Here is a 72,089-nt window from a genome sequence, read left to right on the forward strand (position 1 = left end):
CCAGTACTGCACTGACACGAAGTCAGTCTCGGAGTATGTACCACTGGTCCCAGACTAGTCTCAGCCGACCCGAAGTCAGCGTCATAGCATGTACAACTCCTACCACTGGTCCCAGACCAGTATCATTGATCCCAGATCAATGGAGGACATCCTAGCATAGGGAGTACGGTAGATACAACGATGCGTCCATCGGTACTACTATGGTCCCTAACTTCATTTCCCTGCTCATTGATCAGATGAGAGGTACTTCCCATGAGTTCCAGACTGCATGGGTAGGATGCCTCGACAGGAGAACTTAATCAATCCTGTCCTCACAGGAGAACACATCAATCCTGCTACAATCGCCATGGAGAACACATCAATCCAGGCTGCCATGGAGAACACATCAATCCAGGCCTCACAGGAGAACACATCAATCCTGCTACAATCGCCATGGAGAACACATCAATCTAGGCCTCACAGGAGAACACATCAATCCTGCTACAATCGCCATGGAGAACACATCAATCCAGGCATCGCAGGAGAACTAATCATCCTGCTACACAAGAGAGCGAATCATCTTGTCCCACAAGAGAGCGAATCATCTTGTTTCAGTGCGCACCACCATGGGAGGGTGAGTCACCCTGTGGTCGTATGTTGCTCCAATAGAACTGCAAGCCCCCCAAAGCTCCTAGAGCTCAATGTATGCAGCATGCAGGACCCTTTTACAAAGGTCTCTCGACGACTCCAAGTCGTTCGGGAAAATCACAAATTTGAACTTTCCTCAGGGCTCTATCCTGTACATCATCTCAGTGTGATGGAGCCTCCTTGATCATCGACTTACCATATCCCAGATAAGGCAGTAATTGATGTCTATCTGCTGGAGCAATTGTCAAATACGGGATTCCTCAATAATCGAATCCCATCTCTGATTGTCACAGAGATTCACAGTGGTATTCATCATGTGTACAAACAGCTCACTGAAGAGCTTCAGCAACCAGACTGCCTCACAGAAGGCCATACTATCAGCAATGTATTCTGCCTTGGTGGTGCTCAGAGTCACCGACTTCTGCTTCCTGCTCATCCAGGATATCAAGGCAGATTCCAAACAGCACTGAGAAGTGCTCTAGTGATCCTCCATACTTCCTGCCCACTCATCATTCGAATAATCATGTGGTTTCATATTTCCGGCAGTGTATCTCAATTCATGAGAGATTGTGCCCTGAAGATATCTTAGAAGATTCTTGGCACCAATCTAGTGAGGCTCAACCAAATGTGAGCTCACCATGCTAACTGCAACACAGATGTCCGGACGGAGGTTCTTCAAGAACATCAACGCGAATGAGTTTATGAAACTCAGAAGCATTTCCCAAATCTAGTCCGACATCATTACCATATAACTTCTGAAAGTTAAGATCCTCGAGGCAGTCACAAGCTTGCATCTTATATTCCCACATTCAGAATCCAACTCCCTCTGTCTCCTATAAATGAGAGGGTCCGCACCTGTCAGACATAGGTGCTGGTACGAGAGGTTTATCATCCACAGCCTTCGAGTAATGGTTTGAATTGGTTTCACTCCTAGTGAATCTCAGCTGCAGTCTTTACATCACAATTGGATGAGTTCTGTGTAGCAAGTTCACATAGTAATCAGTCAACAGGAAAGCAAATCAAGTCAAGTAATTGATATGAAGTCAAAATCAAAGGAGTCTTTGAATATTTCAGTTATTCCAGAAAGTAGATTGTTAATACCCATAAGATGTATTGGACAAAGCTCTACAAATATTGTTTCCAAAGATGTTTTTGAATCACTAACTCGTGATTTTTCATGGAAAGAATTCAATTTCCATGTTGATTGGTTATTTGCCCATCGTCGCAAGTTGTTCATACTGCGGATGGATGAAACAGGTCACCGACTCAAAAGGTACCATGGTCAGCATCATCGGGGTCATCACTTGCAGGTGATTGATCGAATGTATTGGTACACCGTCAGGTTAAGGTGGAAAGAGAGGGAGTTCTACCCTCATCGACTATTTGTGTACTCAAACTTTTGTGGTCCAAAAGCTTTCAAGTGGAGAGGAATGATCTAGGAGGATTTCGTTGATTCAATTGCACAAGTATTCAAGTGTGGTCATCAATGTTCAGTGTCATCATCAACATGCAGTTCATGGGTGTCGTTCAGTTTCGACAGTGTTGGTTATGATTAGGTTGTTCAGGTAATAGGTTTTCATGGCGTTCAATGGAGATGGTTTAGCGCGTGGTTGTCGACTTCTATTCATTGACAGTTTTGCCAGGATTGATCGACGACATGTGTTTTGTCATTCGACAATCAGGTTTTGATGTTGACATAGGTGTCATTAAGGGCAAAGGTTCGATATGATTCGTCTTTGCAGGATTAGGTGTTGACATGGTTGGGTCATTCACTCGCAGGTGTTGTTGTCGACAGGTTCGTCGTCATGTGACAAATGTCACTTGTCGACTATATGCATATGGTGCTATGTCACATTGTGACAAATGTGTTATAATACACCTAAACCTAACTCATTGTATTAAACCCTAATCTAAAACCTAAATCCTATTGCATTGAACCATGCATTAAAATCCATTAAACCTATGCTAAACACCATTACCTAAGTCCTAAACCCTATCAGACATGATACATTACACAAAATACATTAAACCTAGGTCTAATAACCCTTCCGGCCTATTGTAAAAACCATAAAACATTGCAAAACTTTAAATAAACAGTCCTAACCGCTGGGCTTGGAAACCGTAGTGGGACCGCAGATATGAACACCGCTCATGGTTAGCATTCACTACGCGGATAACAGCATAAACCGTGTTGAAAACCGTAGCGGGGGTCAACTGTCATGTGATTGGGGAAAATGTGGTTTGGAAGCCGACAATCAGTAGACCGGAACCGCGCGGAGAATTGTATGCAACCGTTAGCATGTGAATGTCGAACGATAGACCGCGCAGTCAACGGGCAGTTGCCGGAACCGCCAAAGCCCTAACCTTGTTTTGTAACAACTGTGCACATGCGCTGTCAGAGCTCCGACCCCATCAATCTGACCGCAAACAACTATGTATTTAATATATGGTTAATTTGGGTTTTGTTAAGTTTTTTGGTTACCAACTAATGCGAGGACCATGGAACTAAACCCTAGGTGGAAAAATGCAGCTAGACTGAGCTTGTAAAATATCCAAAACCTAACCAAATTCACCATACATTCAGCCAAAGTGGTTTCATGAACCTGGAGGCCTATAAGAGGCAGTTTTTCCCTCATTGAGAAAGAGGAGTGGTTTTCTGACTTTTGTATGCAAATTCTAGAGGACATATGCAATTTCGTTTTCAGTGTTTCGAGAGCATCGAGAGTCAGAATTGGAAACCGTAAGTAGCGTTGGAAAGCTGGTTTAGAGGGCTATCTGATGACAGAGGTCAGAATTGCCTGTGTGCAAGTTCATTTTGACTAGATCATTGTGTAATCGACTCCTTTCTTCTCATTTCTAATAAAAATGGTCGTCCATCTTGAAAGCGGACCCGAAGACGTAGTCCATCAGGGACGAACTCTGTCATCAATTTTTTGTCTGGTATCGCTATGTTTTTACTGTTTGCACTTCTGTTATGCATCGATTTTATGTTTAATCAGTTGTCGTAAAGTGTTCCGTTCAAGCAGTTTACCTCGATTTATGTGCTTTCACTTAACATTCAATTCTTAGACGGCTAATCACTTCTACATCAGTATTTAGTTTATGATCAATTTAGATTAACTTTCAATTTGCTCGAATAAAACTTTACCCAACATTTCCTTGAGATGCCAATATAGCTCCATAATGAGTAAAAATTGGTTGCACCACCCTCTCTTTGAGCCCAAATCGGGAATCCAACTAGAGATGGACTCAAGCACCTCGGTGTCTAATATATCTTCATGCTCATTTGCCACCTCTTGTTCGATACCCTCAATTTTTTATTGTACTGCCAGTGGCATATGAATCCTGTATCCTTCTGAGACTGCAAGTGCTCTAAAGAGGGCATGTGCATTGTTGATTCCATCACGACCTCCAACCCCTCTTAGGGAGTGTGCTCTTTGTCAAGGCATGCTCAATAGGTATAAATCTAAGAAAAATAAAAGTCAAGCAGAGCGAGGAGCCCAGGCGAGAAGGGATTAGAATCATCCTAGGGGGTGATAATGTCATTGCTTTAAGGAAGTGACACTAGTGAGGACGAATTGCAAAAGCTTGGAGTAACAAATTAAAAGAAAACATTGAAACAAAGTTATCTACAGCCCAATAAGGAAGACTTAAAGAGAATGTCCACCATTATCATTTGTTGTTGCGTGAAGAAACCCACCAAAGCTTTGTTCCCAAATGAGCAAAACCTTATCCATTTGATGAGGGGTCGTGAGAATAGCCTTAATCAAAGACCAAGCAAGATGCAAAGGAGAGGCACCATGACAAGGGGGCATAATATGTGCCTAGTCTTTCCACAAGCATTGTTGTAATAACCTTATAAGCTCGAGCAAGTTGAATTTGTTGTCTGCTAAACCCTGCGTCGATTAAATCATTGCCCAAATACTCTAAATTGGGAAAAATTCATCGGTGATGCATATAACTAACCAAACCAACTTTGGGAAACACAATGCCTTGAATGACAATCGACATTTTTTTTTTGAGGTAATTCATTGCACAATCAAAGCAAGAATGCCCACTACTATGCAATCCCATCACCATATTATCCTACAATCCCATCCAATGACAAAAGTTCGTTTCAACTATAAACATCAAACATGTTTGCATGAAGTGGGCACATGGAGGCCATCGACGCAACCTCCCTCGCATCGCCCCTCACTTCAAATGTCGCTTAACATGCCTGAATTTAACGCTGGAGTAAAGCCATCTAAAAACATTATTTCATTTTATTAAACTCTCCTTATAAAAATTAATTAACAAAAATCAATTTTTTAAATGGCTTTGAATTATTTAATTTAGTGTCATGTTACAAGACTATCACATGCTATATTTAGAACAAAATCCCACGTTAGCCTACTGCTTAATCCTCATGGAAAAGATTCCATAAAATGATATTATTTCCATGCGTTTAGAATTTTAAATTTTATATAATCCAATAACATTGGAAATTCTGAGTATCCATACATGTACAAATTTTTTTTAAATGGTATATTGTTTTATATTAGCATACTGTGTTTTCCACATTATTTCTCTCCAACCTTTGGAACTGTCTGCCAGTCAAAGCGTGTAGGACCCCTATGTCCCATGGCCAAATACTTTGTCCAGGTCGAATTTAGACACGAGCGGAGTTTTTTAACCTTTCTTCACCTCAGTGATTGATCCTCCCACTATAAGCATTCTCCTCCCACAGCGCCCTCGATCACTTAAAACAAAGCATCCAAGGGTTTATTTTGGAGGGGGCATTCCGTGGAGTTTTTGCAGGGTCTTCGACTTCACAGTTAGTATAATATCCATTCCCAGAATATGATCATGACTAATGAACTTTTAACCTTTCTTCAACTCACTGTTTGATCCTCCCACTATAAACACTCTCCTCCCACAGTGCCCTCCATCACCTATTACAAAGCATCCAAGGGTTTATTTTGGAGTGGGCATTCCGTGGAGTTTTTGCAGGGTCTTCGACTTCACAGTTAGTATAATATCCATTCCCAGAATATGATCATGACTAATGAGCTTTTGTTTTACAAATGTGACCCAACAATATTTTGCTGACCACCACTGTGGCTTCTTGGATGTGTGCATAATGTCAGATTAATGGGCAAATCAGAGCCCTTTTTCTCAGAGAGCATGTTGTTGGCTGCCTGCAAGCTATCTGGAAGTGTTTACATCAGTGGACGTGATCATCTTTCCTATGTGAGGACTGACCTAGGCAATACAGCAGTTTTTGCTCTCCGTGGCTCACTTGATCCCCATCTGTTCACATCTACAGCAACCAAATACGGAGAGTGTCAAATTAAGAATGTTGGTTGCCTCGAACGTATGAAAGATGGGAACAACCATCCAGCCTCCGTCCATCAGGGTGCTCTCAACCAATTTCTGTACATTTCCAACAACTCAAGCGTTCGAAAAGAGGTTCTTACGATCCTATTCTTTTATTCTAAAATCTTTTGAAAGTTAAAAATAATGGAGAAATGGTTATATGGTTGTAACGCATCTCCTTAGTTTAGGATTTGTTCCTAGAGTTTAAGAGGTTGTTTACAACTACCTAATTTTCAGTGATGTATTTAATATTGTAATATTCATTTGATGTAATGTAGAGTGAACGAGAGAGAGAGAGTCTCCTCTTTGTTTAAGTGCAGTGTCCAGGTGCTGTACACACTTGTGAGCTGCAACTCCTTTTAATTCAAAGTTTGATTTTTATCTTGGTATCAGAACTTAGGGTAGAAATAGCCTTAATTTTTTTTTAAGGATGTATCATTAGTTACATATCTGTAGTGGTAGGAGAGCATGTAAATGTATCTGTGTGATCAGGTGGAACTGCAGTAACACCTGGAGCGAAGGGTTTCAGATCACTGATTATCTCTGAGCCGAAGAAAGGGTTGGAACACAATTTTTTTTTCAGAAGAAGCAGCAGTTCGTGCGGATTTTTTGCAAACAGTCGCGCCAATACAGAACAGAACAGACGAGCGCGATTTTTTAGAGAACAGACGTGCCCATTGGCGCGGGTTTGAGGCTGATAAGCGCGCCAACGAAATCGTGACTGAATTGGCGCGGATCCATGGCTGTTAATCGCGCCAATTTCCGTGCACATCGTGAATTTTTCTTTTCTGCAATTGGCGCGGATTCGTAGCTGTTCAGAGCGCCACAAAGCCAACCTCTTTCTCTCTGGAAATCTGCAATTTTTCGTTGCAGATCAGAGTTGCCCGGTGGTGGCGAATTGAGGTTCCTTGATCCACTCGGAGGTAGCAGATCGGACCTGCCCAGTGGTGGCGAATCAGAGCTCTGTGATTTGCTCGGTGGAAGCAGATCGGTTTTTTGCCCGGTGGTGGCGCAGTGCAGCTCTTTGATTTGTTCGGTGGAAGCAGAGCATCTTTGCCCGGTGGTGGCATGTTGGAGCTTGTTTGTTGATCTGTTCGGTGGTAGCAGATCGGTTTTGCCCAGTGGTGGCACAGTGAAGTCCCTAATCTGTTCGGTGGTAGCAGATCGGACTTGCCCGGTGGTGGCACAGTGAAGTTCCTGATCTGTTCGGTGGTAGCAGATCGGACTTGCCCGGTGGTGGCCGATTGGAGTGTTCAGTTGGGCGAAAATTAATAACAATATAGAATCATATCTCCACGAGTCTGGCAAACTCGATGGATCGAATTTCTCCAACTGGAAATTCAAAATGCAAACTTTGCTGGAGAGCGTAAATGCATGGTCGATCGTTGAGGGAAATGAGCAGAGATCTGGAACAGCGACCCAAGAACAAGATTGGGATAAAAGAGAAACGAAAGCAAAAGTTATACTGAAGATGTCCATTAAGGACAATATTATCCCACATATCAGAGATTCTAAGTCAGTCGCTGATATATGGACAACGATCAAGAACTTGTACGAGACTCAGAATACAAATCATGTTCTGGCACTCAAAGGAAAACTGTTTGCATTGAAGATGGACGAGAATGAGTCCATTGCTGGATTCATGGCCAGAGTCAAAGATCTGAGTGACAAACTGGGAGCTATTGGAGAAAAGGTGTCCGACTCAGATCTAGTCACACTCACATTGAATAGAATGACTGATGAATACCAGACGTTCATCACAGGACTGTCAGCGAGGGAGAAAGCCCCTTCATTTGATGAGCTGACAGCGATTCTGCTCCAGGAGGAGGAGCAACGACAAAATCTGAAAACTCAGAGCAATGACCTTGCTCTGATGGCGAAGAGGCGACAGTACAGAGGGAAGCAGCACCAGCACCAACATCAGCGCCAGCAACCGCAAGAGCAGCAGCAAAAGGGAGCCAACTCTTTTCAAAAGAGATCATTCAGAGGTATGACTGATAATTATGTTAAGAGATGTTTTTATTGTGGGAAACCTGGTCATCAGATTAAAGAATGCTATAAGAGGCAGGCGGATGAAAGAAGAGGCAAACAGAGGAAACACCAGGGCTGTTTTGCTGGAGAAGAGGAGGACCACAGCCATGATCTTCGACTATTCACAGTCGATTGTGCTCTTTCAGCATCAAAGGGAGATGAGGACGACATATGGTATGTCGACTCTGGCGCATCCTCACATATGACCGGTAAGAAGGACTGTTTTGAATTTCTTGAAGAATCTGCATGTGGATCAAAAATTTATCTAGGAGATGACAGTGGGTATGAGATCAAAGGATATGGAGATATTCCTGTGAAGCTACCTAGTGGTGACATTAAACATCTTAAAAATGTATTATATGTTCCAGGAATTAAGAAAAACTTGATCTCTGTCTCAATGATTACAGACCAGGACATGCAGGTGCAATTCTTTAAGAATGGTTGTGTCATTAAGGATAGCCAGATGGAAACAGTTGCAACAGGAGTGCGCGTGGGGAATTTGTACAGATTGGATGCAAAGAGTATGCCACGACAAGCAATGGTTGCAGCTGGATCAACAGTCGAAAATCTCTGGCATCAAAGATTTGGACATCTCAATTTGCAAGACCTCATCTTACTTCAGAAGAAAGGTATGGTCGATGGACTCCCTGTTTTTCATAATGTCAAGCTGGAATGTGATGGATGTGCATTAAGGAAAATGCATAGAGAAGAGTTCCCTTTGCATGTCAATAGAAAGGAAAGAGACATCCTAGAACTAGTGCATACAGATATTTGTGGACCTATGCAAACTAGGTCCTTAGGAGGTGCATATTACTTTCTGTTGTTTACAGATGATTGCACTAGGTTTTCATGGGTGTATTTTTTAAGTAAAAAGAGTCAAGCCTTTCAGTACTTTAAAGAGTTCAAATCTATGATAGAGAACCAAACAGGAAAGAGGATAAAGATTCTCCGCTCGGACCAAGGGGGAGAATACAGGTTAGGAGAGTTCATGAACTTCTGCAAGCAGCATGGGATTATGCAGCAATTCACAGTGCCACACACTCCATAGCAGAATGGAGTAGCAGAACGCAAGAACAGAACTCTTGTGGAGTGCACGAGAAGTATGCTTCAAGGTAAAGGTCTATCGAATGGTCTTTGGGCAGAAGCCATTAATACTGTTGTTTATTTAAAGAATAAGAGTCCTACTAAATGTCTAGGCTTCAAAACCCCCTTTGAAGCATTGTTTGGACTCAAACCAGCAGTTAGTCATTTAAGAATATTTGGATCTAAAGCTTATGCTCATATACCAAAAGCAGATAGAAAGAAGTTAGACCCCAAAGCCTTGAAATGTATATTTGTTGGATATGGCACAGAGTATAAGGCATACAAGTTATATAATCCTGTGACTCATAAAGTTTTTGCAAGCAGAGATGTTATTTTTCATGAACAGGCTGAAGATGGAAAGGAAGACTCTAACAGTGACAGCCACATTCCATCGCTGATAGAAGCTACACCAGCTAGATGTTAAGTCTGCATTTCTAAATGGAGAATTAAAGGAAGAAATTTATTTAGTACAGCCTCCTGGTTTTGTGAAAAAGGGGCAGGAGCATTTAGTGTGTAAATTGCATAAGGCACTTTATGGTTTGAAACAAGCACCCAGGTCATGGTATGAGAAAATTGATTCATTTTTTATACAGCATGGTTTTCATAGGAGCCTCAACAATCCAGACCTGTATACCAAGATAAATAAACAGAGGCAAATCATTTTGATTTCTTTGCATGTGGATGACATGATCATAACAGGAAATGCAAATAATTTGATCAAAGAAATCAAGTAGCAAATGTGTGTTGAGGTACCTTAGTGGTACTTGTAATTATGGTATTTTATACACTGACATTTCTGATGTTACTTTAGTAGGTTATTCAGATTCTGATTGGGCAGGTGACCTGGGTGATCGTAGATCCATCACAGGTTACGCATTTAGTATTGGATCTGGGGTTATTTCGTGGAGTAGCAAAAAGCAAAGTACTGTAGCATTATCATCATGTGACGTTGAGTACCAGGCATTGTGTGCAGCCACATGCGAAGCCATCTGGTTGAGGAGATTGCTTAGCGATGCAGGTGAAGGACAGAAAGAAGCAACCAGCATCAAAACTGACAACCAGAGCACAATAAAGCTTGCTTACAATCCAGTTTTCCATAAAAATACTAAACGTATTGACACTCAGTTTCATTTTGTTCGAGAAAAGATACAGTCAAAAGAAATATGTGTGGAGTATTGTAACACTTGTGATAATTTAGCTGATATTTTTACTAAGCCTCTAGGGCGAGTAAAGTTTGAGTTATTTGGAGGGATGTTAGGAGTGCAGAATAACCCTTTCTCCATTAAAGGGGGGAGCTAAAAATAATGGAGAAATGGTTATATGGTTGTAACGCATCTCCTTAGTTTAGGATTTGTTCCTAGAGTTTAGGAGGTTGTTTACAACTACCTAATTTTCAGTGATGTATTTAATATTATAATATTCATTTGATGTAATGTAGAGTGAACCAGAAAGAGAGTCTCCTCTTTGTTTGAGTGCAGTGTCCAGGTGCTGTACACACCTGTGAGCTGCAACTCCTCCTTTTAATTCAAAGTTTGATTTTTATCTTTGAATTGATTATTGAGTGAACAGAAGCAAGTTACAGTTGAGGATCTACCCCACCCAGTCTGTAGTGTGCCTCCTTTTAAGATGCAATTAACTCGACCCTTTAAAAAAAGATATTGAATTATCTTTCTGTTGGTGTGAAGAATTAAAATGAATGAGTCCAGTCTGGGCCTATTATTTACGTTATCTGATTCAGTAGCATCAGTGTATCTTCCATTTTGAGTTACACCAGTCGCGCTTACTTCTGACCATTTTCCCTCAATTATAGTCAGTGTGGGCCTATTATATACGCTATCTGATTCAGTAGCATGAGTGTATCTTCCATTTTCAGTTACATAGGGCGCACGCACTTCTGACCATTTTCCCTCAATTAACTACACAACATGCTATAGGGTTTCAATTCTCTGATAGTAGGAGCTCGGTGTACACGTGGTCGCCCGCCTAGACTGTTACACAAGAATTCGGTTAAAATATTTTGATGCAGTTTGTAATGGAATTTAATCTTGTAATGAGGTTGTATTGTACATACATGCTCTGTTTTGCTATGTAAATTGTTGATGCAAGTATAGAGTGCATCTCAAGATAAGTGTTAGTTGGTAATGTAATTCGTTGATATGTATTTGAAAATGGAAATTGAAGACAATATATGAGAAGTCGTTGATATGTATTTGGAAATGGAAATCGAAGAAAATATATGATAAGAATTATGAGATCAGATGTATTAAAAATGGAAAATTGGAGAGGATACGTGGAAGAACTATTGACTTTTGGAGATTTGGTTTGAAATAGAGTAATATAGAAGTTAGGGAAAAAAGATACCAGGAGAAAATGGAAAATGGAATTTTGTGAAGGAATTTTGTGAAAGTAAGATTTTATCTTTCATGATCACTTATATATAAGAATAATATTTTTAAAAAAAATTAGATTTGATTTTAGATTTTTGTAATCTATATTGATTTTAGATTGTTTTCGGATTAGGTGGTTCCAAATATCGACCATAACTTAATGATGTGATTAATCCAAAAGACAATTTTATAAAATAAAATAAATAGATATAAAAATAGTTTATTTTTGTACATAGATTTTCACAGTTCATAATTTCATGATGGCCCCGAAGACTTTTTGGACAATTATGTGTTCTCAATGAGACGTCCGATCTTACAGGTGAACACTTCACCCATTTTCAGAAATAGAAAGCTTAATCGATCAAGCTCTCTGTCCCTGAATATGAATTAAGTGTTTTTGTCCTTCAATATGGGTGAAGTGTTCACCCAAAACATCAGACATCTCATTGAGAACACACAGTTGTCCAAAAATTTTCAGCATCATTATTTACTTCATCAATTTATGCTAACTTGTCATCATTTAGCCGTGTATACTTAAAGATGGAAAAATATAAATCTTAATTACTTCGTAAATAATAAAATATATGTAATGATATATAAAAAATTAATAATAAAATGTATATGATGATATATTAAAAAATTAATAATAAGATGTATGTGATAATATATTATTTTTATATATAAAAAAACAAAAATATATAATGCAATATGAAAATTTGAGCCATTTATATAATTGAGAAAATTTTAAAACAACATCATAATAGTTGAAACATCTTTGAAATAAAGAATATCACAACATCATCTTCTATGAACCTAAATAAAACAACTTTCTTTTAAAACAGAGTACATAGGTTGAAAAGGGGGAGAGTTACAGAGGCTTGTTGGAATCAAAATTAGTGTTACAACGGGACCCTGTTATGCTCCAACGAATAAGTTTGTAAAGAGGGCCGAGGCTTCCCTTCCTCCTGATGTTTATCCTCTCACTATTGGAGTGAGATTTTTACAGTTGTGTATAAGCAAGGCCTTGTGTGTTACAATATCAATTCTCCTCATCGTTTATTCGCAATTTTTTTTAGTACAGGGGAGAAGCGCTTAGTTTGTGGGCTCACTTCGTGCCGCTGCATCACTAGGTACCGAAGCAGGTTTCTTGCTGGTGCTAGTGGGAAGGAATTGTATTTATCAAAGTCGCAGGTTGTGAACGCTTCGTATTGGCAGAGTTGCTACTTTGAAAAGATCAATGCAAGCTAGGAACCTGAGCATGAGGATGAACAAGTTGCAAACAAGCTAGGCACGACAGAGATCAGTCATATTGTTCGAGGATAATAATATCCAGATTCTATGGAAAGTAATTGAGAATTCAGCTCAGAGAGATGAGATACTCTTATAGAGTTCCCTCAAGTAGCTGAGTTTTGTGACAGTTAAAGGTGTCCATGGAGATGGCCAGCTGGAATGTTGGAGGGGATACGAGGGGGTTGTTAAATTTTATTTAGAAGTGTGTATGGAATTTGATTTGGTAAAAAAGTCAAAGCTCTCAGGTTTATTGGTGTGGTTTCAGGTACATAGTTTTGGTTTTCCCTGGATTAGAACCAATGGAGTACATGTGATGATGTTTTATTGTAATGTGTTTGAGTTGAATTTGGCTGACCTCGGATGTTTGCGGACTTGGCTGCTGTTTTTAAGTCAACGTGGCTGTATTTAAACCATATGATAATAATAGATCTATTAGCTGAAGTTTTCTCAGTTTGGGTTTTCCACATTAAATCTTTGTATGTGTTATTGTTGTTATAATTATTTTCTCTTGCATTGTCTTCATTTCTAACAGTGGTTTCAGGGCCAAGGGATTGTGGCGTATAGAAAGAGATGATGCTTGCATAGGCAAAGATTGGTTGAGAAGAAATAAAGGTCCAACAGGGTAAGATGCAGCCACAAAAGTGAGATCTGGTGAGGAGAGCACCTGGTGTGAGCAAGTGTGTAGACGTGAGAGAATGACAACATAAGTGCCAGAACAATAATAAAAAATATAAAAATAAAATACTTTGGAGATGAAATTTGTAAATTACATGCATATGGCCATATGGTTGTAAGCCCCAATTAGGCATGCATACCTGTGCAGGTAAAGTGTGAATAGGCCTACATGATAGAGGAAGAGAGCATAGGTTTCCTCAGTCAAGTTTTAAGGGGGGAATGTTAAGATAAACTTGACTTGGTGAAATAGTTAAAATTGTTAGATCCAAAGTGATAGTTTCAAGCACATGTTTTTGGTGACCCATGATACTAAAACCCATAAATAAAAACTTGGAAATTTTCCATTGTAATATATTTGAGTTGAACAAAAAAAAATTCACTTGATCAGATTGACTACTTTTAACTCAAGCCATAACTGTGATTAAACCATATAGTAATAATAAATTTATTAGCTGTTTTAAAGTAAATAAATAATTTATAATTTGTTTAGATTAAATTTTTTAAATTAAAATATCTATATTTTATATGTTATTCTTATTATAATTAATTTCCCTCGTATTACTTTTATTTATCATAAATTATATAATATCAATTATACCGAGACTAAAGAAGAAAAAGATGCTGCTGTAAAGACATCATCTTTTTGGGAAGATAGGTTAAGTAAAATTGAGAGGGATGAAATTGCCCATATGAGCTCCCTTTAAGTCATTATTGTGAGCGGTGAGATTGTAAGGAAAAGCTCGCTCGAAGAATGCCATAATGAGCTGAGTACGTTTGGATGGAACCGTTAGTATATCCAAGGCTGCAATTGGAAAATGAATCTCAAAGCGCACAGCCACAAATCATTCACACAAATCTAAGGCAGGGAACCTGTACAAATGAAAGAAATCATTACAAAATCCAACATCTAGGAAACTAAAATGTTGACTCGAGGGGCTTTTGCAATGTAAATTTTGCCCTCTGGTCTAAGTTTCATATTAGCTTTCATAAACTTGAATTCTATAAATTTCACAAATTTAAAGGAAAACTAAAAAAACATTATCCAAAAATTTCTTTACGTAACTATTTCAATGTGAAATAACTGTTTTTTATTAAATTCTCAAATCTTTCTGTATCATTTTTCCTATCTGCCTTTCGCTTATTTTTATGTTTTTAACTTGCCCATTTCATTATGTTATTGATGCAGCTCGCCGCTTTACAATAAACCAACCCAACCTCAATAAATTCCTTTTCCATACATTTATGACTCATCATTAAAATTCCAGCGAGCTTCTAAGAAATGATGCCACGCATCCATGGTTTCATTAAAATTCCAGCGAGCTTCTAAGAAATGATGCCACGCATCCATGGTTCACTTTCTTAAAGGACGCCCCTTTTTAATTTTCTTATTCAGTTAGCACCTCGGTCAATTAATTTTGGGCCCTGGAGAAATGATGGTTCATCTTAGATGTTCAAAAATGCATGCAAAACAACACTAGTTTGGTACGGACCATTGGATGAGAGCGGAATAATCTGATGGTGAAGAGCGGTTGCACATCAAAAATCAGGTGATGTCATCTTGAGCTGACATCCACTCGCAATTCATTTCGGTTGTCCGATTGCGGGGCCCAATCCAACAATGCAGAGTAATTACAGGTGGTTTGTGTGGGTGACTTCACTATAATCCACTCGCAATGATTCACGGCCATTGAGTTTCCAGGCCAAATCCAATGGTGAAGAAGGCAATGATGCTTCCGTGCCCTGTGTAATATGTTAATTTTAATTTCTGGATTAGTAATGTATATTCGTATATGATGAAGGTTGAAGGGTTAAGTAATGTAACAACTTGAATAATAATAAAAAATATCTATTACTCGCTATAAATAAAAAAGATAACTCTAAAGAAGGATAAGAGTTATGGGGTTATGATTCTACAAGAAAGAGAGTTAAGGGGTTAACCTAAATTATATTATTGGATTCAAAGAAAAACTAAATTTTATTATTTGATTTATAGTTTTTGAGTTAGTTGGGAAAGTGGTTACATGTTGTGGTATATTGTAAGCATGTATATATTAATCATACATTTTTGGTTGTTGGTTTTTTTTTATTCCTTTTTGTTTTTAAATTTTGTAAAAGGTGACTATCGCACAGAGTTTATGTTAGTGGCTTTTTAAGGAAAAATTGAATATTCCAGCAATAATGGAATTGCGTTTGTATGCGTGTTAACTTTACAGTCACATATGACCATACATAGTTGAGATTCCCTTGACCATACATCGCTGAGGTTCCCTTGAGTTTCCAGCATTGAGGTTTTTTGGTTAGTTAGTACTAGAGCCTTGAAAAGAAGTGGAATAGTATGACCATACATAGCTGAGGTTCCCTTGAGTTTCCAACACTGAGGTTTTTTGGTTAGTTAGTGCTAGAGCCTTGAAAAGAAGTGGAATAGCATGAGCTACTGCATTGCAAAGAAGGGGATTCCTTTTTTTGGGTTTTGCACATTGAGGAGGAAAAAGAGTAGGCAAGTTTGGATTGCTATGAGAGAGAATAGTTTTTAATAGTGTGTTCATTAAGTTGGTGTGTGGTTTAGAGTTGGCCTTAAGCACCTATCCTAGTGGATTCATAGCCTTAGGGTGGCACTGGCTTGTTACCAAGAGACAATATTGCAATAGAACGTAAAGTTGTGCAAAAGATCCACTTCTACAACTAGCCAATGTGATTGATCTATAAAGATAAGTATTTTGCTCTCAATTTTATGTTCATGTTGTGTTAACACTGTTATTTTTTATTTAACGCTATGTATTGCATTAGCCTATAATTGTTAATTGTTTTCATGAACTTGTTGTTGTGCCACAATGAATTAATTAAAATTGGTATCATAGTAATTTTAATCGATGAAAGAGAAAATTAAAATACCCCAATGATGCATACATTACATTCTAGTACCAAAGCATAAATTACAACACTCGGGTTCGATGGCCAATAAATCAATTTTGGTAGTGAGCGAGTTGGAGGGTGCCTTGGCAATTAAGGAGAAGTTTCTTCAAAATCAAACATTAAAAAAAAAATGAATTGTTTTTTTATTATTCCATATGGGTGACGTCTACAATGCTATGGTGATGACACGGATTGTTTAGGTGGCAAGTCCACACTCGTGGACCACGATGGAAAACTCAAGGATAAAAGCACAAAGGTGGTAGAACCCATGGGTGACATGGAAAACCATGCAATAGGGCATTTATAGATCCAAAGGTAAGTAGTATTAGTTCGATGCATTTGCACTCGTAACTAGTTAGCATGCGCTACATGTCCCCAACCAAAACTGCACTGATAAGTGGTAATAGGATCGATGGGAGTTGTTAACTCGTATGCTATTTGTTCATTTGTAATCAATCATCGTCATTGATTTATGATCGATGGCAGGGAATTCGTGTGTCAAAAGGATGATCAAGTGCTATAGCAATTGGACCATTCTATCCCATCAACAATCTATGTTGTGCCGAGTGGGAACCAATTACAAGTTGGGCCCAAAAGCAAATGAAAGGAAAGGCAAAGGAAAAAAGAAAGAGAGGACGATACTTGGGGGTGATGGGGCATCTAGGTGGCCCAAGGTATGACATGGCTACACAAGAGACTAACGGGTGGACGCTAGTACCACATCAACAAACACATGCTATGCCATGTCAGCTAAGATGCCACATCAACAAAAATAAAGGCATATTAAGAAAAGTCGGGAGCTAAAATTTTGTTTTGGACATAACAAGAGCAGATTTGCTAAGATTCAAGTGAAATTTTAGGGATAGGTCTGTAATGTCAAAGGCCATAAAAGTGCCAGCTAGAGCCATTCACTGATTTTTCCCTATATGTTCAGAAATTGCAAATTAGGGATTTTTGAAGAAAGGTGTGGTACTCCTTCACAAAGGTCATTTTGCTAATGATTTTTTTTAAATGAATCAAGCAAACATGAAAATACCAAGATGAGCATTTGGTGAAACTCCAAGGGGTTTGGAATGGGATGCAAAAACATACCAAAATCCACTATTCCAAGAGACTTTCTAGGTATTCCAAAGGAGGAAAAGGGAGCCCAAATCACAAATATAGAAAAAATTATTTGCTTGATATTTACCTCCTCAACAAGCTAGACAACTTTGTCTTAATAAAGATTTCCTAGTTCTACTCCATTTCGAAAAAAAGTCTTTTTGGCTAAAAAGTCCAAGTTTGGAGAAAATGTGAAAAGAGAAAAGTTGACATTTCCAAATTGATGCAGAATTTGCTATGAACAATAGATTTACAATATGAAGGTTTGTGTACTCAGTGTCACCCATATTATCAATGTTTGATATAAAAAAATTCTAGTTCTTGACAAATTTTTATATACAAGTTGTAGAAGTTAGCCTCTTGGCTAAAGTGCACAAATTGGATAGAAATGGAAAATTCAGAGAACCATAAATTTAGCACAAAGCTTAAAATGAGGCATGGGTAAAATCATTGGAAAGTTGATTCAAAGGAGAATATGTCTAAAGGTTTAAAACTTGGAGAAGTGTCACAAGAATATTTATGAATTTAATTGGACTCATAACCTAATCAATGAAAATTTTACAATATGTAAAATTTCTAGAACTGAAAAGGCATTATAAATTTTGAAAATGGGATGTACGAAATAGCACTACTTGTATGCACATTGCTTGCAAAGTTAGTATTAATTTTAGAACAAGTCAAGCTCAAGATTGAAGCCTAGAGATGTTGAGGATGCATAGAAAATCTACAACCATAAGGAAAAAGTTAAAGGCCTAAACATCAATTTAGGTAATGATGAAATAAAGCTTAATAGACATGGAAGCAGGCGAAGTCAATAGAGTGGCAGAGACTATGAAAATTTTGAGAATGGAAGTGTTGAGTTACAAATCTAAAGATGAAAGAATGATAAGAGTACAAGAGGAACAAAATTAAATGAACACTTGTTATAAAGTCTAGATCAATTGTAGAGACAATTGAAGAATGATCAAGTTCAAAACAAGACGAAGATAATAGACCTCATGGAAGGAGGGATAGTTAAGGAGGGATAGTTAGAAAGGATTCGTCATTAAAAAAGTGTTAGTAAAACTCGAACACAACATTACTCACCCACTCATCCATTCAAAAATTTATATGCATTTAAAGAATCAAGGAGTAACACCAAAGTGTTACCTATTAGGCAACACATAAGAATATATGAACTAGATAGGTTACAAGGTGTTCTTAGGAAACCTAAGCCACCAACCTTTAATGGTGAAAAAAAAGGAGATGGCACTAAAATCTAGTTTCTTGGAATCAAAAAATATTTTCAGTGGTGTAGTTACTCATCCAATCTAGAAATCGACACTGTTATATACCATTTACAAGGAAAACCCTTTATGTGGTAGTAACAATTGACGCAAGTCATGCACATTAAACAAAAAATGATTTCTTAGAAGCAATTCAAGAAATATTTCCAGTAACAATTCCTTTCACAACACAAGTATGACAAGAATATGCAAGATTTATTTGAACTCAAGTAGGGGAACATAACCATGGAGTATGAAAATAAATCTTGAAGTTATTGAGGCATGTGAGCTTTATCAAAGAGGAAGTGTAAACATAAAAGTTTTTAAGTGCACTGTCATCCTTTTACAAAATAAAAATTCAATTTGATAAACCGAAGACTCTTGCAAAGGCCATTAGAAAGACCAAGTATTTGTATGAGCAAGGGAAAAGTAAAGAAATATTTTAGAAATTTTGGAAGAATAGGAATTAGGAGAAATAAGATTAGAGAAGGAACAAATTCAAGCCCCCTTTCAATATAAAAAGTACTAAAACATAGCAAAAAAAATAACCGACTTAAGGCAAATCCAAAAATGTAGAGTCAAAGGAGAGCATGTGTACAAATATTCCCCTCACAAAAAATACTAAATGAATACTTTGGACAACCTTTAGGAAGCTACATAGTGGAAGACATGGGATGAAATATTCCAATGATATATGCAGTCCTAGAAAATCGATAGGAAGAACATCAAGCGCACATGATTGAGGTGGAAGGTAAGATTACAATCATTTTATTACTATTTTAATTGATTAAAGAACAAGTCATAGTTACGTTGACCCTAAATTAGTGGACAAATTTCATTTAAATAAAAGTAAGCTTGAAAGATCATGATTGTTTCAACTAATGACTAGAACCAAAAAGGGATACAAATTTCTTTGTTGCATTATTGCCCATAGCTACTCTGATATCAAGGAATCCTCACAGTGTGAGTACAAATATAAATGTAGCTAGAAGAATTGTTGAAGAAAGGGTACATACACCGAAGTGTCTGACCTTGGAGTAACAATACTTTGTGAAAAAGAAGGATGAAACATTGGGGTTCGTAGTAACTTTAGACAAATAAATAAAGCCACTATGAAGAATAAACACCACCTACCTAGAATTGATTGTTCGAAGTATTGTTGTCATTGATGCCAAAGACAAGGGGAGACTACATATGTCCAAAATAAAGATTGGAAAATGAATATTGTTGGAAATATTATTTTTGGAATTTTGTTGTCCAATTTGGATACCCTACCTTTGAAAACATTTTTACTCTAATTTCATAGCTCACATAGCATAAGATATATGATTGGAAAGCTTATTTTGAGACTTTTCCAATGGTATATGCAACTCCCTCAAGATCCATATAAATGAGGAGATATAAAAGATTTCTTTAGGATGACCCAACCAAAGTACAAGGAGGCCAATCCAACTAGTTTTACAAGTTGGCCCCATAAGTGAACATAGAAACACTATAAATAAAGAATAGATGAGTTCATTTGAAGTGTATCCAAGAAAGAAGACATATGAGGTTGCAAGAGGAGTCGAGGAATATTTTTGGGGTGATTCTTGGAGTCTAAAGGTTTAAACAAAAATGTGATTTATGAAGTGAACGAGCCATATTAACATTTTGACTATAAATTTTCTTCTGGAAAGTTTCAAACTACGAAACTTGGAGGGACTAGAGAGAATATTTTCATGTACCTATGCTAAAAATTTCAAACCTTGGTTTGCTATAATTTTGGAGATATGCTCTATGGAATTTAGGCGTCCTGAATTCTCCTTAAATCTTCTTCAGATAGGTCAGCTTGGTAGTTTCGTTATAACTTTTCTTCTAGGATGTCTTCGAATGTGAGACGTGGAGGATACAAACATAATATCTTCATGTACTTGTGTTTAAAATTTAAAGTCTCTGTTCGCTATAATTTCAACAATATGGTATGAGAAAGTTAGGCTTCTTGAATGTTCTATTTTTCCTATAACTTTCTTTCTATGATGTTTCAGACTTTGAAATTTGGAGGAGACAGAGAACAGATCTCAAGGTACTTGTGGTAGAAATTTTAGACCTTGTTTCACTATAACTTTGGACATATGATCTGAAGAATTTTGTTGTTCTTTAATGCTCTTGAAATATTCTTCAAACTTATTAGCTTGGAATTTTTTCTATAATTTTCTTTCTGTGATGTTTTATAATGTGAAATCTAGAAGAGATAGAAAAGAGATCTCAGCATACCTATAGTAGAACTTTTATCCCACATTTCACTATAATTTCAAAGATATGATCTAAGGAAGTTAGCGTTCTTGAATTCTCCTAAAACATGCTTCAAACATGTTAGCTCGACATTTTTGTTATAACTTTCTTTCTGAGATGTTTCAAATTGTGAAATATAGGAAGTGAAGAAATCCCTAGGTAATTGTCGTAAAAATTTCAAAGGCGCATTTGAAAAAGTTGATATGCGGCATGTTGTGCAAGTTCATTCTCGGGAAGAAGAGAAAAGAAACAAGTTTTTGGGAAAAGTAAACATGATGAAGGAAGAAGCAACAGATAGACCTGGTGAATGCAAAGGTAAATATTATATCTAGTGAAGGCAGAAGCAGCAAGTGGACTTGGTGAAAGTAGAAGCAACTAATAAACATTGTTAAGAAGCAAGCAGACTCTATAAAGTAGGTCGGTGCCTACAAATTTTTGTAGTAATGGGGATTGGCGTCTCCTATATGTCGGTGCCTATAAATCTGATAGTAAAGGAGATTGGTGTCTCATGTAAGTTGGTGCCTACAAATCCGATAGTAGAGGGGGTTGGTGTGTCCTATATGTTGGTGCCTACAAATCTGATAGTAGAAGAGATTGGTGTCTCGTGTAAGTTGGTGCCTACAAACCCGACAGTAGAGGGGATTGGTGTCTCCTATAGGTTGGTGCCTCCAAATCGAATAGTAGAGGGGATTGGTATCTCCTATTAGTTTTTGCTTACAAAGCAACAGAGGGGATTGGTGTATCATGTAGGTTGGTGCCTACAAAGTAACAAAAGGGATTGGTGTCTCCTATAAGTTGGTGCCTACAAAATAACAAATGGGATTGGTGTCTCCAATAGGTTGGTGTTTACAAGATCTTTCATATAAAAAAACTTTGTGATTTTGTCTCATAAATGTTTCCATGTATATCTTGTGTTACTTGTTTAATTTATGAAATTTATGTTTGATTATGTTTGGTTGGATTTAAATAAGTAAAACTTGGCATTATACTGATTCACTCCCCCTCTCAGTATAATTGTGAATCCAATATTGATGACCTCTTGGATTGACCAATAGGAGCAATGATATTTTCAAATATAGATTTAGAACATGATATCACCAATTGAGAATCAAGAAAGAATACATCAACAAGTCCGTTTTTAGAAAAATATGTGGACATTATGAAGTCGTAGTGGTGTCATTTGGATTAACAAATGCACAAATTGTCTTTATATGCATGATAAATGGAATATTTAGAAATGATTTGGATAAGTTTGTCATTGTGTTCTTAGATGGCATACTTATCTAATCCAAGTCAGAGAAAGAAAATGAACAACACTTGAGATTGGTGTTACAAGTGTTAAGGGAACCTTAACTGTATGCCAAGCTAAGCAAGTGTTCCTTTTACCAAGAGTAGATCCACTATTTGGGGGATATCATTTTAGACAAAGGCATAGTAGTGATTCCAAATAAGATTAAAGCCATTAGGGGATGGCCAACACCAAATAATTTTTTAGAGGTTAGATATTTCAAGGAATTAGTTGGATAGTACAAGAGGTTTATAGCAAGTTTATCCAAGATTGCTTATTCTATCACTTCTTACAAAAGCGGGGAACTAAGTTTAATTGGACAACAAAATGTGAGAAAAGTTTCTAGCTATTGAAGGAGTTACTTACCAATGCACATATGTTGAAGATTTCATATCCAAATGAAAACTTTGTGTTATGCAAAATGCATGCAAAGGACTTAGTGGTGTCCTTACTCAAAATGGACACGACATTAGTTGTGAGTCTAGAAAGCTTAAAGAACATGAATGGAATTATGCCACACATAACTTGGAGCTTGCCACTACAGTTCATGCACTAAAGATGTGGAGGTGTTACCTAATGGAAAGAAATTTGATTTGAGGATAAGCCACAATGGTTTAAGATATTTGTTTGAACAACCAACTTTAAATGTGAGGAAAACAAGATGACCAAAATTTTTAAGTCAATATAACTTTGAAAAAACAAGCATATCAAAGAAAAATAGAAAAAGGTTGTTGATGTTGCATATCATGCATGTTACAACCATGAACATGAATGGATTAGATTTAAATGGAAGAATTTTAGAGGATACCATTACAGACGAACATTACCTATAGGAAAAAGAAGGCTTACTATTAGAATATGTACAACCAAAACTTAAAGAATATAAGCTAGGAGAACATGGGATACTCATGCATAAAAATAAATTGTATGTTCATAATTCCAGAGAATTAAGGAAGTTAGTGTTAAAAAAAAATCATAATGTCCCATATGCTAAAAATCTCGGTTACTAGAAAAAAATTGCAGCAATAAGAAGCCAATACATTTGGCTATAAATGAAAAAGGATGTGCCTGATTACATAGCCATGTGCATGAAATGGAAAAGAGTGAAGGTGGAGCATAGACACCTAACAAGATTTTTATATCCATTACCAATTCGAAAGTGGAAAGAAGAAGTGGTAACCATTGATTTTATCACTAAGTTTCCTATGAAAACTAGGTAATCAAATTCAATAATAGTGGTAGTGGATAAGTTGACAAAGGTTTTACATTTTATTCCAATGAAACTTAGTCATAAGACAACTAATATTATAGAAGGTTCCTACATGAAGGAAATTTCCAAGGTGCATGGGATACCTAAGGAAATTGTTCGAGACATAGATCCAAAGTTTACTTCAAACTTTTGGAAATAATTATTTAAAGAATTTGGTTCAAATTTGAATTTTAGTATAACATCGCATCCATAAACATTTGAACAAATAGAGAGAATCAATCAAATGATTGAAGATATGCTAAGGATGTATGTGATGAACAAGCTATACATGTGAGAGGACAATTGGTATTTGGTTGAGTTTGCCTAGAATGATGGGTATCAAGTGTCTTAAAAAATAATCCCGTTTGAAGTTCTATATGGCAAAAAACACAACACTACAACAAGATGGGATGAACCAACATACAAAGGAGTATTGGGTATTGAATTGCTTAAGGATATGGAAGATAAAATAAGATAAGATAAATGTATTAATGTCTAAAAAATGACCGAATAGGTCAATGGGACTGTTGTTAGCTACAATGATGTATACATAAGGCAAGAGCACTAAAGCACATCCTCTATGAAAATAAGAAGCATGAAGTAAAGTAATATAGTAGTCTAATCTAAAATCTAGAATGAAACTCACAACAATGGAGAAGCAGTGTAGGAGAAACATGCGTAAGATAATGAATGGCTCTATAGCATATGGTACGAGTGGTAAGAGGTGATCATGGTCCATTAGAGCCGTCTACCTTAATATTTGAGGTCGAATAGAGAATAATCAAAATAGACATGTATATTTGAAAGAATAATTGAGTGGGCTCTCAAATGAGTGTTTTGTGGTTTCCTAGAAGGAAGAACTTGTTTTTATGTTCTAGAAGACATCATGTTAGTAGCTATATTATTTGCTAGTATGAGATCTTGTCTGGAAGTTCCATCAAGGTTTGATGGAGGTGGGAATAGCGCTTTGTGTCCTCAATGATCTGGAGTCATCACTATCCATCTATTGCTTTCTACCTTTAGTTGGAAGCATCGTAAAACAAGAAGTAATACAATAAGATGAAGTTGTTCCATGAGTGGTTGTGGTTAGAGGATAGAAAAGCAGAGATGGAGAGCCTCCTACATGTATAATTCCAAGCATCTATAGTCAAGGTACCTAAAGAAACTACAAAGTGTTTATAACCTTCAGAAAAGACAATGCAACAATCCTTAGGTCTCTTAGTAAATTAGTCAACGAAAGATGTAGTGCTACTCAATCTCCATCTCACAAAGATAAAACAACTAGTCTTGTCTGATCGACTAATCTAGTGATTATTCTCAAATTGCTTCTTGAGATCCAACTCTACATTGGCCCAAGGGGATTCGAAGAGTGTTTATCCAATTGAAAACTGTGTAATGGGGTCAAATAATGAATCCCTCATAACCATGAGGTGATCAATGTCAAAGGCTAACTTTGGATGCAACCCACCCTGAGGGTTTACTTTACACAAACTACATGTAGATTCCCTATCTAATGACCGTGTTCATATCCTCTCATGTAGGTAAGAGGTGGTCGAGTGAATCTAGGGAATCCCTTAATGAAGTCAATCCAGCATAATGCAATAGATGCTAGGAGATCTAAGACCCTAACATACCAGCATTGATAACGAACTAGAGAACTAGTGGATCTAATGGACTCTGATAAGTGATAGGTCAATTAGGGATGCCAATCCTATCCTTTTATTGTATTGATAAAACTCCAACTGCAATGCAAGAGTGAGACAAGGCCAAACACCATCTCAATCCAAAAGGACAATCCCCATGCTATGTGAGGACGATGGGCTAGGGGACTATCTACTTGTAAGTTTGTAACTAATGATGCAACAAAGTAGGATGATCTATACTTTCTCTATTGAAGACCAATCAAACTCTAGTTGACTAGGTCCCCACACTTTAGAGTTGTATAAAACTATGGGCTAAACAAGATTGTTCATGAGTGACATCTTGGAGGATATGCACCAAAAATGGTTATAGAAACATTCTCTCTCAAGAAGGGCCAGGGAACCACAACCCTTGCAAACTCAGGGTTGAAGTGCATGTTGCAGATTAAGGGTAAGTGATTTCAATCATCACTCCTCTGAAAAAGAAATGGTGATTAAAGAAGGTCTTCAACCCATTGAGGATCATGGCCTTTGGTTTTACCTAGGTTGATCGTCAACCATCTAAGGTCACAAAAGAGGGCCAAGGTATTTAGCTATCTCTATAACCCTTCAAGGGGCGAGGCTAGAAGGATCAGATTATCGGAAAAAGGTAGGATAGAAAACAAGACATGGAGGAGAAGGCACACATCTCCATCCTAGATGTGTTCATTTCAGAAGAACTCCAAGTTATTAGTGTATATCCCAAAGAAAGTGAAGGACAATGGGAGCCCTGTTTAACCTCAATGGTACTTTTGATCAAATCTCATAAGAGATTGTGTTGTGCATAGACTGTTCAAATATGTAACTAGGTTTGGTCTTCATAATGACATATGTAATCATGATTTTATGCATTTAATGTAATGAGGAAAATAAATTTATTATTGTTGTTCTTGAGGCATGAGTTTCATGCCCAAGGAAATTTATTTTTAGGTTAAAGCTCCCATTGTAAGCTCTTAGGGCTTGTCATTGAATCTACAAGTCATTAAGTCATTGTCATGTATGAAAGACCCATTTGGGGCATGTTACATATTGTAAAAGAAAATTATTTGAGCCAAAATAAAGTCAAGGGACCCTCTAAGACCAAGTCAAAATTCAAGCAACAAATCGGCCTTCCAAACATGTCAAGTCGGCCTATTTTGAAGGGACTAGAAGACTATATAAGGAAGACTAGTCGACCACCTTTGGAAGCAGCAATCACATATAAGAAACTCAACCAAGAGCACAAGAAGGAAGCAAAGAAAGTACAAGAAAAAGTGAAGGAGAAGTATATTTTGAGGATTGTTTTTAGGTAAAAACTCTCACATGTGCTGGCTAAAGCTAGGGCATCCAAGGCAGAATATAGATCAAACTTTGGTCACATCTAATAGCCGAATTCTGGTGCCAAATTAGTCTAAATTGCATGCCAAAGTTTTGAAGAGAAGAAACCTAGTCAAGCAAAGGGGAAATGGGCTAGAATTTCCCTAATTACCTCACACGTGCGAAAATTGCAGGAAGCTATAGGAGGCCAAGAATTACAGGAAGAGAAGCAGTCTAGTGTTGCAGGGTCGAAAGTCAAGAAGAAGGAGAAGTTGTAGTAGTTCAAAGTCAAGGTTGACTTTGTTTGACTTGACAAGAAAAAGGGCAAGGTTTGACTTGGCCTTGGAGGAGTTTTTGGTCAAGGGTTTAGGTCTTGGAGTTCAATTGAAGATTCTATAAGAATAAGAATTCTTATGGGTTTTCTTCTCAGATTTGGAGAGGTTTTGGCCCTGGCTGATCACCTATATCTTGTGTCCTTTATCCTATTGTTATTTATGGTTTGGTAGTTGTTTGATGAAGAGAATACTAATAATAATCAAGTAAAAGGAGAAGTTAATTAAGGAAAGTAAAAATACACCACAAACAATTATCAAAGTCAGAGAAATAATCCTATGTTGTTGACCCCTAGATTTCTCAACATGGTATCAGAGCTAAGGTGACAAGTCAAGAAGAGGCAGCTTATAGAAGACCATCAAAAGGATCACTAAAAACTTCAAGGCATTAAAAGAAGACATCAAGAAGGACACTCAAGGTCGAAGTACAAGTAAATCATCAAGAGGATCAATATTCAAGAAAGGATACTCAAGGACCAAACTCAAGAAGAAGGCTTGATGAAAATTTTGGGCACAAAATTCTCAAGGTCTAATCTCAAAATAGCAAAGAAGTTATAGTGAACTATATTTCTCTCTCAAGTTATTGAAAGGAACCAAACCAATTCCAATGTTAAGCAAAGTTATGGCTACAATATCAACCCCTTACCAAGTAAGTAGACTTTTGAATTTAGTGCATAATGAAATGATATTACGTCACAAGGTCGAATGCATAATTCAAATATTCAAGGAAATTTGAATTGTTTAGCAAGAAGAGCAAACCTCTATGCTTGGAAAAAGAAGATGTTTTTGCATCTCCAAATCATCTGTAGCATCCACTGAATCTAACTTCTAAGCATCCTCAAGAAGGATCGATCTCCTCAAGAAGACTGAGAACTTTATATTGTCTATCAATGATTATAGAACACAAAATTGTGGTGAATCGAATTTTTGTGACACTAAGAGCACAGGCACCAATCATATATACTTGTTCTCTGTAACACAATCGGGAAGTCAAGAAGGCCACCCTTCCAAAGGAATTGCCTTGATAATCATCTATACATTTTGGTAAGCAGTTGAACCAAGGAACTACAGGCAGAAAATAAGTGCAACAAGAAGAATCTCCATTATGAATTTCTGTTGCAAAGAAGTCATGTAGCCATCAAGGTAGCAGAAAGGAGCTACAATCATTTTATGTCTTAAAGGAACTTGTGGAGAAGTATGTCCCATCAGAAGAGCAGTAAAAGGTCTTGAAGATAGCAAAAAGGTCAGCAAAGATAACAATACCTTTGTGAAGGAACCATGGCATCCTAAAATATTGAGCACTACAGGTAGGTATCCATGAGGTATGTATGATATTTTGTATTTTCAAGGGTCCATCATAAGATGTTTTAGGGTTAATGTTATGAGTCTAGGGTTTGTATTTTGAACTATAGATGGCTCATAATAAACCCTAATCTTAAGGTACTTGTTCCCTATGATTTGATTTCTAAGGTTTGTTAGGATTTTAGGGCATGGGATAAACCCTAGTGTGACATAATATGATCTAGGGTTTGAACTTAAGAAACCCTAGGATGGCCTTTTGATTACATAAAACCCTATAAAGGTAACTTCAAATCATGTTTTGGTATCGTATTCTTTGCTTGGGGTGCTTGTTAATATTGCGGTTACAAGAAGTAAAGATGGATGAGTTGATCCTTTGAGAAGCATGATGGAAGGAGGGAACAATATGAACCCTTAGATCCTCAGACACTATTCATGATGTAGTTATAGGACTATGTATCCCCGGTTCATAGCAAGGAGAAGTAGAAGATGGAAGACCTCTACCATGGTTAAAGAATTACAATTAGTAAAGTATGATAGGATGCATCACATTAAGGATGCCATCATAATAGCATACGATTAAAGCAAGACCTCATATCATCATTACAAGAAGCTTGAAAGATAGTCAAAGTAAAAGTCTACATGATTGTAGCAGTCATCCTAGAAATCTCATTGGAAGCATAAGTAGTACTTATGGGTAGTAGAAAGTGATCAAGTGTAAATCTCATCATACATCATTAGAAAGGAGCATTTGCTAGATGAGGATAATCAAGATCCTTTGTTGGAATCTTCACTAGAAGGTTCATCTCTTGGAAGAAGCAAGTGTCTCACTAAGAATTCCACCTTGGATGAAATTCATTGTTTGGAAGAATGATGGTATGATGACAAAGGAATGCAGCATGTCAATATGTTTGAAGTACTCTCAATCAATGAAAGGAAGCTGCTAAAGTTAGCCTAGATGACCAAAAGAAGAAAAGAGGTATGCATGCATATGTTTAATGAATTAAGTCATCATATAGTTATTGATAGCATGGATGAATACTCTACCTCATGAGTATGATCAAAGGAAAGGGATCTCTTTCGTTGGAAGGATGCATGAAGGCATGGTTCACATATTGAATAGATGAAATCAACATAATATGTCCTCATATGGAATATGAGGTGGTTGACAAGGATGAAGGAACTATGGATGGAAGTTCCTAGGGAGCAATATGTGAAGAAAGAAAGAAGAGATCATGAAAGATGCAACTATGGTCACATAGAAAAGGAAATCAACATCTGATAACTAGAAGAATTGGCCATGATATCTCCATGGGAAAGGTATGAAGACCTTGGTAAAGTCTAAAAAGAAAGAATACCCTTGACATTGAATATCTTGGAGATGTGTCAATATGTATGCAGGATGTTGATGTTGCAACAAGTGGATGTCATGATGAAGGGCCATCACAAAAGGTAATTTTGATTTGATGTTCAGTTTTGATTTTTGAACAATATCTAGATGGGTTGATACAGAGCTACCGCAAGAGAGTTGTGGAAGTCACCCACAACTAGTACTCACGTGGTGGGATAGAAGATCCTAAAGGAAACATGACAAGGTAGATATATGAAGACAAGCCACATATGATCTAGTAGATCACTTTCTGATGAAAGAAAAATGATGACATGACTAACATAGTTCATGAAGAAAAGTGATGGATGGTCGATGCCCTACGAAGAAGTCCCAAAAGATGAAGGCTCCAGAATGATAAAGATGAAATTCGTGACATTGAAAGGAGTAGCTCTTCAAGCAGCTGAAGATACCATGATCTCCATCAAAGAAAAAGTGAGTTGCTAAAGACAAGTCCCTAGTTAAGAGGGATCTTGGACAAGTCCCTGGTTAAGAGGAGCTTGGACAAGACCCTAGTTAAGAGGGATCTTGAGTACACTCCTTTTATAGGAGTGGGTTGGTCATCGTTGGTTAAGAAGGGAGTGACATATATGGTTCTCTACTTCATGTACCATGCACTACGCCAAGACTAACAATCATAAGTCTTAGTGAAGGCCATGAGGAGAGATAGACACATCATTCTTATTATCACTTTGGAAGAAAGAATGGAGGATTGGGTAAACATCTGGCATCTGATACTCTTTGAGGATGAGGTAGGGCATCCAAGACAAGAGTAGTCGTAGAGGACCGATATTCTTATAGGATTGGGAATCCAAGATAAGAATAGTCCTGGGAAGACATACCCTGTGGACACCCGAGTGGGGTATGTGCCTTGAGAGACAATGATGATGGTGTCTACCAATCGTTTTTCTTGCCAGCATTGTGCTCTGATCTTGTGGAGAGATAGAGTTAGTCAAGGCCTTGCTATGTGACAATGCTAGTTGATATGATGTTATGCAGATGGGTTACCAATCTGACTCTTCTTATGAGAATTCTTCATATTGAAAAATGTCCAAGTACCTTGTATGGATTATGAATACCTCCCTAGTTAAGAGGGAGTGTTGAAATATATAACTAGGTTCGGTCTTCATAATGACATACGTAATCATGATTTTATGTATTTAATGTAATGAGAAAATTAATTTTATTAATCGTTGTTCTTGAGGCATGGGTTTCATGCTCAAGGAAATTTATTTTTAGGTTAAAGCTCCCATTGTGAGCTCCTAGGGCTTGTCATTGAGTCTACAAGTCATTAAGTCATTGTCATGTATGAAAGACCCATTTGGGGCATGTTACATATTGTAAAAGAAAATTATTTGAGTCAAAATAGAGTCAAGGGACCCTCCAAGACCAAGTCAAAATGAAAGCAACAAATCGGCCTTCCAAATATGTCAAGTTGGCCTAGAAAATATGACAAGATGACCTATTTTGAAGGGAATAGAGATTATATAAGGAAGACTAGTCGACCACCTTTGGAAGCAGTAATCACATACAACAAACTCGACCAAGAGCACAAGAAGCTAGCGAAGAAAGAAGAGGAAAAAGTGAAGAAGGAGAAGTATCTTTTGAGGACTTTTTTTGGGTAAAAACTCTCATACATGTGGGCTGAAGCTAGGGCATCCACTGCAGAATAGAGATCGAACTTCAGTCATACCTAAGAGCCAAATTCTAGTGCCAAAACAGTCTAAATTGCAGGTTGAAGTTTTGAAGAGAAGAAACCTAGTCAAGCGAAGGAGAAAAAGGGCTAGAATTGCCCTAATTACCTCACATGTGTGAAAATTGCAGGAAGCTACATGAGGTCGATAATTACAGGAAGATAAGAAATCTAGTGTTGCAGGGTCAAAATTCAAGAAGAAGGAGAAGTTGTAGTAGTTCAAAGTCAAGGTAGAATTTGTTTGATTTGACAAGAAAAGGGGCAAGGTTTGACTTGGTCTTGGAGAAGATTTTGGTCAAGGATCTAGGTCGTGGAGTTCGTCAATTTAAGATTCTATAAGAAGAAGAATTCCTGTGGGTTTTTCTCTCAAAGTTGGAGAGGTTTTGGCCCTCACTGATCACCTATATCTTTTGTCATTTTTCTTATTGTTCTTTATGGTTTGGTAGTTGTTTGATGAAGAGAATACTAATAATAATCACGTAAAGGAAGCATTTAATTAAGAAAATTAAAAATACGCCACAAACAATTATCAAAGTAAGAGAAATCATCATATGTTGTTGCCCCCTAGGTTTCTCAACATAGACAACCAATAACCAACTCATAAAGGCACATAATGGCAGTTAGTAAGGTATCTGAGAGACCAATATCTCAAAGTCTCTAGAACAAATCTACTCGAAGGATGAAATCAAAAGGTTTCTGAAAGTCCACAAAGCAATAGTAAACTTTCTAAGAGTTATGTTTTGCCTCCTCAATGATGGCCCAAAGTGTAAGGATATGGTCAATGCTCCAATAATTGTCCCATATAGTCGTAATTAGCTAGAAAAACCTTATCAAAGTTTGGCAAACCCAACATCAAGCTTTTAGTGACTTAATTTTTAACATTCAAATCCTCTCTATGCAATAACATTCCATTTAAATTCCCATTTCCTCATGCAAGTAGTCAAAGGTGCACATATCTTGTTGAAATCATTTTATAAACTTCGTATAAAAGTTAGCTAAGCCATGAAAAATTTGCACTTCAATAGTTTTCTTAGGAATTGGGCATTCCTTATTGCTTTCACCTTTTTAAAACCCAATTTTAAGCCTTCTTGAGAGATGAAAAACCATAATAAACTAACTCCTCTTTTATAAATATACACTTCTCTATATTCATTAATAATCTCTCACACCTCAACCACTCAAATACTTGTCTTAAATGTCTTAAAGTTTCTTCCTTACTCTTTCTAAACATCAAAATATCGTCCAAGTAGATAACAACAAACTTATTGAGATAAAGCTTCAACACTTCATTCATTATTCTCATAAAGATACATGGTAGATTTCATGATCCAAATGGCATGACCATTGATTCATAAAGCCCTCCTTGGTCTTAAAAGGAGTTTCCATTCACCTCCTTCATGGATTATAATATGATGATACCAACTTTTAATTATTTTTTTGTCAAATTTCTCGTGTCATTCAAACAATCAACTAAGTCACCCATTCTAGGTAATGGGTATTTATAGTTAATTGTAATTTGTTAATGTGTCCTAAAATTAATGCATATTCTTCATTCTTCACAACTCTTTGGTGCTAGTACAAATAGCTTTGCACATGGGCTCAATTAGAGTCATTATGTCTGATGCCTTGTTAGGAAAACTAGAACCTAATATAAAATCTATTCGATGTGAAATGCTTTTGACATGCTTTAATCCATAGATAAATCCATGTGAAATAACCTCTTTAAATTTAGTGAACACTCCCACTTCTCTTAGAAATTTCACTTTCCTCATTTTTGGGCGTCAAGTCTTTGGACTAATAGCAAACAACATGTTGCTTTTCTTTCCTCCCTCAAGAATTCTTTGGCTAAATATAACATACTCTTCTTCCACTATTGAAATTGTTATTATTGTTTCTTTACCCTTTTCCTCCATAGGAAGCATTGTAATCTTCCTCCCATAATTCTGTAACCAATAATGTGTTCTTCACACCATCATGAACAATTCTTTTATCATATTACCAAGGGTTACCCAATAATAGATGACATGCATCCATTGGCACATCACACAACACTCTATCATGATATCTTCCATATGAAAACTTATCAAGCACTACTGGAAAAACTGGCATGATATCCCTTTTGTATGAGACACTATAGGTATTAGGATGCAATCTACATTTCAAATTTAGTTTCTCAATGACCTATATGGATACTAAATTTTATGTGTTACCTTAATCAACAATTAAAGAGCAACACTTACCTCCAATTTTGCAAATGGGATTGAAAATTGACTTCCTTTGGTTTGCTCTTTCTCTTCTACACAATGTCCTTCTGAACATCAAATGATCTCCTTGCTCTTGTTTCATCAACATTATCAATAGTTACATATTTAGATGTGCCCTCAACTCCTTGACCAGCATGAGCCTTACTCTCTTGCCTCTTATTAGTATGTAACTTTTTTGTAAATTCAAAATATTGACGCCTTAGTGTGGCAGTTTTAGCAAATAATTGGGAACTTTCCAGCCCCTCCACCTCTAAAGTTTTTTCTTCTTCCAAAGCTTCCTCTCCCTCTTAAGGCTTCGTTGCTTCTCTCAAGTCTTTGTTCTATGGCATTTTCATTGTTCTTTCCTCACTCTTAATTCCATTGCTTTGTCACCTTCCAAATGTACTTCTACCTTTACCTCTTATAGTTTTTCTTTGAGTATTTGACTGCATTCTTCAAAATTTCTCCTCAGCCTTTAGGGCAAGTTGATAGGCTTCCCCAACTGGCATAACCCTCATTATACTTCAGGCTTCTTGAATAGCATGCCTCAAGCCATTAATATACCTAACAGCGACATCTGCTCCTTCACCACTATGGGCATACCTAATACAATGTATAAAAGTTCTTTATATATTTTTTATAGTTAAATCTTTTTCCCAAGGTTCTAAAATTTTCTAATACAAATTCAAGGTATAGTCAATAGGGAGAAATTTACCTTTAAATTTGGCCACCATTCTATTCCAAGACTCTATTTTGTCTACGCTCTTTTTTCTCCCTCTATAGTTACACATTGTTCCACCATAAGGATGCATGCTCTTTCAGTGTTATGCAAGCCATCTTCACTCTCTTAGGTTCTTCAATTTGGTCCATAACAAAGAGTTTTCCATGTCCCTTGTCGTGTCAATTAACTCTTCTAGGTTTAATCTTTTTGAATAGATAGGGGTTTCCATCTTTGTTTCTCCCCTCAAATATGTCAATACTATAATGATTCTTTCCTCAAGGGCTTCAACTGTCTCAACTTCCAATTCCTCATCGCTCACCTCATGAGCTTCTATTGCTACTTCTCTTCTCTAAGTTGTTTTTATGGCTTATAGCCTAGCTGAAGAGCTCCCAATGACTTTGTTATCTAATCCACAACACCTCCACATTGACTTTCGCCTCTACATTACATGTTTGCTTCTCTCTTATTAGCCATACCACTGCTCTTGCAAAAATTCCTTTTACTTAGAGTTCTACCAAACAAAACTTCTTTGTTGGAAATATATTGTGTCTAAGAAATATTCCACCCGACACTACTCCCGTTGGAAATTCTCTCTCTACTGTAGAAAGCTGCAGTTTTGATACCAAACTTTGTACAACCCTATATGTGTTTTATAAAACAAACACATAATGTTACAATTGGAAAATGAACCTCACAAAGCACATAGTCTCGAATTAAAATCATACACACAAATTTAGCTAAAACACATACATGCACACAAGTCTAACTACACAAATTAAATCATTAGATATTTTCAATAATAAATTTGTGTTATTTGCGAGAAACCAAAATTTACAACATTTAGATCTCAAAAAATTTCGACAATTTTTAAATAAATCTTATAAATTAATCAAATTCTCAACTAAATTTTTATAAATTATATTAAAATAATAATAATAATATAATTCTTTCACCGATTTTTTATTTTGAACAGCTGGATTCTTTGATCTTCCTTTGCAAATCCCATCTTTTCCATTTTCCTCATCTCTATATCTCTATACTTCGTTCCATTCTTCATGCATGGCTCTACAATAAAACCAAGACAAACTCCTAAGGTTTTAAGAATGCCACGCATCCATGGTTCACCTCCCTAATTATATATCTTTTAATTTTGTCATTTAATTAGCACCTAGTTGAAATAATCTTGGCCCTTGAGTTGATCTTAGACGGACAAATGCATGCAAAACGACCCAAAAGTGATGCGGACCATTGGATGAGAGAGAGCAAACGGTGAGGAGAGGTTGTGGGTCGAAAATGAAGTGATCTAACCCAGGGGGACCTCCACCCGCACTTCACGTGGGTGGTCCGATTGCGGGGCGTTGTCCAATGGCTCAGACGGATTGCGGGTGATTCCGGGAGTGACCTAGCCTCACCATCCATCCACCTGGAATGGATCACAGCTGTTGGATTGGCAAGCCAGATCCAACAGCAAGAAGCAACGTCAGACTCCCTGTATCCGTGTTCATGAGTCCCTGTCTTTCTGAGTCAAGTCTAAGTGAAGGTTTGTCTACAAGTTGAGTAAGTAAACGCAAAAGGAGAGCATGGTTTGTTTTGTTGAGTTGTACAGGTTACTACTGTAAAATGGCTAAGATAGGAATATTAAGATACATTGTTACACATAGCCTGAGAAGTGGAGCGTTGCAGTGGCCAGTATGGCTAAATTACTGCGAAGGTTGGATGATTTGTAGCAGATATTAAGAGGCAGAAGAAAGCAAGGAGAGATTAAGGTGCAGAAGAAAGCAAAAGAAACGGCCATGGAGAATATGAGCAGCAGTGGAAGACGTAATGGTTGAGGATAGTTGTCCGTTTGTAGCGGTATGGTGGAATTGAGCTGTTACCAGAAGAGTGGGGAAAGCATGCAGCTGAGATAGTGCCAACGTTGGAGTGCCTACAGGAATTGATAATTTTCCTAAGATTGCAATAGTTGATGTGTGTGCAGATGAGAAAAACGTTGAAGCTATTCCTATGAGAAACGACAAGAATGAAGATGACGGTGGAGAGGAAAGCGTTGCAATTCCAAAGCAACAAATTCTTTCACCAGTGAAACGAACGGGATGAAGGATGCACAATAATGGAGAAACTTGTATTTGAATGCGTAATTAAAGACGAAGAAAAGTTTGGGAGAAGATTTTACTATCTTATAGCCAAAAGAAAAAGTAGCAGTGTTGCCCGTAGATTTTTGTGATGACAAATTTGCAGTAGAAAATGTACTGTGATTTTTGGAATCGTGAAATCACAGTAGGCATGATTCCTGTCCAGAAAAGCTAAGATAGTGGGACAGATTATGTTTGTATAAAAGAGTAGGAATGGAAGAGTATCCTCTCAAGCTGAAATTGTTAAAGCATAATCTAAGCTAAGATAGTGGGACAGATTATGTCTCTATAAAAGAGTAGGAATGGAAGAGTATTCTCTCAAGCTGAAATTGTTAAAGTATAATCTCTTCTATTAATTGAAGTTGTTGAATAGTTAGTTCTCAGTTCGAATAATTTGTACAGAGACATTTTAAACATTGTTAGTGCGTATACTTTTATAAAATTTTTGATATCTCTAGAAACACTAATCTTAGACCATTTTAGAAAATTCTTGACCTAATTGTAAAATCTATTTACTGATAAAAATGGCATGCAAGGGTCTATACATTTTCCATTGGTTTCATTCATCTTTCTGTTTATCTGTCTAACATGGTATTGGGAGCTATCAATGTTTGGAAAATATTTTTTTGTTACCTGTCATGTGATTGTTGCAGCGACTGTCTAGTAATCAAAGATCCTTGTTTTGATCTTCTTTAGTGATTTGACATGAGATGAACATTGATTCAGATGTCCCTTCTTTAATCTTGGAGACATCAACTCTGCCATTGTTTCTTTCTGCATTCACTTTCATAGTATCCATATTTTTGCATTAGTAACATGGTACCTTTTTCTTGTCCATCCACTTTCTGCCTCTCCCCCTTTGATTCTGAGAGTGTCTAGAATGATCTGATTGTCTTGACTATTTTGATATAGCTCTTCATTCTGCTCGCTGATTACCTCTGCCTCTTTGACCTCTTCCTCTACATCTTTGCCGACTCTTGAATGCATATTCTAATGACTCCTCTTCCATGTTGATTCTTGATTTATGGGGCAAAATAGATCCCATAAATTCTTTTACTGTCAATTTGGATAGATCTTTGGACTCCTCTATGGTAATGAAAACCATCTTGAACTTATTAGTAAGACTCCCAAGAACTTCTTTCACAATTTTTTGATCTTCAATTATCTTTCACAATTTTTTTTGATCTGATTCACAACCCCTGTAACTCTAGTCATGAACTGGACAATGTTCTCTATCTCCTTCATCTTCAACGTTTCAAACTCTCTGGAGAGGATTTGAAGCTTCACAGTCTTCACGTTGTCCTTACCCTAGATATGTTAATGCCAAAATATCTCAGGCTTGCTTGACACTAAATGCTCACATTATCTTGGGAAACTTTGAGTCACTTACTAACCTCTCGATCCAAAACTTGACCTTATTCTCCTTCTTCCTTTTTTACTAGTTGATTTTTCTAGGCAATAGACATGAGATGGAAAATTGTTTGATCTGGCTCTGTGAAGTCATTCTCCACTACTTCCCAACATTCCTGTACCTGCAAGGTCTTCATTCTCATAGACCAGAACTTATAGTTCTTGCCAATAAAAACTAAAGGAGTCTAAGGAGGCCATAAATTCGCCCCAAAAATAGTGAAATTTGGGGCATGATTTTGGGAAATCTGCGTTACAGCTGTCGAACTTCAAGTTTTGGGTGCCCAGAGGGTTTTTGATGGTGCTGAATCCATTTCCACCATAAAAAAATGATTCCAACACTCCTATGATCAGATTTTTTGAAAAAAACACCAAATTCCAGTCAAAATAACTTTCCAAATAAATTTATAACCTTAGTAGATATGAGCTTACAAAATCTTTGACCTTCCAAATAAAAACTGCACAAAAGTTAAGGAGATTCTTCCCATCAAATACTGGTGGCCCGATTCATTATAGCTGCGAACGAAGCCATGTTAAAACTCATTCCTTCAACAATCTTCCACCGATGTGCTAATTGTAGAGGACGAGGAATGTAACCTGAACTGTCGTGCTCCAGTTGGTGAATAGACTTTGGGTTTGCGGCAGGGTGACTCCTCGATTTTCTCAACCGCGGCTGCATATCTGCGTCCCTCGATCTCACACTCCGAAATTCAAACCCTTGGATTGGCTCTCCACTCTATAAAGAGGGTTAAGGCTTAAGCCTGCTTTAGCATCATGTTAAACAGAGAAGTAAAGACAGAAATGAAACCAATGGGAAACACATCATTCATTTCAGGTCATTCTCCTCATTAAATAAATTTTACATTTTACAGTATATTAGAAATTTTTTGGGATTATTTAATATTAATTATATATTTCACGAGAAAAACAAGCACATTGATATTGGCTATTACTTCCTTTACAAGCTTGTCAACAATTGTGTATATTTTTTCAATGGTATGGATTTAGAGATCAACTTACAGATATCTTCACCAAATTATGGAAAAGAATTTATTTTGAATTTCAGAGATAACACTTAGACATTGTTAGTGTTGATAAATGTAACCGTTGAGATTAAGAAAGACTGCTAAAATATAATCTTTCTGGTTAACTGAAATGGTTAGATAATTAGTTGTTAGTCGGAGTTCTTTTGAGAGATAATTTTAGACAGGGTTAGTTTAGATATTTTTAAAAAATCCTTAATATTTCTAAAAACCCTTTACTCTTATACAATTTTTAAAAATTCTAAATTTATTGTAAAATCTATTTAATGATGCGCAAGACCCATGTATTTCCAATTAATTTCATTCATCTGCTTTTCCCATGTCTTTACAATTCGTTTCATTCTGTCTTTGCCTATGTATTTAACAAAAATAAGTTGGCAATATTTCAAAGCAGCATGTCTTTACAATTGGTTTCATTCTGTCTTTGCCGTATTTAACAAAAATAAGTTGGCAATATTTCAAAGAGTGTGATAACGGGACAATATTTTCACCCATTCCGGTCGGCTGAAAACAGTAAGTGGTTAAACCTACGATCTAGACAAAATTGTTTTGGATTGATAAAATTGCACATATCAGATCCGGAGATTGCCTACTTTGATTAAGTAGGTGATTTTGAGGGGGCTGAATATCAGATCCAGAGATTGCTTACTTTGATTAAGTAGGTGTTTCTGAGGTGGCTGAATATCAGATCTAGAGATTGCCTACTTTAATTAAGTAGGTGTTTTTGAGGTGGCTGAATCCTACTTTAATTAAGTAGGTGTTTTTGAGGTGGCTGAATCCTTTGATGTAATCAATCAGAATATGCAATTTCGGTCAATTTATGGTCCATTTCAACAAAGATTAGATACTGAATTCCAATGGGGTATATTCGAAAAGGGGGAAATTGATGTGCCATTATCCTATTCCATATTTAGTCAGAGGTGAAGATCGTTGATCAAATGCAGTACTTGCGCCAAGAAATAGAGGTGCCAAAGAAAGGGCATCGCAGAACTGCAACAAAGAACAATGAAAATGTTGCAGCTGAAAGCAACTGCGAAGGAAAATATGAGAACGAAAGATTGTATGATTATGGGTGTTATGACCATTGTGACAAGGGAGATCTTTCAAAACGAATTATTAGCATTGAGGGATGTGATAAGGTTAAGCCTGCCGCAGTAGCAGAGATGACAGGTGGAAAGGAATGGGATGGTGAAGATCTCTTGAGCAGTGATGATGCGGAAGAAAAAGAGCAAGTAGGCCAAGTGCATGTGTATTAAATAAATAAAGGAAGAAAGGAGAATGCCGAGAATGATCTACAGCAAATTGCAAGTAGCGTGAAGATGATAATTGACAAAGTCATGGGAATACAATATTCCCTCAACCTGCTCTTCAGAATTATTTCAGTAAGGAGAAGCAGAAAAAGTATTTAGTATCCAACATGGGTTGTACAGAGTGAGATAGGTTTGGAGTTTGGAAGAAAAGGAAGAGCTGGAAGACTGCATATAACCTTCAACGAGGATGTTCAATTTCAATCAACTAGGGGACTCGAGGAGCATCAGCAGTGTACCTTACCATTTCAGTTACACAAAGTCTTCTTTACTGCAGACCAATATCTAGCAATTAAATACACTATATAATGGAGGGTTTCATTGCTTAAATAGTTGCAGCTTCAGTGTACATGCGTTCGTTCACCTAACTGTTTTTTAGGAATTCGATTACGAGGTTTTGATGCAATTTATTAAGGAATTTAATGGTGTAACTCGTTGTATTTTGTAAACATACTCTGTTTCACTATGTAAAAGGAAGCACATTTGTCGTTAGAATGGGGAGAGTGAGTTGTAGGGAGAAACATTGAGTGACGGTTCAGAGTTGGCGCTTGTGTTATTCTTGGATCAATAAGTTTCTAAATAAGGCTGAAGACTTGCCTCCCCCTTGATGTATCTTCTTTCAATTCAAAGTAATATAACCAGGTTTTTCTGGAATTGACCAGCTGAGAATTTATTCGCATATTTTTTGAAGCAGAGCACTATGTAATTGTTGAAGCGCTTAATTTGTGAGTTCACTGTGTAGCTACATCACTATCAATCTTTAATGTGACATCTCATTTGTATGTATGTTTATAAATTATTATTTAATTTTAATTTGAAATTTCATGCTTTTTAAATTAGAATGGAATAGGATATTTTTATGTAAGTTTATAAGAGATTTTATCAAAATTCAAAAGCATTTAAATTTGCATTATAATTTTTAATGTTTTTTTAATAATTTTTTAATTTACAATTTTATAAAAAAATAATATAATTATATATAAATTTAAAATTTATATAAAGCTATATTTTCATGTTAAATTAAGTGTTTTTGTTTTATTTCATACATACTACAATATATCATCACATGTTTCTATTCTAAATTTTTTTCTTATTTGCAAAGTAGGTTAAGTAATTTCCACCTAACATGATTATGTTAATACAAGTTGATGGAATCTTTTTTCTCTAAGGATTCTTGCCCCAACTTCCGGATTACTCTCATTTCTACCCATTAGTGAATAACCAATTATTCATCCAACAAATCTAATTTTTGAATTCCATAGTTTGTAATCCATTTCATCCCATCACTATATCAAACCTTTATTTCAAGATCATTACCTATTTATATCCACATGCTTTATTTTAATAATATGTATATATTAATTTTCTCTTTCTAAATATAATATAAATATTTCCACTAACTTCATAGGGTAAAGAATTTGGATTTTGTAATATAACTCTGGGTTCCTCTATCAAAAACTCTTTTCAACGCTCTTTCAAAATTCTATGAAGAGGCCATGGACCAAATCATGATCACCATAAAAATGTTGTTTACACTCAGATTTTGAAACTCAGGTTACTCAAATTCAACTCTATAGATGAATTTTCCTGCATTTGTTATAGATGAGTTTTCCTGCATTTGTTTTGCATAAAATACAGTGACTTCAAAAATCAAATGCAAAAAATAGAGTGACTTCAAAAATTCAAGTGAGAAGGCACTAGTTACCATTGATGGCAATCAAATATAATAATTATCTCTTGTTACATGCCAATTACACAATATCATTTGTATAAATGATTAACAGCACAACTTCATCTCCATGTTTGACATCATTGCCTATAAGATAATGAATAACCTCACCCTTATGTTAGTTTGACAACGAATTAGTAAACTTAGGTAAAAATAGATGGTTTTGTATACCGAATAAATCAGTTATGTAACGATAGTTGGGGATATAAAAAACATTCAAATGCTCATGATTTACGATGCGGAGAATCATTGTTAAATAAATTTCATTCAGTTCAGTTTCTTGTCTTGGTCATTTCAGTTTCTTGTCTTGGTCATTTCTTTTTCTGTTTCTATCAACAATTGGTATCAGAGCCTAACAGGGCCGAGCGATTGGGCGTGAAGACTCTGCCTGTGTGAAGAAAAGCGTGAGAGCAGTTTGATGACTCTGCCTGCGTGAAGTCTGCCTATTGAAGAACCTGCGTGGTGGATTTTATTTGCTGTGTAACTGGGACGCAGAGGAATACAACGACTCTGCCTGCGTGAAGAAGAGTCCAGAACCGGACTCTGCAGAACCTGCGTGGTGGTTTTTTTTTTATTTGCTGTGTAACTGGGACGCAGAGGAATACGCACTAACTGGATCGACAGAATGGGTGGAGCAGAACTATGATTTACTGTTTTCATCCACGATGGCATATCTCAATGTTGATGTGGCTGTCAGTGATCTTATTCAGGATATAGCTAAGGAGAGTTTTGCTGCTGCTACGTGAAGGTTTGGAGGCATTGAAGTGCGCCAAGACTTTCTGTTGTGCCAAACCCTCTGCATGAAGCTGTTTTGCTTGCAAGAGGCGATTTGAAGCTATGTGTCCTGTGTGGAGGAGAGGAGGAGCCTGTTTGCTGCCCGCAGCCTGGCGTGTATCCTGCGTGAAGGAGAGAAGGAGCCTGCTTGTTGCCCGAAACCTGGCGTGTGTCCTGCGTGAAGGAGAGGAGGAGCCTGCTTGCTGCCAGAAGCCTGGCGTGTGTCCTGCGTGAAGGAGAGAAGGAGCCTGCTTGCTGGCGTGTGGAACCTGGTAAATTTTTCCTTTATTGAGAATTTTTCTCAGAAATTTGCATATTTGGAGGACAGCAAATCATAGAAATACAAGAATCATTTTTCCCAGAAACTCAAAAATTTGAATTTGGAGGAAAACAAGAATTATTTTTTTTTTTTTCCAAAAACTCAGAAATTTGAATTTGGAGGAAAGCAAGAATTATTTTTCCCAAAAATTTCACAGAAATTTAAAGGGTGAAAGGAAACAAAGGATTTGAAATTTGTTTTTCTGTTTGATTTGGGGAAGTTTTTTTTTTTAGAAAGACTGAAACCCTAGGAAGGAGGAAAAATGGCCAAGATGTCGAATGCAAAATTTGAGGTGGAGAAATTCACCGGAAAGAGCAATTTTGCTCTTTGGAAACTGAAGGTTAAGGATCTGCTTGTGCAACAAGGGTTGCACAAGGCATTGGATGGGGTTACTAAGAAACCTACAACCATGACTACTTCAGACTGGGAGGACTTGGATGCCCGAGCTCTCAGTACCATCCGGTTATAGCGGATGAAGTTCTCTTCAACATCGTTGAAGGGACTACGGCGTCAGGATTATGGGAAAAACTTGAAAACCTCTATATGACAAAATCATTAACCAACAGAATTTATCTGAAACAACAGTTATACAGTCTTCGAATGAAAGAAGGTTCAAGCGTTGCAGAACATTTGAATGTTTTTAATACACTAATTTGTCAATTAACAGATATGGAAGTCAAAATACAGGAAGAAGACAAAGCCATAACCTTGCTGTGTTCTCTGCCTGAATCATGGGATCACTTCGTAACCTCAATCAGCTTCAACTCTGCTGATTCTTTGAAGTTTGAATCAGTCGTGGGAGCTCTTCTGTCTGAAGAAGTACGAAGGAAATCCAGCACTGATACAGCTGCATCAGAAGCCATGGTCGCTAGAGGACGCTCAAAGGAAAGAGGAGACAAACCAAGGGGGTCTTCCAGGTCGAAATCGAAGGGCAAGAAGTGTAAGGCAAAATGTTGGAACTGCGGTAAAGTTGGACACTTGAAGAAGGACTGTTGGAAATGGAAGGAATCCGAAAACCTGAAGAACGAAGCGAATCAGGGTGATTCAGGTTTGGTAGACGAAGTTTTATCTGCTAAAGAATTGTGTATGATAGATGAAACTTCACCTGAATGTAATGTCTCTCAGAGTTTTGATAACTGGCTGTTAGACTCTGGTGCTTCGCATCATATGTGCCCACATAGAAATTGGTTTACTTATTATGAAAATGTAAACGGTAGTTCTGTGTTTATGGGTAACAATATGTCATGTCAGACTGTTGGGATGGGAGATATCAGGATTAAGATGTATGATAACACAGTTAGGACATTAACTAGTGTTAGACATGTACCTGATTTGAAGAAAAATTTAATCTCTTTGGGAGTGTTGGATTCAGATGGTTATAAGTTTACAGGTCAGGATGGCATCTTGAAAGTCTTCAAAGGTGCTCTTATGGTTATGAAGGCAGAAAAGGTCGGAAATCTTTACAGGCTAAAAGGAAGTACTCATGTCGGTGAAGCAGCGGTTGCGTCAGAAAAGGAAGAAGCAGGTACTCGTCCGTGGCATCAGCGTTTGGGTCATATGAGCGAGAAGGGTCTTCACATACTGATGAAACGTAAATCTCTTCCCGGTCTGAAATCCTTGAATTTAGATTTCTGTAAACATTGTGTGTATGGAAAACAGTGTAAACAGAGATTTAAACTTGGCAATCATAATAGTAAAGATGTTTTAGACTACATTCATTCTGATCTGTGGGGGCCTTCCCCTGTTATGTCATATGGAGGTGCATTGTATTTTTTAACGTTCATTGATGATTACTCTCGTAGAGTTTGGGTCTATATGCTAAAAAGGAAAGCTGATGTATTAAATGTCTTTAAACAATTTAAAGTAATGGTAGAGAAAAGAACAGGCAAATCTATTAAATGTCTAAGAACTGACAATGGTGGTGAGTTCACTTCTGTTGAGTTTGAACAATACTGTAAGGATGAGGGCATTGTTAGACACAAAACTGTTGTTTATACTCCTCAGCAAAATGGTGTTGCTGAGCGTATGAATTGGACTCTTATGGAAAGAGCCAGAAGCATGATCAACAATGCTAACTTGCAAAAGGAGTTGTGGGTAGAAGCAGTATCTACTGCTTGTTATTTAGTTAACAGATCACCTTCAGTAGCAATTGATTGTAAAATTCCTGAAGAAGTTTGGACAGGTCAGTCTTGTGACTATTCTCATTTGAGGATATTTGGCTGTGATGCTTATTCTCTTATTCCGAAAAATCAGCGTTCAAAATTAGATCCAAAGTCGAAATGTTATGTCTTTGTTGGGTATGACTATGCAGTGAAAGGATATAGGTTGTGGGATCCTACTTTGCGGAAGATAGTCATTAGTAGAGATGTAACATCTGATGAATCCTCTTTGTTAAAATCAAATGTTGAAAGAATTGAACAGGAACAGGTATCGCCGAGTCAACGAGTTCAGTTGGAGGCTAGATCTTTCAGTGACAGTCGAAAGGAAGGAGAGACTTCTGGAGACAAAGGTGTTGAAGACACAAAGGAATCTGTTGAAGCTTCTGAACCAGTGCAAGTTTCTGAACCAATTCAGCAACCAGTCGCTCTGAGAAGGTCTACAAGGGAAAGGAAAACTCCCAAAAGGTATGAAGATTCTGTTTCATCTGTTGCTTTGGTTACTGAAGATGGAGAACCTTCGTGTTATCAGGAAGCAGTGGATGATACAGATAGCGAGAAATGGAAAATGGCTATGGAAGAAGAAATGGACTCCTTAGCCAAGAACTATACCTGGGATCTTGTAGAGCTTCCTGAAGGGAGAAGTGTTGTTGGATGTAAATGGGTCTTCAAGCTGAAACGGAAAGTTGATGGGAGTATTGAAAGGTATAAGGCGCGACTGGTAGCAAAAGGGTATTCTCAGGTTGAAGGTATAGACTTTCATGAGATTTTTTCTCCAGTTGTAAAACTTGTTTCTATACGTACTGTGTTGGCACTAACTGCGTTGCTTAATCTTGAGTTAGAACAGTTAGATGTTAAAACAGCTTTTCTACATGGTGATTTGAACGAAGAGATATATAGGGAACAACCAGAAGGTTTTGTACGAGGTCGCAGCAGAAGATTAGTTTGCAAGCTCAGGAAATCATTGTATGGTCTGAGGCAGTCTCCCAGACAATGGTACAAGAAGTTTGATTCCTTCATGGTGAGCCAGAACTTTATAAGAAGTGAGTATGATCATTGTGTGTACTTCAAAAGTTTCAATGGCATATTCATTATCTTAGCTCTGTATGTTGACGATATGCTTATTGCAAGCAAAAGCATGGAAGAGATCAACAAGTTAAAGGCTCAACTCTCTAGGACATTTGATATGAAGGATCTTGGAGCAGCAAAACATATCTTGGGCATGGAGATACACAGAGACAGGAAAAATGGTAAGCTTTGGTTGTCACAGCAGAAGTATGTGGAGAAGGTACTTGAAAAGTTCTCTATGAATAATGTGAAACCTGTTAATATTCCTTTAGCTTCCCATTTTAAGCTTTCTTCGGTTTTGAGTCCTAGAGATGATGAAGAAAAGCAGTATATGTCTCATGTACCATATGCAAACGCTGTAGGCAACTTAATGTATGCGATGGTATCTGCAAGACCTGACATTTCACATGCAGTTGGAGTTGTCAGCAGGTTCATGGCAAATCCAGGTAAAGAACATTGGCAAGCAATGAAATGGGTGCTTCGATATCTAAGAGGCACAAGTGATCATTGCATCGTCTTTAATGGTAGTGAAGGATCAGTCTGCGGATATGTAGATGCTGACTATGCAGGTGATTTGGACAAAAGAAGATCTACTACAGGTTACGTCTTTACTCTTGCAGGTGGAGCAATTAGTTGGATGTCAAAGCTTTAAGACACGGTTGCATTGTCCACTATCGAAGCTGAATATATAGCTGCTTCAGATGCCAGTGAAGAAGCAATCTGGTTAAAGGGTCTGCTCGATGAGATTGGAAGGACGCAAGAGAAAGTGAATGTACTTTGTGACAGTCAAAGCGCTATTCACTTGGCTACAAACCCTGCCTATCATAGCAGAACCAAGCACATTGATGTAAGGTATCATTTTCTGAGACATGTGATCGATGGCGGAAAAGTAGCTCTTAAAAAGGTCCATACACGAGAAAATTGTGCAGACATATTCACAAAGCCAGTTACAATAGAGACGTTGTGGTGGTGTTTAGCTTCTCTTGGCTTGCAGGAAAGATGATGAATGGGAAAATTGTTGTCAAGGTGGAGTTTGTTAGTTTGACAACGAATTAGTAAACTTAGGTAAAAATAGACAGTTTTGTATACCGAATAAATCAGTTATGTAACGATAGTTAGGGATATAAAAAACATTCAAATGCCCATGATTTATGATGCGGAGAATCATTGTTAAATAAATTTCATTCAGTTCAGTTTCTTCTTGTCTTGGTCATTTCTTTTTCTGTTTCTATCAACACCTTATGCACACAAACACACACTGCCGATAAATTCCCTCAAAACCCATCCATTAATATCGTATACAAGGTCAGATTTCTACACCTTCAATGTTTGATCGGCCATTTGTGTTGAGTGTTTCTGAAGTTCTAGATTAAGTATCTTTAAGCTTTCAACTAAGTTCGTGTCTATGTTTTGGATACAATCTAATTTTGTAGAAAGCTGTCTTCGATTGTCTGAATTTGGGGATTTAAACAGTCAATGTTCCCCATTTCAATGTATTTGGAATTTTGATCGGTTCAAATTCCCTATTCCCTAAGTTTATCTGGAAATTTTATCAATTCAAATTCCCTGAGTTTATCTGGAATTTTTAACGATTCGGATTCCCTATTCCCTAACTTTATCTGGAAATTTTATCGATTCAAATTCCCTGAGTTTATCTGGAATTTTCATCGATTCAAATTGCCTGAGTTATTGTTCTATGAACGGAACTTGGTCATGGTAGAACTCTGGTTAAACCCGGGAGTCTCCCAAATCACCTAGAGCCTGAAAATCGGCCAAAATGCCTGCAACTTGATCATGTGAGAACCCTCATTAAACCTGAAATTTTGCGATTTTTTTTATCAAAATTGTCGCATAAAAGAAGGATTCACGTCTATCCACTCAATGAACTTCGTAAGTTTGTCGCATAAAAGAAGGATTCACGTCTATGCATTCAATGAACTTTGTAAAGAAGTTAGAGACAAAGCACACAAATCTTTACCCCCAGCCACGCTATAAAACAGTGAGCTTGTTTAAATAATCATTACTTGCACTTGCAATTTATATTTTGTAATTTTGATTGTTGTTGCAGGCCTGTCTGGACTATGAGAGGGGGAAGAACGTTGTGTTTACTGGTCATTCCATGGGAGCGGCTATTGCTTTGTTGCTGACGCTGTGGATGTTGGATAAGCAGACCCGGCCTGGCCGGCCTAAATCTGTTTTCTGCATCACATTTGGTTTCCCTTTAATTGGCGATGAAATTCTCGCACGAACAGTTCGTCGGAGGAGGTGGGGCGAACAGTTCTGCAATGTCGTTTTAGGAAGTGATATATTCTCTCGAATTTTGTTGGTCCCTTGTAAATATGTGTGCGAGCCCTTAGAGGCACTGTTACCCTATTGGAAAAGATCCATGCAGTGTGCGACGGATTTAATGGATTCAACCAAGAAATCTGTGGAAGCAACCCTCCCTCTAAACGTAGATGGTATTGATGAGTTTGTCAGCACCGTCGTTCAGGATTGCGCAGCCATCGTCAATTACAGCAGCGCAGCCATTGTGAGTCCCAACAACCTGCTAATGGCTGCTGTAAAGCCTCTAGTGAAGCTAAGCCCTTATCGGCCATTTGGGTATTATGTATTTTGCACCAGGAGTGGTGGGATTTGGACAGATAATCATTTTTCTGTGTTGCCCATCCTCTATTATGCTCTTCAAACATCAGATGTCGATTTGGAGGAATTCATCTTAGGGCACGTTGGTTATGGCCATACCTTACCCATTGCTCTGCAAAACATAGTGAAGTTGACAGAGCTTTCAGATATTCCTTTGTCAGATGCAGGATCAATTTACCAACACAAGAGGACCGCAACACAGCTCGAAGCTCTTGGGCTTGGTATTCAGGTAAGTCCGTTGTCATTGAGTTTTTCAATCTTTTATTGAATTGAGTTTTTCAATCTTTTATTGAATTGAGGCTTCTGTGATCCATATCAGGTTTAGGAGAGATTTTTCTGCGTAAATCACAAAATCTATCATTTATTCCCAAAAATCTCTGATAAACCTTTTCAATCTTCTAGCACTTTAAATTTTTAAAAGTAATATTTTCATGATCGGCAACCATTATACAAAAGTAATATTTTTATGATCGGCAACCATTATACTAATAATATTAGTAATAACCTATTTATATGAAAGAATATTACTAAATATGAATTGAGCAGCCTAAATCCCTAATGATAAAATGGATTTATACCTTGTCTTGTGACTGTAATAATCTGCCCATGTTATTACTAGCTGAACTTGATCTTCTTCAGCATAAATTTTTAAGATCTTTCAATATATGTCGTATAACATATGCATCTGGTATTCTAACTAACAGAGTTCCATTGCAAAGCCAATGTTATTGTCGGTAAAGCCATCAAAAGTTGACTTTAATAAGTGTTTTTGCCTAAGGACGGATTTATTAAATTATTTATTTTATTGTGAGTCAGAAAGAAACAAGTCTCCACTTCGGTTGAGAACACCTTGTTTTTCTCTACGGATCTAAAAGCACCTAGCTTGTTTCTTGGGGCATCAATCTGAAAGTGGCATAAACAACCAGATGGAAAAACATAAAAAGTGAATAGCCTCGCTTAGGGTGAAGTGGACAATGATAAGCATAGTATGCTCTATTGCCCATGTACGAGCCAGTAAGATCGAAGCAATAGAGATTGAGAGGTTTTACAGAACCTAAATTGGAGTTGATAACTTCAAAATATAAACGTTAAGGATATTCTATTTGGATGAGTAAATCTTCATCTAAATCTTGAAGCACCAGACAGTTCAGGCATAATATGTCATTTGTTTTTCTATATATGAGACATTTTTTTCCCGTCATGTTGCCTTCAGCATTTCGATCTGTTGAAAGCTGCCGACAATATAAGATCCATAACCACGAGGGAATAAGAGAGGGTAATATATCTGACAATCACCGTTCAAACAAAGTCTGCTTGTCAATAAAAAATTTGTCCTAAACCTTCATGGCAAAGAATGACTTTCTACTAGAATAATTTGCTATTCTGATAGAGGAAAGACCTTTTTGCTAGATTGGATTGGTAGGGCATTATTTTTTGATTGGTGAAGAAATTTGTGTAGAATTGCCGAGCAAGACTTTCTCTGAGAGCAGCAGGACAAATTATGAAGCAGCAGAGGGCGAAGGTATCCAAATTGGAGGATGAAGTAATGGTAAAGATAAAAAGGGCCGTCGATGAACTAGAAAAGTATCGAAGCCAATGTTTGATATTTGGCATAGGATACTACGACGCATTCAAAATTAAGCAACGACGTGAGCTGGACTTCAAGGCTAACCTCCTTAGGCTGGAGCTCGCAGGCTGCTGGGACAAAATCAAACAAATGATATGGGTTGCGCAAGACTCGGTGGACAAGTTTAGCTTTAAGAACGAATTACCGGATGATTTTCAGAGTAGGGAAGAGTGGATAAGACTGGGCACTCACTACAGGCTGCTTGTTGAGCCTCTGGACATAGCTAATTACTATAGACTGGGCTATAACGAAGATAGTACGGGCCACTACCTCGTTAATGGGAGGCCTCGTCGTTACAAGATTCTTCAAAAGTGGCTAGAAGACAGTGAAGAGAATAACCAATCGATACCACAAACTACAGGCACTGATCAGCCCACAATGTTCACACAGGACTCCTGCTTCTGGGCTTATGTCGAAGAAATTTCATGCTTAATGCATAATAATAACCTAAAAGATGAGGACAAATCTAGTGGAAAGATCAAGTCCAAATGCCAGGAATTTGAAGAGCGAGTGGGGCGTTTGATCGATTCCAATGGTTTGTGTATGGAAGAGCTTTTGACTGGCGAGTCTACTTTTAAAATGGTGGTCAAGTGGTTGTGGAAGCACAAGACTCCAGAGCAGAAAGCAAGTTCTCCCTTTCGCACTATTATGGACATGACTCCAGAGCAGAAAGCAAGTTCTCCCTTTCGCACTATTATGGACAGGACTCCAGAGCAGAAAGCAAGTTTTCCCTTTCGCACTATTATGGACAGACACCCAGAATTGATTCAGTAATAATGCAACTGCTCACAATATTAAATCTGACCTGGATGCTCATTCAGCCAGGTTAGAGAACAGAGGAGCTGTGGCGTCCTCCCTTTTTTTTATAATTCTTGAATTGGGGTTTTTCTTCTCTTTCAAGTAGCTGCCATTAGCAAGAGAATTTCTGTATCTACGTTCTGGGTTATTTTCTTGTTCAACAATTATCATAGCCTTAATGTATCATCGATGATCTCTTTGATACTCTTTCCTCTTGTGCCAAGCTGAGAGATATGAATCTGTGCCTGATGTGTTTTCCTGCATCATTCTGTCAGAATTATATTTTCCTATTAATTTTTTACATCATATCCCTAAGCAATCTTTTGAATTACTTCTATGACTGTTTAATAGCATCTTTATGCCATTTATCAAGAATTTAATAGAGCAGAGGCTTGGAGGCTTTAATGAGCAACCAAAACAGGAATGCTTTTCTTTCAGGAATTACTAATTCCTTTTAGGATGTTCAAGCATTGTCAGGCAAAAGTTACACATAAGGGAAGCTCGAAGAAGTCAAAAACAAGGCAGATGCTACATTGTCATCAGAAACCTCATGTAAAATTCTAGATGATAGAACAGAGAATAATGCTTTTTTAACAAGTAGTTGGAGTCTCTGCTGGATAATTCAACCCAAATTACATTTTGACATCCATTGCCAATGTGAGCAATGATTTAAAGTTGTCTGGAATGATTTAAAGTTGTCTACCAATGCAAATTCCTTCCAAGATGTCTGGCATTAGTGCAAGGTGGATTACTTTTTTTGGGCAGACTCTGACCAACTTAGAAGAGGTGGATGTTTTGGAAGGTATTTCAAATGCTAGACATGCATTTCAGGATGAGCATGCTCATCACCATCGATCATTTTATGGGCAGGGAACTCCCATACTTGTTAATATGTACGATTTATGGGAAAACTAAATAATCATGGCTTTTTATTTAATACAGTGAAGGTGGTGGATGGATTGCCTTCTACAGATATATCTCGATTTTATAAATGTTCATGGGATTCAGCATGGAACGGATGTGAGCAGGTTTTTTCCATTCATGTTCAAAGACACTTGATCAGTTACTTTCCAAATGCAATTCAGAAGAAAGCCATTTAATAGGTACAAGCACTGTATTGTTAATTTGGTTTGGCCGTTGATAATATGTACAATTTTACAGGATTTTGAATTGGCAAGATTAGAGGTCAAACATAATTCCATGTTTATTAAATATTCGGTCTTAACTTATAAGAATTCAAATGTAATTCCATGTTTTTTTTCATTAAATATGAGTATTCTTTCCATGGCTTGAAAGATCAGCTCCTGAGCACCAACCACAATGGTTTATTTGGTGTAGATTTGAATGGAAAATAAAAAAGCCAAAATGCAATTAATACTATCCTCAATTGCAAACAAATAATATGCAAATAAAAGACAAGAATGCACATCATTGTTACTGAGAAAACCGTCACAGATCTTGTCATGAAGGAATATCCGTAATTAATACTGCTCTCAATTACAAAGAAATAATCCGCAGATAAAAGGCAACAATGCACACCATTGTTATTGAGAAAACTGTCACAGATGTTGTCATGAAGGAATACTCAGAACTGACATTATTTTTATTGGGAAAATTGTCACAAATAGATTGAGGAACACTTATCTGTTAAACCTCCCTTGTTAGGACTTTATAGGCAGGGTTAATCATGAATGGAAATCCAAGGCAATTTGAGTTAAATTTATAATTTAATTATTTTTTAAAGTTAAAATTATGATTGAGAATATGTTTCCTTCTCAGAGGTTATAAGTTCAAACGAAAAGGGATAGAGTTTGTATATCTTTGTAGATATTAGTAGACAAATCGGCTGCAAGGAGAGGGTCTCTTATCCTTCTGGTCTCATAAATAAGAAAGTCTCGTAAACAAATTTGGTGCCCAATAACCTTAACATTAATAACAATATATACCAAATAATATGACTTTAATCCTAATCATTAGGTTTCCTAAACATTTCAAATTCTGCCATCAACATAAAACTGCTATACAAAAAACTAAGAAATTTCATAACCCCACACATGCAAACCCCAAAATGTCCACTAAATAAAGTTATTTTTCCTTGGCTAAATTTATGAGGAAATTTTATTTGTTAAATTTATGAGGAAAAATTATTGGTATCCCTTCGCATAGATTGCTAGACCCACTCCATAAGTAACAGAACGAATCCAGTGCATGCCTTCCATGAAGATACTGCCAACGGAAACCATTAATGGATGAATGGCATACTTACCTTTGTCCAAGCTGTGAGCTTTGTCACTTATCTGAATGCCAAGCCAAGGACCTTGAAAAGTATGCCCAAAAGTCTGGCCAATACTTCTCACCACTGCAAACAAAGAAAGAGCACATAATGCAACGAAATCTTGAAGTCTGTATCTGCTGCCAGACAGTGATTGAGCAGAAAATCCCATTCTACAGTCTGTATTGCAGGAACGGTTTAGCTGAATCTCACGTCTACCGATCCCTGTTTTCTTCTTGGCCTCGAATTCCAAGAGAGATGGCCCAGCGTAGCCGTGCTGTTTGCAATACGCCACAAATCCACATTAATGAAGCCTCAAATCCTTGGTCCTTCATATGTGATTTTCTCGGTCCACCTTATGGGGACACTATATGTTTTTAAAATCTCCTGTCTATCTGAAAAATGTCTCCACTGAGACACCTGTAATACTGATCATTATATCATCTTAATATAATCTATTTTGATTTTTTCCTCTGAAGCCTCAAATCCGCAAGGGAAGAACACCCAATGCGTGGCCGTAATGTTATGCAATACGCCACAAATCTGCAGTAATGAAGCTTCAAATCTGCAGGGGAAGAACACCCAACAGACCGCGAGAAGCAAGAGATGAATCAACATACACAGCGTGCTCTACCTTGAACACCCTACCGGTATCAGATAAGGACTGGATTCAACTTGAATGAAGTCTATCTTCCTTAGAAGGTGTTGTTGCCCATGGAGGCGCTTTCCAAGGTTCAATATTAAAAGAAGCCGTAGTATATCTGATATATAGGTTCTGAAGTTTTTTTTTCAAATTTTTTTTTGGGTTAAAGTGATTTAAAATTTGGCGATTCAAATTTTTTGGTGAGAGTGATTTAAATTTTCGTGGTTGAATCATACGTTTGAATTGTAATTTTTTAAAAATATTTAACTATAAAAAATACTATAAATATTTAATTTATATTAAATCGATATATAAAATAATAAAAAATCAATTTAAAAAACACAAAATTAAAATTTTATACCAAAAAAAATATTTCATCTAAAACTTAAAGACCTTTTAATAAAATAAAAATAATTATATACTAATGACATTGCAATATTCCTTTCCAAAATATAATATTATAAAGATGGTATCATTTACTTTAGTTTTTTTTCATGATACTACAAAAATTGTAATACTAATATCTTGGTGCAAAGGGTACAGGATAATGTTTTGGTTTGTTTTACTTTTTGAATATGTACAATAACATTTCAAATAGAAGAGTTTCTAGTGTCTTATTAGAGGTCGAAGATTCACTGGTCGAATGGGCTTGGAGGTCGACTAAGAGATCATGTATCTCTTCAAAGGTGTAGCGTGCCGAGGGGTCTGACTATGCGGGATGTCATTGTGTCATGTCCTCTCTTCCAATGTCAAGAAAGGAAATAAAGATGGATAGTAGAAGGTGAAAAAATGGTGGTCATCAGATATGGAAGATATTCAATATAATATAAGAACAAGTGGTGAGGTAGTAGTGCGGTTAGAGTTTGTATAACCCCATTGTTTAGCGTGATCACTTTAAATAGTAATAAATACAAGCGACCTACTTGGGCAACAAATCATTTAAAGTTGCATAGAGTATTCAAAACGTTGCAATATGTGATTTGTGTTAATGTGAAAATTAAATCCCATCATAATAGTTAAACCAATCAAAAATTAACTATATAAATTTAAAATATTCAATAATTTTATTTTTCTTTACATAAAAATGACATTAATATATAATTTGACAAAACTTTAAAAAAATGTTTCAAAAAATTAGTAATTAATAGGAATTCAAGAAGCATTCGCTTTATGTCCATGGGTTTTTGGATAGATGGGCATTGTTAGATGTTAAATCATTGTTAGCAGTTCATTTGTGCACTTTTTTCAAAAAGTTATTTATATCTATTTAACTTTTTCACATTATATTAATGATGTAAAAGATTAGTTTGTCTATTCATCCAAAATTTTATTTGAATGAAAATTGTAAAATTATGTTATCAATTAAATTTTATCCAAGAATAATTATTCAATAATTCTCTTTTTCAAGTCATGTGCAAAGTAAGTAAAATAAAGTTATTGTTTTAAGTTGGAGGGAACCTCATTATCAAAATTATAAATCAAATAAATTTTCGAAATTTGGAGGAGACTAAGAAAAGGAGATGAAGAGGGAAAGAGAAACACAAATGAAAAAAAATAAAAATTAGGTGGGAAAAATGTAATCTAATGAGAGAAAAAGTTAACACAAATGCAATATTAATGTTTGTTTTATTTATTGATTTATTAAAAAATGATTTTCTCATTTATTTATTTATTTATTTTATTTTTTTTTTCCGAAGGTGGCAAAACCTATCAAACTCAGGTGTCAAACCAACAGTGAGGACAGCCATATTCTAATTATTAAAATTAAAATATTTTTATTTTTTAATAATTAAATAAACTTATATATTTAAAATATAATTTAAGTAATATAAAATTGAAAAAAATAATAATCCAATAATAATTAGGTAGTGGGAAATTATTCTCAACTTAAACTAATGACAACTTCTTATCACATTCTTTACTTAAAAGATAAATCTTCCACCAAAATCTGAAAAACAATGCTTTGCTCCCACATTAACGGCAACATTTTATCAAATTATTAACTTTGAAAATAGATCTTTCACTCTGAGCAAATTTGTGATAAGAAAAAATGTGGACTTTCAATTAACAATATAATGATTTACTTCGTCAAGTCACCTAAAAGCTATAATTATAATTTTATTAGTTTAATAAGAAGTTACACATTGTAATTACCAAGGAGGCGATTAGCGTGCCATGAATCCAAGTTGCCACCACCATCACATGGCATGGGACACAACATTCAAACTATTCCATTTCAAAAACACAACAAGCAGTAATTTAGTCATCAAAGTGTGTGGAAATGGGTGTATTATGCTGCCTGTAGGAATGTCCAACACCTCACTCTAAAGGATATAGCACCACCTGCCCTTTGAAGGATATACCACCACTTGCCTTTTTCTCAGGTACTTGTCTTTCTACTACTAGATTGTCCAACCATGTTCTCACACAATTCCAACCTAATTCCCTAGGTTCAACCATCTCATTACTGCTCCTCCGAAGATATCGAATTCACATATGACTCTTTCACTTGTTTACTTCTCATTGCCCATCTCTTTAGAAACTTACTATAGCTCACCATGTTGGCTTACTGAAACTTGTCAGTTCAGCTTCCAATCTTACACATTTAGTTTTAGATGGTGAAGTGGAGATGTAGGTTTTAACTGCAAATTTTCCGAAGCTTACAATTCTAAAGGTAAACAGGTCTTTAAGGATACAAAATGTGAGAATAAATGGAATGTTGTTTCAAAAACGTTCCTGCATGATCTACGAATTCATGATCTATGTTCTTTCAGGTATATTTTTGTTTTTTTATTAGATTTATGTGTTTATTTAGGTTGAATTTTATCGCAATACAATTGCAAGAGTTGAAGGCCAATCCATATCGAAATGCTAAGGCATTTTCGTTGAAGCATGCCTTTCCAAGTCAAGAGGACCAGTAGCCATTTTTTTGTGCAGAATGGTATTCTAAAAAATGGTGATGTGGTGGTGTGTGATGAAACGTTTGAGAAAGTAATTAGTTGGTTTTAGCGAATATTTCAGATTCAGGATCTTCCAATACCTTTTACCTTTTAGACCATTCTTAAAGATTTCTTGAAACGTTATTCATTTCTTCAACTTTAGGTTTTTCCTTGTTTTAAATGTACTTTATGAGCAGGTAAGGGCTTTGATTGATTGTGCCACTGTAAGTCAAAATTTGTTGGCATTGTGCCAGTGTAACTGAGTTATAATCATAACAAATATCGACAATGAAAATGAAGGCATTTTTTATTGAATGATATTCAATTCACACATATTTTTGAGTATATGAAATTCGTTCTTCAATGAAGAGCAAGTATGGGCTTTGCTTGATGACGATGGAGCTCGTCTTGAGAAATTTGGGCCCTCCATAGCGGTGCAGGTCTGTAAAGCTCTAGGGTGAGCAGAAATTGTTCACCCCAGCCAGGCCCTACACTCTATTTTCATCGTTCCAGCTAATCCCCACACTCTGTCTTCGTCGTACTTTGTCAAGTTAAAATCCGACACATGGAAAAAGTTTTGCATAGCCTTTTTCGTCCACCTCCGTCTCATGGACCACGCGATGACTGCCCGTGTGTTCATCCCCCTCCATTTCATGGACCCCACGATCACTTCCCCTGTGTTCGTCCGCCTCTGTCACGCCCCTACACCTACGGTAGTCTTTCAACTGCTTATAGCGAGGTGCGGCACTACCAATCGTTTTCTTTTCACCAATACTTACGATTGTAGACTATGCCTAACATTCCATACTTAGTTTTATTTTTGTTACCAAGCATTATTATGTTTCCTTTATACAAGTGAAAGCCCATAACATTCACCTAAACAACATTATACAAGAGAAATGCACAATAGTATAAAGGGAGGGGCAACTCCCTGCAATATGTGTAGAAATTTGAATAATATAACACTTATTCACAGAGATTATCCTGATTATACACTATTTTTGGAATGCATGCATAATACATAGCCTCCTCCACCATTGATCATCAATTTGCGGAATTAAAAAAACAATTGCATGCGCACATTGAAACATCAATCGCACATATCAACACAGTATGTAATGGGGAAAGCATACAGCTGAAAACCCCCAACTATCTGTATATTATAATGATAGAGAACATGTAACAATACATAGTACAATACTCCTCACAAGTACTCAGTACTATCTCCACATGCTACACACAAACTAGCTCAGATCTGAACAAGTCACGGGTTCAAATCTCCTCCACTGTTTGCCTGCCTCTACTACGCAATCCAAGTTGAGAATAGATCAGATCCAAGTTCGAATTTCCTTGGCTTGTACTGCGCAATCCTCATTGGCAATTTCAATCAATGATTGTGCAAATCTCATGCACAGTTATAGTCACAACTGATAGTAGTCTCACCCTTTCACCCACCTCTAACACTTGTCTCCACTGAACTGTCCATGCACTGAGTTAACTGATGTATTCTTTAGTTGATTGATGAGTTAATAATTAGTGAATTAATTAATAATTAATTCACATCACTCATCACTAGTGTATTTGGCAGTTAGACTAAATACAACTAGTTCAACTAAGTCAAACTGAACACAACTCCATCAACTCCTCAATCAACTCCACCAAACTCAATCACTTGAGTTCTAACTGAAGTCCATCATGCAATAGCTCAACTAACCCATAGGAAAAGTGTATTTCCTTCTGGCAGTTGCATGTGCCACATCCGTAGCTCGAACTGAAGTGCTGCAAGAGGATAAGATAATGTTTATAGTCCAAATATTATTAAGAGCTAATAATATTTGACTGTTCTATTTTTTGACTGGCAGTCTAAAAATAGAGGTCCATCTATTTTTACCAACATGACCAATCATCCATAAATAGCATCCTGCAACTCATAGACCATGATCCATATGTCTAAAAATAGACATAGTCTAAAAATAGACTTTGCGCCAAAAATAGCCTGCGGGCCCACTTAGTGAAGGCGACTTCTTTTCACTAAGCTCCATCATCTTGTTGCATTTTCAACACTCCCTCTCAACAAGATGTGGATTATCTACAACCCCTATCCTACCTCTGTGGTATTCGAATTTGCTCCTAGTGAGCGCCTTCGTCAAGATATCAACATCCTGATCCTCCGTGGGAATGTATGAAAGTAACATGATTCTCCGCTGCAAACAATCTCTAATATGATGGTACCTGATGTCGATGTGCTTGGATCTATCATGAAATACTGGATTAGCCGAGAGTTTAATGCAACTCTGGTTATCACAATAAATCACAGTAGGCTCCAAGTGTGACCTGAATAACCCGACCAGGATCTTCCTCATCCATATAGCCTTGCATGCAACCAAACTTGCTGCCATATACTCGGCCTCTGCTGAACTGAGTGCCACAGATCTCTGCTTCCTGCTGTACCAAGAAACTGTTGTCGACCCGATACTGAAGATCCCTCCAGATGTGCTCTTTCTGTCCGTTGGGCTCCTTGCCCAATCTGCATCCGTGAAGCCACATAGCTTCACCTCATCCTCCTGTCTGTACCACAATCCATATCCCGATGTGCCTCTGAGATAACGCAATAAATGCTTGTCTGCCTTCCAGAAGAGCTTGGTTGGCTTAACCATAGCTTGTGAAAGCTAGTTAACAGCATAGCATATGTCGGGTCGTGTATTGACCAGATACATAAGCGACCCCACCAACTGTCGATAAACAGTGGCATCCACTACCTCCGCTGAAGTAGCATCCTCCTTCCTCCAACCTTCAGGAAGAGGAGTATCAACAGACTTGCAGCCATGCATGTTGAACTTCTCCAGTATCTCCCGGGCATACTTACCCTAAGAAACAAATAGTCCATCACTGCGCTGCCAAATTTCCAATCCCAGGAAATAATGAAGGAGGCCCAAGTCCTTCATCTCAAACTCTCTAGCAAGATCCTCCTTGGATGAAAGTATCAACAGCTCATCTCCCGTCAAAATCAAATCATCTACATAAAATACAATGATCAGCAACTTACCGTCCACCATAATCTGGTATAGGTTAGGATCCTCACTCTTGGAGAATCCAAGTCCGGTGAAATAATTGTCTATCTATGTGTACCAAGCACGAGGTGCTTGTTTCAACCCATACAACGCTCTCTTGAGCCTGCAAACATGCGACTCACTACTGAAGATCTCGAAACCTTCATGCTGCTCTATGTACACCTCCTCCTTAATGACTCCATTGAGGAACGCAGTCTTCACATCCATCTGATGGATGTGCCACCCCATCTACGCTGAGAGAGCAAGAATCGTCCGTATGGAAGAATACCTTGCGACAGGTGCAAAGGTCTCCTCATAATCGATCCCCTCTATCTGTGAGAAGCCTCGGGCAACAAATCTTGCCTTGAACTTCTCCACACTCCCGTCAGCTGCCTGCTTCACTTTGTAGATCCATCTCGAACCCACCACTGGTTTCCCCTCTGCTCTTGGGACAATCTCCCATGCACTGTTTCTGATAATCAAATCATACTCTTCCACCATGGCATCTACCCATGCGGGATCCTCCACAGCTTCCTCGAAAGAGGATGGCTCAGTCACAACACATTTGCTCATAAGAGCCATGTATCCAGTGTACCAATCAGGTGACTGTCTCTGTCTGCGCTGTGTTATAGGTGGTCCTACAACCTTCTCTGCATCTTGAGCCAGTCGCTCAGCTTCTGTAGTGCGCTTTCGCCCTCTGATGGTTGGTGTTGCATGAGTGGTCTCTTCCAATCCATGAACTTCATCTTGTGGCTGATCCACATCCTGAAGCTCATCCTTAGGAACTAATAGCTCCTCATCTGCATGCAAGTGTGGCTCCCTCTCAAGCGAACACTTCATGGCTTTCTCCTCCTGAAATTTGATATCCCGTCGCACAACAGTCTTGCGACTGTCTGGTAAATACACATGATAGTGTTGGGGCGTATCAATGTACCTCACAAATATCCCAACCTTTGCAGTCGACTCCAGCTTCTTCCTGGCATCCTTCGTCACATGCATGTAAATAGGAGAACCAAAAATCCTCAAATGGGAAATATCAAGCCTCTTACCAGAATAAACCTCCTCAGGTGTACTCATGCCAAGTATCTTGTGAGGACAACGGTTCTGCACATATACTGCAGTATTGCATGCCTCCGCCCACAAGTGAAGGGGTAGGCCCTGATCATGCAACATCGCCCGTGTAGCACCCATGATCGTTCTGTTCTTCTGCTCAGCAACCCCATTCTGATGTGGGTTATGGGGAGCTATGAGCTCTCTTCAAATCCCTTCTGCGTTGTAGAAGTCCTTGAACTCGCCAGAGATGAATTCACCACCATTGTCGCTCCTAAGAGCCTTCACCTTCTTCCTCGATTCCTTCTCGACTAGTGCTTTGAACTCACAGAACTTTGAGTATGTCTCGCTCTTCTTCTGCATGAAGAAGATCCAGCACTTTCGAGAGAAATCATCAACATAGATCACATAGTACTTGTTCTTTGCTGTCGAAGCTATTGAGAAAGGTCCACACATGTCTGTGTGAATTCTCTCAAGGATCGTCGTGGTGCGACTATCCTTCTCGTGAAAGGTGGCTTTCACAAATTTTCCCAAAGTACACCCCTTGCACTGATCTGACTACGCAAGAGTGCCTTTAGGAAGCCCAGTAGAAATCTGTTGCAGTATCTTCAAGGCTCCATGGTGAAGGTGGCCCAATCTCCGGTGCCACAGCTCGCCATCATCCCAGCTCACCAATCCTTCTACCTTGCATGCCATTGCTGCGCAGCCATCTACATGCAATTGATAAAGGTTCTTGACTCGAACCCCTATCTTCCGGGTTTCTCCAGTTGTCTTACTGCGCAGGAAAGCCTTTCCCTCGCTGAAGACAACATCATATCCCTTGTCTTCTAACATCGCCACAGAGATAAGATTCTTCTTCAATCCTGGAACATGCATCACTTCCTTCAATACAAAGGGTTTACCAGACTCCCTCTCAAAGGAAATGGTACCGATACCGGTCGCACTGTATCTACCATCATCGCCCATCTCGATGTGCACTCCAAGATCTTTCTCATCCAGATCAGAAAACAAATCTCGATCTCCTATCATGTGAAAAGACGCACCACTGTCCAAAAACCATACCGATCCCATCACACTTGATACCAAGCATGCAATCAGCGAAAAAACCAGCTCAAATTGCTAGGCTAAGGCCTCTCCCGCTGCAGATCCAGCAGCTTGCGTATTTTTCTTCTTCTGCAGACAATTTGTGGAATAATGTCCTTGCTGGTGACAGTGAAAGCACTTCACCTTGGACATGTCCTGCTTCTTGCCTTTGGCACCGGAATGAGAAGCTTTCTTGTTCTTCCCCTTCTTTGCTTTGGCAGCCAAAGTGCAATTTTCTTCATCAGATGCCTTTGATGAAGATCCGTCCCTGGTATTCCGCCTAATCTCCTGTTGCACAAGATCAAACCAAAACCTCTCCCATCCTGGAAATTTCTCCCAACCATTGATAGAGTCCTGATAGGAATGCCAACTCTTTGGAAGACCAAGGAGAGCCAAGCTCACCAAGTCCTCATCATCGACTGTCACCCCCACACTTCCCAACTCATCACGGCATTGGGTGAACTTCATGAGATACTTGGGCATACTGTCTCCTTTCTCACACTTAATGTTTCTGAGTTTATCCTTGAGCGCCAACTTCCTCTGGTCGCTCTTGCTTTGGAATAAATCTATCAACGCTTTCCACATCAAGTATGGAGAAGCCTTTCCATGCAGGCTGAGTACAATGTGATCCTTCACGCCCTCCAACAGAATCCTTCTACACTTTGCTATCTTCTTTTGCCAAGCCTCAACTTGAGCAGCATCAGTAGGCTTTGGGACCTCAGCGTCTATGAACTCCTTCAACCCATTGTCATCTAACACCGCCTCCATCCTGTCTTTCCATGCAATATAATTCGAGCTGCCTTCAAGGCCATACTCCAATCGCAACCCGTTGAAAGACATTTCAACTTCGACACCAAGAAAACACTGTTGCAAATTCGAATTCCACCAGCTCAAAACTCAACCGCTTCTGATATAAAATTCGTGAGAACAAAGTATTTCTCGTACAAAGATTGACTGTACGGGAATTTACCGAATATCTTACCTTCCAAAAGAAGGATGAATCCAGAGGCTACCTGGCCCGATTACAGACTCTGCCTGAAGAAATAAAAATGTAATCACTTTCTGAATAATAGATATGATGATCAACTTCGCTCCGGTACCATGTAGAAATTTGAATAATATAACACTTATTCACAGAGATTATCCTGATTATACACTATTTGCAGAATGCATGCATAATACATAACCTCCTCTACCATTGATCATCAATTTGCGGAATTAAAAAAACAATCGCATGCACACATTGAAACATCAATCACACATATCAACACAGTATGTAATGGGGAAAGCATACAGCTGAAAACCCCCAACTATCTGTATATTATAATGATAGAGAACATGTAACAATACATCGTACAATACTCTTCACAAGTACTCAGTACTATCTCCACATGCTACACACAAACTAGCTCAGATCTGAACAAGTCACGAGTTCAAATCTCCTCCACTGTTTGCCTGCCTCTACTGCGCAATCCAAGTTTAGAATAGATCATATCCATGTTTGAATTTCCTTGGCTTGTACTGCGCAATCCTCATTGGCAATCTCAATCAATGATTGTGCAAATCTCATGCACAACTATAGTCACAACTGATAGTAGTCTCACCCTTTCACCCACCTCTAACACTTGTCTCCACTGAACTGTCCATGCACTGAGTTAACTGATGTATTCTTTAGTTGATTTATGAGTTAATAACTAGTGAATTAATTAATAATTAATTCACATCACTCATCACTAGTGTATTTGGTAGTTAGACTAAATACAACTAGTTCAACTAAGTCAAACTGAACACAACTCCATCAACTCCTCAATCAAATCCACCAAACTCAATCACTTGAGTTCTAACTGAAGTCCATCATGCAATAGCTCAACTAACCCATAGGAAAAGCGTATTTCCTTCTGGCAGTTGCATGTGCCACATCCGTAGCTCGAACTGAAGTGCTGCAAGAGGATAAGATAATGTTGATAGTCCAAATATTATTAAGAGCTAATAATATTTGACTGTTCTATTTTTTGACTGGCAGTCTAAAAATAGACTCTGCCCATATGTCTAAAAATAGAGGTCCATCTATTTTTACCAACATGACCAATCATCCATAAATAGGATCCTGCAACTCATAGACCATGATCCATATGTCTAAAAATAGACTTTGCGCCAAAAATAGCCTGCGGGCCCACTTAATGAAGGTGACTTCTTTTCACTAAGCTCCATCATCTTGTTGCATTTTCAACAATATGAATCTGCCCGAATCAATATATTATACAATCTTCACTTTTACAAAGTACAAGTTAAATCTTGGGAAACCCCAAATTTACACTTAACCGATTTTCACAACTTCGGCAAACTCGGTTGCCCAGCTCGTCGACACCTCCGCACAGTCGCTGCACGACTCACCAACCCTTCATTCACCTCGTCGCACGATCATGTTGTTTGCCCAACTTGGTTGCGTCTTGTTGTAACCAAGTCGCCACACACGGGCGCCTCTGCACGAGTCACACCTCCGTTCACAACCTCAACACTTCACCAAAAGTCACACGGTGCACACTTGCACGACAGGCGGGCGCTCACCCGAGTCACCCAAGATCCCGAGTCAAGTCGTCACACAAATCGGGTGCCCACGCCTTCATTCATCGTCGGGCACTCCTTTGCACAACCGGGCGCCACACCCGTGCACGCCCTTCTCCAACCAGCGGGCGACCTCTACCCGCGCCCTTCACCCAAAACTAAGAGATGGTGCTACCTCCGTGCGGCCTCGCCCAAGAACGGGCGCATCACCCAAGTTCTGCGCCTTCCTTCTTTGCTACGTCCACACCTTAGATCTGCGCCTTCTTCACATGTTGAGTGAAGTCGTTGTGTGTCCAAATGAGCTCTACGCTTCACCAATATATACGAGTGGCAGGGCGAGGTCTTGGCTGCCCAGCCGACCTGTCCACGCCCTCAAACTTCATCGCAAACATGAGTCGGCCTTCTTGCAAACACCCTCAACCATCGGTCAGCCTACTATGTTTGTAAGTCGGCTCCGTGGGTGCTCCTCCACGCTCCCACGCATATAAGTCAGCTCGCCCTCCTCCTACGCACTTCTCATTATAACTCAGTCGCGTTGATGGTCCAAGCTCACACTTCGTCGTTTCATGCTGTTCGTTCGTGCCTCCAACCACTCGTCCTCCGTTCGGTCGTGTCGCACCTCACCCGGTGGGCGTGTCAAGGACTACAGGTCCTTACATCCTCCTCCACCTGAAATCATTGTCGTCCTCGACAACATACCATCCTGGTAGCCATCCACCAAGATCATCAATATCTGTTTCACCCATGATGTCAACTCCTCCACATACTGCAAACATCCCTACAACATATGTAGAACCACTGTCTCCATCATGTCTCGTCCCAGCAACCATCTGTCACCAAGATCACCATACCAAGGTATACACCTCATCGGTATGTCATACATCGGAAATCATCTCAATCCATGATCATCAACCGCTCTGTCACAATCTCCACATGCTTCTCCCCATCGTGGAAGGTTGGTCCCTCCATCTCAAGCTACATGCTTCCTGTAACATATCGTGTCGGCATTATCATGTGTCGTCCTCATGTGAACTGCTGCCATGATACTCCAACACAATGCTAACACATCTCTGTACATGCCGGCCCCCATGCCTGAACTAGTTGGGTAGCTAATCCAACTATCACGCTCAAACCATGAGAATGCACATCCTCATGCCACCATCAGTCTTTTCTTAGAACATCCTGTCGCATCATCAACTCGATCAAGAATCCATCTCCATATAAGTGTAAGCCATGCTCAGGTCCATGAAGTAGTCCTCATCTCATCTGCAACATGTTGTCCAAGATGTCTAGTACTAATGTGATGCATGGAATCAGCCACATCTACCCCAACATCATCATCCATCTGCAAAACATCCATCTCCTCAAAGTGAATAGATCATCATCAAACTCCAACTCTCGATATGCCACATCCAGGTCCATGAAGCAACCTCCATCATATCTGCAATGTGCCATCCCTCAAGTCTGCCATAGAAACAAGTACACACCCGTCTCATCTATCCATGTGCTGCCCATGATCATAGATCAATCAGCTCCCATGTGTCAAAAGTGGTTAAGTCTCGGCTCAACCCATGCCCAAGTGTTGCCACCAAGGCATCATCATCGTTGTAACTCCATCACTCCAAAGTGTCTCATATCGACCCTCCACATCAAGTCACTCTTTCAAGCCATTCCCATACATGTACTTGAAAGTATGCACCCCATCCCGTATCAAAGTCTCTGACCTCAGCTCCTCAATGCATCAGATCCTCCAAGTCCACCATATATGAAGTCCCCAAAAGTCACAACCTCATGTCATCATGAGCTCCATGAGTCATTTCCAACCAACATCTCAGCAAGCATACAAGTCTCGGCCCAAAGGTCTCTGCAAGATGCCTCAACTCTCCATGTAGTAGGAATGCTCCATAGTCTGCTCACAACTCCATCCAATTCCATGGCCTTGTTGTACATAAGTGCACAACCTCTCCATCGGCTCATAAGTAAAACATCTCCATGTCACACCAACAAATCCACCTACACAACATCCCTGCCTTGGCATTCCTCATTGGATGCCCATAAGTGACACCTCTATAAGTGCTCCTGCACACTGTCTCTGCATAAGACTGCCATGCTCCATGTCTCCAACCTGATGTCCATGACTAAGTTGCCCATGTAGTCCAACCAAGTAGACCCATCACAAAAATCGGTCATCCTCATCCAAGTCTGCATATTCAGTCTAGTGAACTCGGTCACCCAACCATATTATCATCATCACGAGTCCCTTTCATCATGGCTCCCCCACTAAAGGTTCCACCAAGACTTGCTCTTGGTCTCGCCATGAGAAGTCCACCCAAGCATCATCATATCTCAAGTGTGTGCCCTCTAATCTGTCCATGAGTCATGCCGGGCATTTAGCCAATTCTCCATATGGCTAAAGCATGACCCATCCTCCGCAACGATCATCATGTTCCTCCCTTGTCACAGGCCTTTGCACCTTCTACCATAAGGTCACAAACAATCCCAACAAGTCCTGCAACAGTCAACAACCCTTGCTTCTCCATACAAGGTCTCATCATAGTCATCCATGGTATGATCCTCCTTAGCATCGACAAACTGATTTTTCCCTTCCCTTCATACGGTTCATCCACCAAATGCTCAAATCAAACACAAGTATCAACAATACTTACATCATCATCATCATGAGGTTCCTCCATGTGAGTATCCTCATCCATCCATGTCTGCAAACGGCACGATCCTGGTCCAACTTGATCAATCTCAAGTTCATCCTCCATCGTTGTCACATCTGCAACATCCTTGATCATCACGACTTCCTCTTCCTTGTTAGCACAATCTGCATCTTCATCTTGCTCCATTGTCCAACCAAGTTGAAGAATTTCGTCTTCAACATTATTTTCCAAGACTTCAAGCTTATCTCGAATCCGAGGATTCTCTTCTTTCATTCGCTTCAACCTGTATAAGGTAAGCAAGAGCTTCCCTTCGCATTCTTCCAAACCTGCCATGCCTTGTCGTTCAGCTTGGCCCAAGCACGAAGCTTCACCTCTGCTAAACCTGTTTCACCATTCACCTGAATCACCTTGATATTCCACCTGTTACCTGCAAAACTTGAACTTCCTTCCAAATCTTCGGTCTTCGTAGAATCAACTCCTTGATTCAGTTCACCAAGTTTCCTGCAAAACTTGGACCAGCTCTGATACCACCTGTCACGCCCCTACACCTGCGGTAGTCTTTCAACCGCTTATAGCGAGTTGCAGCACTACCAATCGTTTTCTTTTCACCAATACTTACGATTGTAGACTACGCCTAACATTCCATACTTAGTTTTATTTTTGTTACCAAGTATTATTATGTTTCCTTTATACAAGTGAAAGCCCATAACATTCACATAAATAGCATTATACAAGAGAAATGCACAACAGTATAAAGGGAGGGACAACTCCCTGCAATATGAGTCTACCTGAATCAATGTATTATACAATCTTCACTTTTACAAAGTACAAGTTAAATCTTGGGAAACCCCAAATTTACACAGCCAATTTTCACAACTTTGGTAAACTCGGTTGCCCAGCTCGTTGGCACCTTCGCACGGTCGCCGCACGACTCACCAACCCTTCATTCACCTCGTCGCACGATCATGTTGTTTGCCCAACTTGGGCGCGTCTTGTCGTAACCAAGTCGCCACACATGGGCGCCTCCGCACGAGTCACACCTCCGTTCACAACCTCAACACTTCACCAAAAGTCACACCGTGCACACTTGCACGACGGGAGGGCACTCACCCGAGTCACCCAAGATCCCGTGTCAAGTCGTCGCACAAACCGGGCACCCACACCTTCGTTTCACTATCGGGCACTCCTTCGCACAACCGGGCGCCACACCCGTGCACGCCCTTCTCCAACCGGCGGGCAACCTCTACCTTCGCCCTTCACCCAAAACCAAGAGATGGTGCTACCTCTGTGTGGCCTCGCCCAAGAACGGGCGCATCACCCAAGTTTTGCGCCTTCCTTCTTTGCTACATCCACACCTTAGATCTGCGCCTTCTTCACATGTTGAGCGAAGTCGTTGTGTGTCCAAATGAGCTCTACCCTTCACCAATATATATGAGTGGCCGGGCGAGGTCTTGGATGCCTAGCCAACCTGCCCACGCCCTCAAACTTCATCGCAAACATGATTCGGCCTTCTTGCAAACGCCCTCAACCATCAGTCGGCCTGCTACATTTGTAAGTCGGCTCCGTGGGTGCTCCTCCATGCTCCCACGCATATAAGTCAGCTCGCCCTCCTCCTACGCACTTCGCATTATAACTCCGTCGCGTTGATGGTCCAAGCTCGCACTTCGTCATTTCATGTTGTTCGTTCGTGCCTCCAACCGCTTGTCCTCCATTCGGTCGTGTCGCACCTCACCCGGTGGGCGTGTCAAGGACTGCAGGTCCTTACAGCCTCCATCTCAAGAACCACGTGATGACTGCCCCTGTGTTCAAATCAGCTTGACGGACTCTGTTGAGTATTTCGAACTCTTAAAAGTAGTTATTATACTATTTCTTTTTGCAAAACTAAAACAACAAAATTTACATCCATCCATCGATATTTCAGCAATCGGAGATGTGGAAGCGAGGTTTACCAAGCTACATGGAGATAAAATTTAATAGTACAAAAATTATTCACTTGATCAAATTATGATATTACATATATATAAGTGTTGTCTCAAGATAGGGAAACTATCTTGGACACACAATCAATTGGTTAAGAGAATATCTCAACCACACATCAAACTAGGGAAACCACATCTATAGAATAGGAACATACTCCTTTACATGGAAAGTTGCAACTGAGACAAGTACAAATTACATTTCCAACACTCCCCCTTAATGACTACTTGTCTCGATATCAATCTGCAAGATCTACATCTGGTCCAGTCTGGTAATTACACCTTGTACCTTGTTCATGCAAATGTCGATGTCCATATAAAGGAACAACCATCCACTGGAATGCATGGATACCCAACCGCTGCAACCACTGGTCTAATAGGAAGTCCTTCACATACATGGTTCATCCAACCTCTCGATTAACTCCCCCTAAATATAAAATTTCACCTCATGGAGTCTACAACCAATACACCCCACCCAAGTGTATCCATCTCGCATGACACATTCTTCCAGGGTGTTAAACTCTCTAACAGAGGGAACAAATAAAAAAGGGTATGCATGCACTCTGGGTCTTACAGCAGGTACATAAAACATTTCAAGGACCACAATTAATCATTACAAAACAATAACATGTAGATTTCTATAATTACAATGTGTGACTCATCATCATCATGAGTATGTTCTACAAACTCTAACAAACTTTAATTGGTTGCCTGTCATCCTTTCATATTTTATGCAGCTCATGTAATGCCATCTTCAGTGTCATGTCTTCATCATATCCTGCAAATTTGTGTATTGTTGAAATGACCAGTTCCAACGCACTCAAAAAATGTGACAATGGTTGGTCAAACCAACATCACTTCAATAACATCCCAAAATACCATGACAGGACATATTTATACACACAACAATGCTCTGTAATTTGCAACATTCAACAAAACCTTGACATCAATGGTTTTGCACCAAATTACCCAGTATCCCGGGTCAGTACTCGACATTGGTAGAAAACTTCATTGCCTGACTCAATGCTTTACAGTTCCCTTGCATTAATTAAAAAATTGTGCAGCAATCCACCTAATCTAGCTACACCACGGAAAGGGCCTTATCTCTTGGTGAGCGCAACGACTCTCTCCTCCAACAGTGCCCAACATGGTTTGAACATGGTTGGATCAAGAAAATGCAGTCACCACTTTGTCAAACTAACTCGTGATGCTGCCCTGGTGTCATCATGACCAACACTCTCCAGTATCATGCCGATATTCCATGATCAGCGAATAAGGATGGCCTGCTTCAATGGGCTCTCCAAATAAAATTCTCTTCAAAAATGTATCACAGAGAATTGTTTCACGACTCTCAGCGCAGACAGACTGTGCAAATGACTCCTTTCATGGTGACAACTGCCTTCAATGACAAACCTCCCTTCATAAAACCCAGAATTCGCTTCAATGATCTCCTCAAAAAAATCTGGAGATGTGAGGAAAAGTAAAGTGGTAGCGGCAAGGTTGACATAAATCCCTAATCTGTAAGAGATGATGTAAAATACCTACACATAATAAACCTGCAAAATATATATAGTCGTCGCAGCAAGAGATCCAAGCCATCTCCCAACAGGATGTGGCGTTGATTTGTCCATGAAGCCCAACCAAAACAAATTTTGTTCGATTATTTCCAGTCACCATAACTAACTGTTGGAAATAATACTGAGAGGGGGGGTGAATCAGTATTATAAAGTTCTTTTAACAAATCTTCCTTATTTATACTTTGAATTATTTTTTCATATCGGTACCATAAAATAATGAGCATGAACAAGAAAAACAGATAGTCACACCAAAGAACACAAGATATAAGGTGGAAACCCAATGTGGGTGAAAACCACCTGCTGCAATATGTCTCTATCTTCTTTCAAATTAGAAACTCCTTTTACAATGATTTTGTACTGGTTCAGTCCTTTACCAGTACACAGGATGCAACCTGCAGAGAGCTACAACTCTCTCTCGTTTTCCAGTCTTTCCTGGAAGGGAGCTACAACCCCCTACTTCTTTTCTTACAAGGACCACTTTTCATAAATTTCAAACTAGATCCATAAGCATCAAATGATCATCAAGTACATGTAAATTACACAGTCAACTGCAGTAACTAGATCAACAATAACAGAACTACACCCAGAACACCTTATCAACAGAAAAATTCAGTCAACAGAAGATCTTAAGACAGATACGCAGTTTTTTCTTTCTCTGCCCTGCGTCGCTACGCACTTCACCTTCTGCTTTACTGCGTATACCCGCAGAGAGCCTTCTGCTGCACGGCATACCCACGCGTTGCTTCTTCAATCGCGTTGCGTACTGTTACTGTAGGTACGCACCCAGAGACACTATCGTGCCGCGTACTGCTACTGAAGCCACGCACTCATAGATACTATCGCGCCGCGTACTTTTACTGTGCGTACGCACCTGAACCTCTGTCGCGCTGTGTACCCACGCAGTTCTGCTTCTTCTGCTCTGCGTACCCACGCACTTGCACCGTTAATCACCTGCGTACTTCTGATTAGGGCCGAATTGGCAGTTCACCAGTGTGCCACAGTTAGTCGGATGCCCAGATCTGATCATGCGCTCGAGAGATCACCCTTCACAGATTCTCTTTCAACTTCACTTTCATA

At 38.3% G+C, this 72,089-nt stretch overlaps 1 protein-coding gene across 2 annotated transcripts; it reads left to right on the forward strand.

Moving 5' to 3' along the window:
- The first annotated feature begins 5,298 nt into the window (after positions 1–5,298).
- LOC149199363 (protein EDS1-like) lies at positions 5,299–51,397 on the forward strand. Of its 2 annotated transcripts, XM_089402411.1 has the most exons (4): positions 5,300–5,635; positions 5,757–6,078; positions 48,192–48,995; positions 50,226–51,397. In XM_089402411.1, exons 2-4 carry the CDS (start codon positions 5,761–5,763, stop codon positions 51,165–51,167), a joined length of 2,064 nt encoding a protein of 687 aa, XP_089258537.1. In that variant the 5' UTR covers positions 5,300–5,635; positions 5,757–5,760; the 3' UTR covers positions 51,168–51,397. The 2 variants fall into 2 exon arrangements, with proteins under 2 accessions (XP_089258538.1, XP_089258537.1); XM_089402412.1 differs by having other exon boundaries at positions 5,299–6,078.
- The last annotated feature ends 20,692 nt before the right edge of the window (positions 51,398–72,089 follow it).

This window comes from Pinus tabuliformis, chromosome 2_1, assembly GCF_031772625.1.
Source record: "Pinus tabuliformis cultivar Carrire ecotype Pingquan chromosome 2_1, CPIR1, whole genome shotgun sequence".
Classification (NCBI taxonomy): domain Eukaryota; kingdom Viridiplantae; phylum Streptophyta; class Pinopsida; order Pinales; family Pinaceae; genus Pinus; species Pinus tabuliformis.

Excerpts from the sequence above, each read along its gene's own strand:
- LOC149199363 (XM_089402412.1), top strand. The coding sequence starts at position 5,761 with ATGGGCAAATCAGAGCCCTTTTTCTCAGAGAGCATGTTGTTGGCTGCC. Across the intron at positions 6,079-48,191 it reads ACTCAAGCGTTCGAAAAGAG|GCCTGTCTGGACTATGAGAG; the intron begins GTTCTTACGATC and ends TTGTTGTTGCAG. Across the intron at positions 48,996-50,225 it reads CTCTTGGGCTTGGTATTCAG|AATTGCCGAGCAAGACTTTC; the intron begins GTAAGTCCGTTG and ends AAATTTGTGTAG.